The sequence below is a fragment of the Salmo salar genome, chromosome 15 (assembly GCF_965601325.2).
Source record: "Salmo salar chromosome 15, fSalSal1, whole genome shotgun sequence".
In the NCBI taxonomy this organism is placed as follows: Eukaryota; Metazoa; Chordata; class Actinopteri; order Salmoniformes; family Salmonidae; genus Salmo; species Salmo salar.
Window position 1 is genome coordinate 30,365,495 of NC_138305.1, and position 68,448 is coordinate 30,433,942.

General features: G+C 42.4%; 5 protein-coding genes and 1 non-coding gene across 10 annotated transcripts; 5 read left to right on the forward strand and 1 right to left on the reverse strand.

Annotated features, from left to right (window-relative positions):
- The first annotated feature begins 17,831 nt into the window (after window positions 1-17,831).
- On the forward strand, window positions 17,832-24,957 carry si:dkey-1h6.8 (uncharacterized). The gene is made up of 2 exons (XM_014143838.3): window positions 17,832-17,980; window positions 19,629-24,957. The coding sequence occupies exon 2, from the start codon at window positions 19,763-19,765 to the stop codon at window positions 21,581-21,583; it is 1,821 nt and encodes a 606-aa protein (XP_013999313.2). The 5' UTR covers window positions 17,832-17,980; window positions 19,629-19,762; the 3' UTR covers window positions 21,584-24,957.
- zbtb25 (zinc finger and BTB domain containing 25) lies at window positions 24,933-30,995 on the reverse strand. Of its 2 annotated transcripts, XM_014143841.3 has the most exons (3): window positions 30,678-30,995; window positions 29,381-29,570; window positions 24,933-28,653 (listed from the first exon to the last, which is right to left on the reverse strand). In XM_014143841.3, the coding sequence occupies exons 2-3, from the start codon at window positions 29,551-29,553 to the stop codon at window positions 27,405-27,407; spliced, it is 1,422 nt and encodes a 473-aa protein (XP_013999316.1). In that variant the 5' UTR covers window positions 29,554-29,570; window positions 30,678-30,995; the 3' UTR covers window positions 24,933-27,404. The 2 variants fall into 2 exon arrangements, with proteins under 2 accessions (XP_013999316.1, XP_082817777.1); XM_082961651.1 differs by having other exon boundaries at window positions 29,381-30,994.
- A 378-nt stretch (window positions 30,996-31,373) lies between these two features.
- On the forward strand, window positions 31,374-38,307 carry zbtb1 (zinc finger and BTB domain containing 1). The gene is made up of 2 exons (XM_014143839.3): window positions 31,374-31,625; window positions 32,974-38,307. The coding sequence occupies exon 2, from the start codon at window positions 32,978-32,980 to the stop codon at window positions 35,069-35,071; it is 2,094 nt and encodes a 697-aa protein (XP_013999314.1). The 5' UTR covers window positions 31,374-31,625; window positions 32,974-32,977; the 3' UTR covers window positions 35,072-38,307.
- Window positions 38,308-40,760: 2,453 nt separating this feature from the next.
- On the forward strand, window positions 40,761-55,713 carry LOC106571132 (uncharacterized). 4 transcript variants are annotated; one of them, XM_082961653.1, is made up of 6 exons: window positions 40,761-40,994; window positions 41,245-41,402; window positions 41,578-41,685; window positions 41,949-42,107; window positions 42,437-42,581; window positions 54,350-55,713. In XM_082961653.1, the coding sequence occupies exons 1-6, from the start codon at window positions 40,976-40,978 to the stop codon at window positions 54,739-54,741; spliced, it is 981 nt and encodes a 326-aa protein (XP_082817779.1). In that variant the 5' UTR covers window positions 40,761-40,975; the 3' UTR covers window positions 54,742-55,713. The 4 variants fall into 4 exon arrangements, with proteins under 4 accessions (XP_082817779.1, XP_082817778.1, XP_045551535.1 ...); XM_082961652.1 differs by having other exon boundaries at window positions 40,765-40,994; window positions 42,437-42,586; window positions 54,350-55,653; XM_045695579.2 differs by having other exon boundaries at window positions 40,765-40,994; window positions 41,949-42,095; window positions 42,434-42,586; window positions 54,350-55,653.
- Window positions 55,714-57,433: 1,720 nt separating this feature from the next.
- Window positions 57,434-59,243, forward strand: LOC106571137 (uncharacterized). The gene is made up of 3 exons (XR_014380596.1): window positions 57,434-57,670; window positions 57,830-57,961; window positions 58,187-59,243. It is a non-coding gene; the product is annotated as an uncharacterized LOC106571137 (transcript).
- Window positions 59,244-60,835: 1,592 nt separating this feature from the next.
- Window positions 60,836-62,189, forward strand: LOC123727253 (complement C1q-like protein 2). The gene is made up of 3 exons (XM_045695582.2): window positions 60,836-61,106; window positions 61,385-61,522; window positions 61,827-62,189. The coding sequence occupies exons 1-3, from the start codon at window positions 60,848-60,850 to the stop codon at window positions 62,117-62,119; spliced, it is 690 nt and encodes a 229-aa protein (XP_045551538.2). The 5' UTR covers window positions 60,836-60,847; the 3' UTR covers window positions 62,120-62,189.
- The last annotated feature ends 6,259 nt before the right edge of the window (window positions 62,190-68,448 follow it).

Below are 68,448 nucleotides of genomic sequence, written 5' to 3' on the forward strand. Positions count from 1 at the left end.
GATAAAAAAGAAGACAGTCAATGTTCCTGAGTGGCCGAGTTACAGTTTTGACTTAAATCTACTTAAATCTATGGCAAGACCTGAAAATGGTTGTCTAGCAATGATCAACAACCAATTTGACAGAGCTTGAAGAATTTGTTTCATAAGAATTGGCAAATGTTGCACAATCCAGGTGTAGAAAGACTTTCCCAGAAAGACTCACAGCTGTAATCTTTGTCAAAGGTGACTCAGCGGTGTAAATATATATTATAAATGAAATATTTCTGTATTTAATTTTCAATAAATTTGCTAAAGTTTCTAAATATATTTTTCACTTTGAGAAATGAATATTTAATCAATTTTGAATTCGGTATGTAACTCAACAAAATGTAAAATAAGTCAAGGGGTATTGTAACGTGGGTCATCTAAAGGGGACGTGTAGAGTGCTCATATTTACTTTATTAATGAAACACTTAACAAAAACAACCACCAACAGTTCCGTCAGGTAACACATACAAAACGGAAAACAACTACCCACAAAACCCAGGAAGAAAAACCCCTACTTAAATATTATCTCCAATCAGAGGCAACGAGGACCAGCTGACTCCAATTGGAGATCAAGCCAAAAAACAACAACATAGAAATAGAAAACCTAGAACACAAACATAGAAATAGTGAAACATAGAAAAACACAAAACACCCCCTGTCATGCCCTGACCTACTCTACTATAGAAAATGACATCTTACTAGGGACAGTCCCCCCCCCTCAAAGGTGCAGACTCCGAATGCAACAAACCAATAACAAAAAATACACAAAACAAAAGGGAGGGTAGGGAGGGTGATAATTGTCTATGGCGGCTCAAATGCAGTCCACATAACCTTAACCTCCAGCATAGGAGGCGGCTCCGGTTCTGGGCGTACTCCCCGCTCCACCCGCTGATCCTTCTGCTTTATTACCACTGGACCGTGGATCGTTGAAGGAACCGGACTGTAGATCATTGCTGGAGGTTCTGGGCTGCAGGCCGCCGCTGGAGGTTCTGTGCTGCAGGCCGCCGCTGGAGGTTCTGGGCTGCAGGCCACCGCTGGAGGTTCCGGGCTGCAGGCCGCCGCTGAAGACTCCGGGCTGCGGACCGCCGCTGAAGACTCCGGCCTGCGGAGTCTTTACAGTCTTATTAAGCTCTTATTTAATGTGAAAGAAATATTACACCGTTCTGAAAACTCATTAAACTATTCCTGAGATATTTACTTAGTAGAAACAATTTTAATATCAAACTCACAAAACCTTAATGACTGAATATTAACCCTAACCCTAACCCATAGAACCTTAATGACTGAATATTAACCCTAACCCTAACCCATAGAACCTTAATGACTGAATGTGAACCCTAAACCTAACCCATAGAACCTTAATAACTCAATGTGAACCCTAACCCTAACCCATAGAAGCTTAATGACTGAATGTGAACCCTAACCCTAACCCATAGAACCTTAATGACTGAATGTGAACCCTAACCCTAACCCATAGAACCTTAATGACTGAATGTGAACCCTAACCCTGACCCATATAACCTTAATGACTGAATGTTAAACCTAACCCTAACCCATATAACCTGAATGACTGAATGTTAACCCTAACCCTAACCCATAGAACCTTAATGACTGAATGTTAAACCTAACCCTAACCCATAGAACCTTAATGACTGAATGTGAACCCTAACCCTAACCCTAACCCTAACTTAACCACTAACCCCTAACCCTAATTCTAACCCTAATCATAATCTTAACCCTAAACCTAACCCCTAACCTTAAAATGGCTGTTGTCCTCATGGGGCCTTTGAAAATGTACCCACAAGGGAGAATTTTTGTTGTTTTACTATCCTTGTGGGGACTTTGGGGTATTTTAGGTCCCCACAAGGATAGAAGGACACACAAACACACATACAGTACACACACACACACACACACACACACACACACACACACACACACACACACACACACACACACACACACACACACACACACACACACACACACACAAACACAAAGAGAGACAACTAAAAAACTAAAAGCACAGCTGGCAAACAACTAAAAGTACAGCTGACAGGGAAAGCACAGAAAAGAGGCAATTGGATTAAATTAGGGCAGCACAATGTTTTGTAATAAAGCCTTCTCCCTCAGTGGTGATAATAAGAAATTGGTTGTGTTATTCACCATTAAAATGGCCCCCTACCTCAATCTCCCTGCACACACAAACACACAAATATGCATATGCGAATACACACATGCCTGTACACACACACACACACACACACACACACACACACACACACACACACACACACACACACACACACACACACACACACACACACACACACACACACACACTTCCTCATATTGAGGCCAGTGGAAGCTTTGTTCTCCCAGGAGCAGAATGTGGAATCCCATATCTATTTTATCTTGTCTTGGACAAATGAAATCTCATGGTGACCTTTTAGAAAGCCTGCCGTTGCTATAGCGACACGACTAATGATGCGATTGCATCGTGCGGATACGCCAGCATTTGTCCTTTATCTGCCCGTATCTCCCATTTCCGAATACAAGTCTGTTGTGGATGCTGTATGGCCATGTCAACTGAGGAAGAATTGACTAAGCCTCAGGGGGAAGGAGGGGAATTCATTGGGGATCTTCAATGATTTATTTAACGTTTTCTGAATTATTGTGTTTTAATCTTTTATGTGGTGTAAATGTGTTATTTGTTTAAGGAGCCCGAACAGGAACCTGAGGCTATACAACTTGCCAAAAGACTGTGTTAGCCCAGGCATTAGCTCGGGAGATAATGCAAGTCTTCAGGTTTCACGTCTCACCATCCTTGCTTGACTCACTAGAACCACCAACCAACAATTTTTCTGCCCTCAAATTTGTTAGTTTACCATCAGGTGCATGTATTCAGCGTGTTCTTCTAAATATCAGCTTGCTTCTGTTCAGCTAGGTGAACCCAACCAGTGTGCTGGCATACTCCCTTAAAAGACAAACAATATTACCACGGGACAGTAGAGGGCGATGAACTGGTTATAGAAATCTACGGTCAAACAAGAAAGTGATGACACCAAAACAAGGACAATAAAATAGTGTACACAGAGAGACTTTTGACTGGGGGGAGACTACGCACGTTTGGTGAGCATGGAGAGGTCAGAGATAGCCAAAAAGAGTCAATTGGGCTAAGGAAAATAAGTTGGGTATTGGAGAAAGGCCATCAGTGCGTGTTCTGCAAACAATGCAGAGGATGATGGCGCGACATGAGTGTGGTGAACGGATAGACGTGGTTATGGACAGCGAGGAAGTAGGAGAAAAGCAGAGTGCAGAGGGAAGACGTGTGTTGAGGAAGAATGGCGCCAAGTACAAACCATACTCTGCTGTCTGATGGCTCGGAAATTGAATCTGACGAGAGTGAGGATGAATTACCTGCGGTGGTAGGTGTGGTGAAGACGTCCGAGTCCGAGCCTCATGCCGATGGTCATGCAAAGGATGATTCTGGCCCAGTGGGAGTGACATTTTTGGTGAAAATGGATCCCTGCCTTTTGGCTGACCTATATGTAGTCTCAGGCTGGGTAGAAAATAATTTGGGTACTGTTAAACCGGTGAAGGTAGCTCGAAGTGGACTAGTGAGGATTTTCTGGGTTTCTTCTGACCAGAGGGAACAGGCGCTTCACGTCACGCTCCTTGGGACAAGACCTGTGACTTGCTTTGCTCTCCGGAGCAGGGCACCTTTGAAAGGAGTTTCGTGGCGTTAAGTGTTGAGGTGGAACAACTGAAATTGAAGATTCCCTGTGTCTGTGACGCCCGCCGTTTGGTGCGATGCAGACCCGGTGGCGAGCGCGCTGAAACTGAGAGGACACTGTCTGTCCTTTTGAGTTTTGAGTCTTTGCCTGACAAAGTGATGTTAGGATATGTCAGTTGTTTTGGAACACAGGAGTGATGGTCACTGATAATGGGCCTCTGTACACCTATGTAGATATTCCATAAAAAATCTGCCATTTCCAGCTACAATAGACATTTACAACATTAACAATGTCTACACTCTATTTCTGATCAATTTTATGTTATTTTAGTGGACAAAAAATTTGCTTTTCTTTCAAAAACAAGGACATTTTTAAGTGACCCCAAACTTTGGAGCGGTAGAGTATATATTTGTCACGTCCTGACCAGTAATAGGGGTTATTTGTTATTGTAGTTTGGTCAGGACGTGGCAGGGGGTATTTGTTTTATGTGGTTCGGGGTGGTTGTGTGTTTAGTGGTGTGTTTGATTTATTATTCCGGGGTTTTGGGCACTGTTCTATGTTCATGTATTTCTATGTTTAGTCTAGTTCTTTGTATTTCTATGTTTAGTTTATTGGGGGTTGAACCCCCAATAAGGCAGGTGTTTTCTCGTTGCCTCTGATTGAGGGTTCTATAAATAGGTATGTGTTTGTTTTAGTATTTGTGGGAGATTGTGCTGTGTATAGCTTTGTGCCTTACCGGCCTGTTATTAGTCGGTGTGTTTTTTGTGTGTATGTGTTGTTTTGGTTCACCTTCTTATCCATTTAATAAAAAGAAGATGAGTGCACATTTCCCCGCTGCGTCTTGGTCCACTTTACCCTACGACAACCGTGACAATATTAATTTTTTTAGCTCAACAGGTGGGGGTACCCTTTGGATGTACGTGTCTTTACTGCAGAAGAATTACAAAGTGTGTTGAATGAAAGAGTCCCGTCCTTCCCTGAAATGGGGTGAAGTTTTTTATTTACATAGTGGTATATACAGTACCAGTCAAAAGTTTGGACACACCTACTCATTCGAGGGTTTTTCTTTGTTTTTACTATTTTCTACATTGTAGACTAATAGTGAAGACCTCAGAATTATGAAATAACAATCATGTAGTAACCAAAAAAGTGTTAAACAAACCAAAATACATTTTAGATTTTATTTTCTTCAAATAGCCACCCTTTGCCTTGATGACAGCTTTGCACACTCTTGGCATTCTCTCAACCAGCTTCACCTGGAATGCTTTTCCAACACTCTTGAAGGAGTTCCTACATATGCTGAGAACTTGTTGGTGGCTTTTCCTTTACTCTGCGGTCCAACTCATCCCAAACCATCTCAATTGCTTTGAGATCGAATGATTGTGGAGGCCAGGTCATCTGATGCAGCACTCCATCACTCTCCTTCTTGGTCAAATAGCCCTTGGAGCGACAGGTAGCCTAGAGGTTAGAGCATTGGGCCAGTAACCGAAAGGTTGCTAGATCGAATCCCTGAGCTGACAAGGTAAAAATCTGTTGTTCTGCCCCTGAACAAGGCAGTTAACCCATTGTTCCTAAGCTGTCATTGTAAATAAGTATTTGTTATTAACTGACTTGCCTAGTTAAATAAAGGTTAAAAAAAATACACCGCCTGGAGGTGTGTTGGGTCATTGACCAGTTGAAAAACAAATGATAGTCCCACTAAGCGCAAACCAGATGGGATGGTGTATTGCTGCAGAATGCTGTGGTAGCCTTGCTGCTTAAGTGTGCCTTGAATTCTAAATAAAGCACCCCCACATCACCACACCTCCTCCATGTTTCATGGTGGGATTCACACATGTGGAGATCATCCGTTCACCTACTCTGCATCTCACAAAGACACGGCGGTTGGAACCAAAACTCTCAAATTGGGACTCATGAGACCAAAGGACAGATTTCCACCGGTCTAATGTCCATTGCTCGTGTTTGTTGGCCCAAGCAAGTCTCTTCCTCTTATTTGTGTCCTTTAGTAGTGGTTTCTTTGCAGCAATTTGACCATGAAGGCCTGATCATGCAGTCTCCTCTGAACAGTTGATGTTGAGATGTGTCTGTTACTTGAACTCTGTGAAGGATTTATTTGGGCTGCAATCTGAGGTGCAGTTAACTCTAAAGAATGTATCCTCTGCAGCAGAGGTAACTCTGGGTCTTTCTTTCATGTGGCGGTCCTCATGAGAGCCAGTTTCATCATAGCGCTTGATGGTTTTTGCGACTGTCGTAGAAAGGGGACCAAAGTGCAGCGTGTTGAGTGCTCATGATGAAATTTATTTTAACTCAAAAACACTAAAGACAAAATAACAAAGAGAAAAAACAAAAGCGCACAGTTCTGTCAGGTACATAGACTAAACAGAATACAACTACCCACAAACACAGGTGGAAAAAAACCCTACTTAAATATGATCTCCAATTAGAGACAACGAGGACCAGCTGCCTCTAATTGGAGATTATCCAAAAAACAACAACATAGAAATAGAAAACTAGAACTAAACATAGATATAGAAAACATAGAAAAACACAAAACACCCCCTGTCACGCCCTGACCAACTCTACCATAGAAAATAACATCTTACTATGGTCAGGACGTGACAGTACCCCCCCAAAGATGCAGACTCCGAATGCTACTAATAAACAAAAACAAAAAAAGGGAGGGTAGGGTGGGTAACTACTGTTTATGGCGGCTCTAGTGCAGTCCACTTAACCTTATCCTCCAGCAGAGGAGGCGGCTCCGGTTCGGGGCGTAACCCCCGCTCCACCCGCTGATTCCTCTGCTTTAGTACCACCGGACCGTGGATCGTCGTCAAAGGAACCGGACTGTAGATCATCGCTGGAGGTTCTGGGCTGCAGGCCGCCGCTGGAGGTTCTGGGCCAGGGAGCGGCGCTGGAGGCTCCCGGACTGGGGAGCGTCGCTGGAGGCTCCGGACTGGGGAGAGTTGCTGTAGGTTCTGGACTGGGGAACGTCGCTGTAGGTTACGGACTGGGGACCGTCGCTGCAGGCTCCGTGCCATGGATCATCACTACAGGTTCTGCGCCATGGATCATCACTGGAGGTTCCGGGCCCTGGATCATCACTGGAGGCCATGGATCATCGCTGGAGGTTCTGGGCTGCAGGCCGCCGCTGGAGGTTCTGGGCCAGGGAGCGGCCATGGATCATCTCTACAGGCTCCGGGCCATGGATCATTCCTACAGGCTTCTTGCCATGGATTATCCCTACAGGCTCCGGGCCATGGATTATCTCTGGAGGCTTCGTGCCATGGATCATCCCTACAGGCTCCGGGCCATGGATCATCACTGGAGGCTTCGTGCCATGGATCCTCTCTACAGGCTTCGGACCATAGATCATCACTGGAGGCTTCTTTCGTGGAGCTGGAATAGGTCTCACCAGACTAGGGAACGTCGCTGGGAGTTCTGGACTAGGGAACGTCGCTGGAGGCTGGGTGCGCAGAGCAGGCACAGGGTATACTGGGCTGTGGAGGCGCACCGGAGGTCTGGAGCTTATGGCTGGCACAACCCGTCCTGGCTGGATAACCCCCGTATCCCGGCAAGCGTGGGGCATTGTAACAGGTCGCACAGGTTTGTGTTGGTGAACTGGGGGTACCGTGCGTAGAGCTGGCGCAGGATAACCTGGGCCGAAGAGACGCACCGGAGACCAGGAACCCTGAGCAGGCACAATCCTTCCTGGATGAATGCTAACTCTAGCACGGCAACTGTGGGAAGCTTGCACCGAGCGCACCGGGCTGTAGCTGCGCACTGGCGACACAGTGTGTATCCCCGCATAACACGGTGCTTGCTCGATCACTCGCCCCCCACGGTAAGCACGGGGAGTTGGCTCAGGTCTCCAACCTGACTCTGCCAATCTCCCCGTGTGCCCCCCCCAAAAAAAACATTTTTGGGGGGGCTGTCTCTCGCACTTGCCTCGGGGTTGGTACAGCGCCTCATAATAACGCCGCTCCGCTTTTGCTGCCTCAATCTCCTCCCTCGGGCGGTAATACTCCCCAGCCTGACTCCAGGGTCCTTTTCCGTCCAGAATTTCTTCCCAGGTCAATTCCTTTCCACGCTGCTTGGTCCTTTTGTGGTGGGTAGTTCTGTAACGGCCGTCGTAGAGAGGGGACCAAAGCGCAGCGTGTTGAGTGCTCATGATGACATTTATTTTAACTCAAAAACACTAAAGACAAAATAACAAAGAGAAAGAAGGAAAGCGCACAGTTCTGTCAGGTACATAGACTAAACAGAATACAACTACCCACAAACACAGGTGGAAAAAAAAACCTACTTAAATATGATCTCCAATTAGAGACAACGAGGACCAGCTGCCTCTAATTGGAGATCATCCCCAAAAAACAACAACATAGAAATAGAAAACTAGAACTAAACATAGATATAGAAAATATAGAAAAACACAAAACACCCCCTGTCACGCCCTGACCAACTCTACCATGGAAAATAACATCTTACTATGGTCAGGACGTGACAGACTGCATTTTCAAAGTTCTTAAAATTGTCCGGATTGACTGACCTTCATGTCTTAAAGTAATGATGGACTGTCATTTCTCTTTGCTTATTTGAGCTGTTCTTGCCATAATATGGACTTGGCCTTTTACCAAATAGGGCTATCTTCTGTGTACCACCCCTAGCTTGTCACAACACAACTAAGTGGCTCAAACGCATTACGAAGGAAATACATTTGACAAAGTAACTTAACAAGGCACGCCTGTTAACCTGTTTAGGATAGGGGGCAGTATTGACACGGCTGGATAAAAAACATACCCGATTTAATCTGGTTACCACTCCTACCCAGTAACTAGAATATGCATATACTTATTACACATGGATAGAAAACACCCTAAAGTTTCTAAAACTGTTTGAATGGTGTCTGTGAGTATAACAGAACTCATTTGGCAGGCAAAAACCTGACAAGGTTTCAGGCAGGAAGTGGCCTGTCTGACAAGGTGTCGTTCTTCTTGTCTCTGTTTATTGAAGAGTGAGGATCTTAGCTGTCCCGTGACACTTCCTACGGCTGCCATAGGGTCTCAGAAGGCGGCAAAAAGCTGAATCGTGGCTTTGCAGGCTCTGGCTGAAACAAAGTAGCGCGTTTGGGTAGTGGCTGGTTACAGTACTGTGAGACTCAGGCACGTGCCCGCGTCGACCGAAAGCTTTGTTTACTTTCCTCAGTTTAGCTAAATGGACATTCCCGGTCGGAATATTATCGCTTTTCTACGAGAAAAATTGCATAAAAATTGATTTTAAACAGCGGTTGACATGCTTCGAAGTACGGTAATGGAATATTTAGATTTTTTTTGTCACGAATTGCGCCATGCGCACGACCCTGATTTACCATTTCAGATAGTGTCTGGGACGCACGAACAAAACGCCGCTATTCGGATATAACGATGGATTATTTTGGACCAAACCAACATTTGTTATTGAAGTAGCAGTCCTGGGAGTGCATTCTGACGAAGACAACAAAAGGTAATCAAACTTTTATAATAGTAAAGCTGATATTGGTGAGTGCTAAACTTGCCGGGTGTCTAAATAGCTAGCCCGTGATGCCTGGGCTATGTACTTAGAATATTGCAAAATGTGCTTTCACCAAAACGCTATTTTTAAATCGGACATATCTAGTGCTTAGAGGAGTTCTGTATCTATAATTCTTAAAATAAATGTTATGCTTTTTGTGAACGTTTATCGTGAGTAATTTAGTAAAATGTTAGCGAATTCCCCGGAAGTTTGCGGGGGGTATGCTAGTTCTGAACGTCACATGCTAATGTAAAAAGCTGGTTTTTGATATAAATATGAACTTGATTGAACAAAACATGCATGTATTGTATAACATAATGTCCTAGGGTTGTCATCTGATGAAGATCATCAAAGGTGAGTGCTGCATTTAGCTGTCTTCTGGGTTTTTGTGACATTATATGCTAGCTTGAAAAATGGGTGTCTGATTATTTCTGGCTTGGTACTCTGCTGACATAATCTAATGTTTTGCTTTCGTTGTAAAGCCTTTTTGAAATCGGACAGTGTGGTTAGATTAACGAGAGTCTTGTCTTTAAATAGCTGTAAGATAGTCATATGTTTGAGAAATTGAAGTAATAGGATTTTTAAGGTTTTGAAAATCGCGCCACAGGCTGCAAGTGGCTGTTACGTAGGTGGGACGAATTCGTCCCGCCTAGCCCATAGAGGTTAATTGAAATGCATTCCAGGTGACTACCTCATGAAGCTGGATGACAGAATGCCAAGAGTGTGCAAAGCTGTCATCAAGGCAAACGGTGGCTACTTTGAAGAATCTCAAATATAAAATGTATTTTGATTTGTTTAACACTTTTTTGGTTACTACGTGATTCCATATGTGTTATTTCATAGTTTTGATGTCTTCACGATTATTTTACAATGTAGAAAATAGTATAAATAAAGAAAAACCCTTCAATGAGTAGGTGTGTCCAAACTTTTGACTGGTACTGCAAGTGTAGGGTTAGTTGGTGGTATGTAATAGTGGTATATAGATGTTAGTTGGTGGTCTGTAATAGTGGTATGTAGATGTTAGTTGGTGGTATGTAATAGTGGTATATAGTGTGGCTCAGTTGGTAGAGCATGGTGTTTGCAACGCCAGGGTTGTGGGTTCGATTCCCACGGGGGACCAGTACGGGGGAAAAAAATAAAATAATAATATGTATGAAATGTATGCATCCACTACTGTGAGTCGCTCTGGATAAGAGCGTCTGCTAAATGACTAAAATGTAAAATGTAATAGTGGTATATAGATGTTAGTTGGTGGTATGTAATAGTGGTATATAGATGTTAGTTGGTGGTATGTAATAGTGGTATGTAGATGTTAGTTGGTGGTCTGTAATAGTGGTATGTAGATGTTAGTTGGTAGTTGGTGGTCTGTAATAGTGATATGTAGATGTTAGTTGGTGGTCTGTAATAGTGGTGTATAGATGTTAGTTGGTGGTATGTAATAGTGGTATGTAGATGTTAGTTGGTGGTATGTAAGAGTGGTATGTAGATGTTAGTTGGTGGTATGTAATATTGGTATGTAGATGTTAGTTGGTGGTCTGTAATAGTGGTATGTAGATGTAGAGTTAGTTGGTAGTCTGTGGTATGTAGATGTAGGGTTAGTTGGTGGTCTGTAATAGTGGTGTATAGATGTTAGTTGGTGGTATGTAATATTGGTATGTAGATGTTAGTTGGTGGTCTGTAATAGTGGTATGTAGATGTGAGTTGGTGGTCTGTAATAGTGGTATATAGATGTTAGTTGGTGGTATGTAATAGTGGTATGTAGATGTAGGGTTAGTTGGTGGTCTGTGGTATGTAGATGTAGGGTTAGTTGGTGGTCTGTAATAGTGGTATAAAGATGTTAGTTGGTGGTCTGTAATTGTGATATGTAGATGTTAGTTGGTGGTCTGTAATAGTGGTGTATAGATGTTAGTTGGTGGTATGTAATATTGGTATGTAGATGTTAGTTGGTGGTCTGTAATAGTGGTATGTAGATGTGAGTTGGTGGTCTGTAATAGTGGTATATAGATGTTAGTTGGTTGTATGTAATAGTGGTATGTAGACGTAGGGTTAGTTGGTGGTCTGTAATAGTGGTATGTAGATGTAGGGTTAGTTGGTGGTCTGTAATAGTGGTATATAGATGTTAGTTGGTGGTCTGTAATAGTGGTGTATAGATGTTAGTTGGTGGTCTGTAATAGTGGTATGTAGATGTTAGTTGGTGGTCTGTAATAGTGGTATGTAGATGTTAGTTGGTGGTCTGTAATAGTGGTATGTAGATGTTAGTTGGTGGTATGTAATAGTGGTCTGTAGATGTTAGTTGGTGGTCTGTAATAGTGGTATATAGATGTTAGTTGGTGGTATGTAATAGTGGTGTATAGATGTTAGTTGGTGGTATGTAATAGTGGTGTGTAGATGTTAGTTTGTGGTATGTAATAGTGGTCTGTAATAGTGATATGTAGATGTTAGTTGGTGGTATGTAATAGTGGTGTATATATGTTAGTTGGTGGTATGTAATAGTGGTGTGTAGATGTTAGTTGGTGGTATGTAATAGTGGTATATAGATGTTAGTTGGTGGTATGTAATAGTGGTGTATAGATGTTAGTTGGTGGTACGTAATAGTGGTGTGTAGATGTTAGTTGGTGGTATGTAATAGTGGTATATAGATGTTAGTTAGTGGTATGTAATAGTGGTATATAGATGTTAGTTGGTGGTATGTACCTTAATTTCCAGACTATTGAGCACACCTGAATATAAGCCGCACCCACTGAATTTAAAAATATATATTATTTTGAACATAAATAAGCCGCACATGTCTATAAGCCGCAGGTGCCTACCGGTACATTGAAACAAATTAACTTTACACAGGCTTTAACGAAACACGGCTTGTAACAAAAATAAATAGGCTTTAACGAAACACGGCTTGTAACAAAAAAATAATAATTACTGAGTCAATTCCTCACGCTGCTGTTTCCAACGTCTTATCATCGACTCATTAAGACCAAGCTCCCGTGCAGCAGCTCTATTTCCTTTTCCAACAGCCAGATCAATCGCCTTCAACTTGAAAGCTGCATCATATGCATTTCTCCGTGTCTTTGCCATAATGAGGGTGACAAAATGACTACCGTAATCAGAATGATGGGAAGTTTGAGAGCGCTCGATTTAATCTAAACAGTAAACAAAAAAGTTGTTTGACCTTAACCCGTTCGTCAATTTCATTGGTCTAATGAAAGCTTCATGCCGCCAAAAAAACTGAGCACGTCACAGAATGTGTTTTTTTGGAGAAAAAAAAATTGAAAGAGGGAAAAATCGATATATTAGCCGCGTCATTGTTTAAGCCGCGAGGTTCAAAGCTTGGGAAAAAAGTTGCGGCTTATAGTCCGGAAATTACGGTAATAGTGGTATGTAGATGTTAGTTGGTGGTATGTAATAGTGGTACATAGATGTTAGAGATTCTTGGACTCTGGAGCAGTGGAAACGCGTTCTCTAGAGTGATGAATCAAGCTTCACCATCTGGCAGTCCAAAGGATTAATCTGGGTTTGGCAGATGTCAGTAGAATGCTGCCTGCCCCAATGCATAGTGTCAAATGTGAAGTTTGGTGGAGGAGGAATAATGGTCTGGGGCTGTTTTTCATGGTTCTGGATAGGCCCCTTAGTTCCAGTGAAGGGAAATCTTAACGCTACAGCATATAATGAGATTCTAGACGTTTCTGTGCTTACAACTTTGTAGCAACAGTTTGGGGAAGGCCCCAGCATGACAATGCCCCCATGCACAAAGTAAGGTCCATACAGAAATGGTTTGTCGCGATCGTTGTGGAAGAACTTGATTAGGCCTGATCGCCCAACATCAGTAACCGACCTCACTAATGCTCTTATGGCTGAATGGAAGCAAGTCCCCGCAGCAATGTTCCAACATCTAGTGGAAAGCCTTCCCAGAAGAGTGGAGACTGTTAATAGCAGCAAAGGGGGGACCAACTCCATATTAATGCCCATGATTTTGGAATGAGATGTTTGACGAGCAGGTGTCCACATACTTTTGGTCAAGTAGTGTATGTTCAGAGAGTCCCTGGTTCGAGCCCAGGTGGGACGGAAGCAACACTGTTACACTGTATATCTGTTCAAACCACACACACGTTTGAGAGAGTGAGAAAGTGCCTGAGGTCTGTTATCAGATCAGCTGCAAAGAAACTACTACTGATCAGCTGCCTTTGCTCTCACCAACTCACCGACGGCTACACCCCAGGCAGGCATCCCAGTCGTCAGATATGACTGATTTACGACCATTCAAAAACAGCAACACTAATGTGCTCCATTCCTTGCTCTCGGTTAGTGCCAATTATCCTCACACATTAGACACAATTGGGGTGATCCGTGTGGCTCAGTTGGTAGAGCATGGCATTTGCAATGCCAGGGTTGTGGGTTTGATTCCTACGGGGCACCATTCTGAAAATGTAAGTCGCTCTGGATAAGAGCATCTGTTAAATGGCTGAAATGTAATTCATAACAGGAAATATCCTCTTGTTTCTTTCAGGCATTCGAGTTGAGAAGGGGGAGATCTCACAGCGTTGTATCGTATGTCTATGGACACACATTGTACATTCAATATTCTTAAAAATATATATGTTATTTTTATTTTATTTAAATATTAGTAGAATTGAATGAGGGTGGAGAGAGAGATGGAAATGCAGATTACCGGAGGGTCCAGCATTCAAACTTTTACGCTGCTTTTCGACTGTAACACCAGTGTTCTACTATTGGTGTATACACCATGATGTTATACTAGGGAAATTGTGTTTCCATAGCTAGGGTTGACAGTGAGGACGTGTGAAGAGAAGAATCAACAACCTCTGCATTATCAAGACAGTTGCTTTGTTCGTAAGGTGTTAACTGTCAAAGGTGTAAACCCATGTTCACAATGGCTCATTGTTATGTAAATGAGGCTGAAAAGTACCAGAGGCCCAACCTCTGCTCCACGTCAGAGCAAGTCCTCTGGAGACATTAGAGGGAGATGTTTATGTGCTGCAGGCAGCGGCTTTTAGCTGCTCGACCAGCCCCTGGAAATATATTCAATGTTATTCAATACGTGGACTCAACAACTCACATGCTGTTCATTTGGCCAACGCATCAGAATGACCAACTCGTATTCAGTATTGTTGTCATCTCATCATGCATAGCTAAGACAAGGGATCCTTTGAAGGTTGCATTATCTCATGTCTCTTTTATCCCTCATAATGATGCATTGAGTCATCTGATGTTGCTCGTCGAGTACTTCCCAATGGCACCTTATTCCCTACATTTAGAGACAACGATGACAGCTTACCACTGCTGTCACGTCCTGACCATGGTAAGCTGTCAGGGCGTGACAGGGGGGTTTTCTAGTTTTGTTTTTTCTATGTTGTTATGTTCTAGTTTTGTATTTCTATGTTGGGTTGTTCTAGTTTTGTATTTCTATGTTGGGCTTTGTTTGAGATGATCTCCAATTAGAGGCAGCTGGTCATCGTTGTCTCTAATTGGAGGTCATATTTAAATTGGTGTTTGTCCCACCTGGGTTTGTGGGAGATTATTTTTGAGTAGTGTATGTTTCACCTCTGCGTCACAGTTTGTTGTTTTGTTTATTCAGTTTATTTATGTATCGCATAGTTTCACAGAGTAAATCAAATGTGGAACGACACACACGCTGCACTTTGGTCCGCTTCTCTCTACGACAACCGTGACAACGGCTTTCGACTAGATAACTAACGGTCCTGGTCTAAAGTAGTGCCCTATATAGGGCATTTGATTCCTACGGGGCACCATTACAAAAATGTATGCCGTTTGGGATGCAGACATTAACTCGTCAGCAAGTAACTGGTGACTCTTTTAAGCTTTGCTTGTAAATGATGCTTGTGAATTATTTGATGAAAGGCAACAGTATTGAGAGCGTTACTATTATTATGATCATATAGTGGCACCACATTCCACATACAGTAAAAACACTCTCTGGTTAGTTGCCCTTTGTTAATCTATTGTGGTAGTACAAAAAAAGTGTGGTGTTTAACCCCAATCCTAAAATAAGAGCTTGAATATTAGTTGGTTCGTTCAATCACGTGTACTAGTGCACAGCTAGAACTAAAGCCTGCCCACTCTGTAAGTATACAGCACCAGAACTCCAAGGTAAAATCACACATTTGATCTCAAAATGTTTTAGCCAAGAGCTGAAAAATAAAGTTAGAGTTCACATTTGCATTCCTCTCAGCTACAGGCTAACCTAGCGTCTATACTGATGGTTTTGTTCCTGTTCTGTTCCTACCCAGGAGACCTTGGAGCACATTAGGTTCCAAATATGGTCCACACCTAACCATTAACTGATATATTACGGATGCTGAATCCATCTGATTACCTTGCAAGAGCTCTAGATACAGTGCCTGAATTCAATTCGACGCAGCCACCACCATGCTTGAAAATATGAAGACGTACTCATTGATGTGTTGTGTTGGATTTGCCCCAAACATACCATTTTGTATTCAGGACAAAAAGTTAATTTCTTTGCCACATTTTTTGCAGTATTACTTTAGTGCCTTGTTACAAACAGGATGCATGTTATTAAATATTGTATTCTGTACAGGGTTCCTTATTTTCACTCTGTCAATTAGGTTAGTATTGTGGAGTAACTACAATGTTGGTGGAGGATCCTTAGTTTTCTCCTATCACAACCATTAAATTCTAACTGTTTTAAAATCACCATTGGCCTCATAGTGAAATCCCTGAGCGGTTTCCTTCCTCTCTGGCAACTGAGTTAGGAAAGATGCCTGTATCTTTGTATTGACTGGGTGTATTGATATACCACACAAAGCCTAATGAATAACTTCACCATGCTCAAAGTAAAAACCTACCTGGTCTTTGTGGTTGAATCTGTGCTTGAAATTCAGTACTTGATTGAGGGACCTTACAGATAATTGTATGTGTGGGGTACAGAGATGGGGTAGTTATTAAAAAATCATGTTAACCACTATTATTGAACACAGAATGAGTCCATGCAACTTATTATGCAATTTGTTAAGCACATTTCTACTCCTAAACTTATTTTGGCTTTCCATAACAAAGGGGTTGAATACTTACTGACTCAAGACATTTCAGCTTAAATATTTTATTAATTTCAAAATATTTCTAGAAACAAAATTCCAATTTGAAATGATGGGGTATTGTGTGTAGGCCAGTGACAAAACATCTCAGTCTAATCCATTTTAAATTCAGGCTGTAACACAACATTTATGGATAAGTCAAAGAGTGTGAATACTTTCTGAAGGCACTGTAATTGTCTTTATGATGTCAATATCCATTCGTATGGTTATGGTTATATGGCCGTGCCATCTGTCAGTGGTCTATTTTTGCTCTCAAGATGGTACAGTATCATGATCAGGTGGTCAGTTGTAGTTGCCAAGGCCCCCAATGCGTTTTGTTTACGACTCTTTCATTCATTTCTTGGAACACTTCACAATGTACCTTCTGCCATAGAAATATAGTGAATTGATTATATTTACATGTATAAGCCTTTAACCACCTCCTCACCTCCTACCTCCTTACCATCTACCTCCTTACCTCCTACTTCATCTTCAGTTGACTCTTCTTCAGAGGTTAGGGTGACTGTAATTAAAGAATTGAGACATGGGCAATAATAGTGACAGCTTGGGTAAAAATCTATGGTTAATTAAGACCACTGTTGGCGACATGTCTTATCTTAATATGTCAATGAGATGCTGTACTGTTTGTCTACAAAAATCGACCTACTCTATTTTCTATATAGGTTATGTGACCTTTAACCTACTTTAATGAGGGAACTCTGATGTGAACTCACAGTGGAAGTTGAAGTCGCAGTGTACAAAAATAAAACAGATAGGCCTATAGCTAACTCATCTTCCACAGAGTCTTCTTCAGGGCTAAACATGACACATTTCATGAAATAAATGAGGCTATTTTAGTGACATGGTTACTAATCTAAGGTTATTTTTAAGATTATTTTGTAAAATCCTGTAGGTGGGGCGTGTCTGATTTGAAAGATGGGATGTTTTTTTTATCATGGCTAGGGATTTTCTACTTTCATTTTTTTTATTTTACACTAAAGAAAATGTCTCTTCCACTATGTCAGTTCTGAATTTTTTTAAATATGGTGTCAGTGCATTTTTCATTGCATCTAAATCTTGATAGCTCACATGCAACCATCTGCACACAAACATGTATTAATGAATTGACGGTACTCTTATACGTTTTAAATGATGGATATGTGTGTTTTCATGGATGGAGCAACTGAAAGAGACAGAACTGAATATTAAATGCATACCATCTAAAGACATTACAGAAATTGGATAGCAAGGCTACTCTAGTCCATTCTGTCCTGCCTCAGTAACGTTTATATGATTAAGAGGCCTCCACACATTGTATATTTTTATTGAATGACATAGTTCTCTAAATAAACTGTCAATCACCTGGTTTCCATGGAAACTGGGGGGTACGCTACCTTCGTGCTGCTCGCGGGAGTCTCTCTCGCTCGCTGCAGGCAGGGAGCAGGCATGGGTTTGAAAAGGATACTCAAGCCTGGCAGTGGCAGGGGCGCACTGTAGTTGAAGGAAACTGGATATTTCTACTATAGCCGTCAACGCCAACCGATAACCTCCGACTAATTTTGTCCTTCAGGATTAGGCTTTATCAGGTAGACCCAGGTAGGCTATACGTGTATTTCCAGGATATTATTGTTGACCAGTAAATAGATTTAAAACTCAACCAAGCATGTCATCTGTCCGTTTCGCATGTGAAGCAAGGTGGTGAGAGGGAGTGCAGGGTTCATCGTTTAGTTGGTAAAGATCATTTGGCGCCATAAATGCAAACAAGCTTCATCAGCCTAGATGAAAGGAAAAAGATAAATTGTAACCAAAAATATAAATTACAGCATATTACTGATAGCATGATAACTGTCGCATGTGCTTGCATAATCCAATATCCCAAACTCATTCAATTCAATAGCCTGATGAGAGCTTGGATCATTGGAATTAGCTTAACTGAAATGTATTAGATATTAGAAATTAAAAGCTGATAGCCTGTCTGATATTGAGCCAATGATTTTTCAATGAATTCATTATAAAGGGGACAACATTATAATACATTATATGGCAGGTGATGCTTGAAATATGATTATAATGTTCTGCCTTCAGATAGGCTAAATAGCCCTATACATTTTTTGTTATGGATATTTGTCTCATTTTCAGATCAATAAATGAATTCATATAGTAATTTAATCTTAGATAAAGGACACAGCTATGTACTTGCGATCATTCAAGGAAAACTATAAACTAAGCAGCCATTTATAACAAGGTAAACACGATGAGTCAACTGAGCCAGCCTGTAATTGTCTTGTCCATCATTCTAAGAGGCATGTTTAGGAAAACATCTGTGTAATTGAATTATACATTATCAGTCTGAGTCAGATTGATCGCTTTTTCTGGGAACAATGTGATATGAACCTGACAACCTAAATGTTTACTTCAGTTATATCATACCCGAAAGCTGTCTCAAAGACTAACTTCTGTCAGTCAGTTTATGAAAATACTTTGTTAAATTTGCTCATGTGATCTTATATACAGTGAGCTCCAAAAGTATTGGGACAGTGACACATTTGTTGTTGTTGTGGCTCTGTACTCCAGCACTTTGGATTTGAAATGATACAACGACTATGAGGTTAAGGTACAGACAGTCAGCTTTAAATTGAGGGTATTTTCATCCATACCAGGTGAACCGTTTAGAAATTACAGCACTTTTTGTACATATTACAATAAAAGGTAACTCCAAAATGACACAATATATTATTTACCATTCATTTCTATTGGACACAAAATAATCTGAAACAACCTAAACAAACGGCAAATGCATCCAACAAGTTTGTAGAACCACAAGCTTGATGTAATCATTGCGTGCTAGGAATATGGAACCAAATACTAAACTTTTGACTACTTTAAGCTTGTCTCAATACATTTGGTCCCCTAAAATAGAGGAACTGTGTACAAAAATGCTGTAGTTTCACCCGATATGGATGAAAATACCTTCAAATTAAAGCTGATAGTCTGCACATTACTCTCATAGTCATTGTATCATTTCAAATCCAAAGGGCTGGAAACAACACATTTGTCACTGTCCCAATACTTTTGGAGCTCACTGTATTTAATGTAGACTAATGGCTTAATGCTGTACATACATGATTACAGTAGCTTTGGGCATAACTGAAGGTTAATCAACGTTTGGAATTAATTCATTAACATGGCAATGTACATGACAATTACAATTCTAATTTAGTCATTCTCTGTTGATGTTCCCCAGGTTTGAGGATTTTCCTTGTTGGTAATTAGAAGAGAGAACTTTTCCATGACAGCTTGCTGTGCATAAGTGAGGTGTGTTCTTCATTTCTAATCAATCAGTAGCATTCACTTTGGTGCTGGGCTATAAACTAACCAATGGCGATTGAGGGGGGCCAAGATGGACAGCGTCAGGAAAAAGTTGTCTTGAAGAGGAAGTTGACTGGTCCACCCAGACTCCTCCTGGGCAAATCAAAATCCAACAACCAGGGAGGTGACAGGTCTGAGGCTCATTCTAAGAAGAGAAACAAAAGAGTGAACATCATCAATGGAACTCAAATGGATTCCTCCATCAAACAGTCAAATATAGAAGCTGGAGAGACGGGATCATCACAACTTGTAGCCACTTCAGACGACATCTGTACAACCTCAAAAATGGATGAGGATCAAGCTTCATCTGAACTACCCACTGAGCCCTCAAGGTGGCGCTCCACCTCAGATGAGGATGAGACCAGTGAAGGCCAATTGGAAGGACACAGTAAGACGAGGAAATCAACAAAGCATGGCTGGAGAAGGTTATTTTCCCCGGCTCTCATTTGCATCAGAAGACAAAGGAAGAAGTACGCTGCAAAATCTTCGATCCAGGATGGTGACCAGGGAGTTGTACAAGCTGAGAGACTAACTCATACTGAAGCAAAGTCAATGGGAGAAGACCCCATCTCCTTGAGTGACAAGTGTGTCCGCAATGCTCCTGACATTGACAATGTCATGAAAAGGAGGCGCAGGTTTACCATCCGGACGTGGCCGACCTTCAAGCGGCTCTTGACACCGTCTTACGTCCGCGGCCAAAGGCCAAAACAGGGAAATGTTGTACAGGAGGTCTCTGAAGATGTCCAACAACAACCGTCAGTGACCTTCAGGAAGACATTTCAGCATTTTTTGATGTGTGGAAGAAGGGCACCTTCAGCTGTGCTCCCTCTGGGAGACAAGGACACCCAGGACACTGGAGACAAGGACACCCAGGACCCTGGAAACAAGGACACCCAGGACACTGGAGACAAGGAGACTGAGGTGGAGCCAATGGGGACACAAGACACGGGACAACAGTGCACATCTGACATCCAGGGGGTTGAGCTTCTGGAAAAGGGGGCTGAGGTTAGAGGACAATGTACAGAGAGAGTGACAGTGTGTGCCGAAGTGAGCGCCCTGCAGCCCGAGGACGGAGGCCCAACAGACACCCCAACGAGCCCAGAGTCCCTACTAGTGAGTCCCATCCCGACAAGCGTTGTAAGACCAGAGGTAGATACAGAAGACACAGTGACCAGTCCAACGGATGATTCAAAGGAAATAGAGATATTGGAACCTGAGACTTCTTTCAAAACTAAGTTATGGGAAACTGAGACTTGTGCCAAAACTGGCACAGACTCAAATCTCAGTGAGGTCATCAATGTTACCATGGATGCTAACGAGATGCGAGTAGATGAGCTGTATCATATCCAGTGTTTAGAGAAGGACAAGGTCATTGAGTCAGACTGTGCGATAATCGATACACTCAACAGCGTTGCCATGGACACTAATGAGTATCCCTCAGACTCAAATCAGATAATTTCTTTAGAGAATGCTGCCGAGGACGCTGCTGATGCATCTGAGGAGAATGACACGCTCTGCAGGATCACGGAAGATAACATTGTGCAGAATGGCCAGCCCTCGACCAACATCAGCATCACCCCCGGGGCTGACTCAGACCAGGATGTGTCCGACCAGGATGGCCATGAGGTGGGGGATGAAAGCGGCAAGAGTGGCCTCCTGACGGAGGACGACCAGGACTTGTTGTTGTGTGGAGAGAACCTGTTAGTGCAGACGGCTCGCTTCTTGGTCCAGGCAGCCATGAGGGCTGCCATGGAGCAGCTCTCGATGGAACAGAGAGGCACTCCCACCACTGTACACAGGGAGGCGCAAGGGAGTCGAGATCACGCTTGACACCCCCTTCCGGCATGTTGTGACAACACGTATGTATGACCCCATTTGGATCAGCAGAGTTGCGTTCATTACGGCAGACAGTGGAAAATGTTTGAAAACATTTTGCAACAGAAAATAAAAATGTGAGTTTCTTATTGAACCAGTAGTTTCTGTTTCAATCCGTTTTCTTCCGTTTTGTGTCTAATGAACACGACCCAGGATTATTGAGAAAATATATATTTTTAAATTAGACAAGTATACATTTGTAAACCACTTTTAAAGTTATTGTTGGTTACAACTTGTTGTTAACAGACCAAACTGCTGTTGTTCATATAAATCTAAACCAGAGAACCGTATTGACACAATACATTTTTACAATATATTCTCTTATATTGTACAAGAGGTGGCACTCAATTTTAACAATTACCATCACAAACATTTTAACTGTTCAGTGTGACTGTGTTTTGAAAATGGTGGAACTAAGTGCTCTATTCAATCCATATCGCAGAAATTCAGCGTTATTGTGTGATTGAATTTTCAAGGCAATGTTCCCGCGTTAGCGGAGACTGCATTCTCAGTAAACTGCATATGTCACCTCAATCGGAAATTACCTTTACATTTCTAGCGCACAATCTGTAGCGCTTCAGTGATACAGATTAAATATAGTCCTTATACCTCAATTACGGTTTATTTACCTATAGAACTGAAAGTCTCAGATTCTCAGATAAAATGTATCTGTTAATTTGAATAAGTTATAGTTCTTAAAAATCTGAGATCCGCGATACGGAAACAGCTCCACTGGCCACCCCAGGCGTATTTGTTATTGTTTTTGTTTTGAGCCAATGAGCAACCAGCATCGTGGTACATTACTCTGCTGTTCTATCGCAAGCGCAATGACGTGTAACGATGTCAGAGGGGGGAAAAAACAGTGCTGGTTGTTGATGTAACGTCATTGTCACAAATGGACACGGCAGTTTCACCGCTACCGATTCCAATTTTAATTAATCAAACATTTGATGATGTATTTAAGATATGGTGATTATTTCACACGATGAAAGTCTTAGGCTCTTATTGAATAGTGGCTTGCCTTCTGGTTGCTGTTTAATAGATGTTTAAGCATACATTGCTCAGTTAAAAAGCTTTCTCTCTTATGTGTATAGAGACTATACAACGCTTAGCATTACACCTGTAACTTGTCATAAGAAAATATTAGGTACCCTAGTCCGAATAGAACTCTGTGCTGTCGTTTTTCTGTGTGAATGTCATTCTGTCATGGGAAAATAATGATTAAACAGTTTGAGACCTGGTGTATATGGATAAATACAACCTAGTCTCCAGGTGGCTATTTGCTGTCATTCTGTCATCATAGCTTGACCTCCTGGACTTCAGAGAAGATTTGCAGTATTTGGAAACAAGACCAGCAAACATCTGTCTTGGTGCAGCACAACATTCAATATATGGAGGCTCGCTGGTTTCCCAAAGGCCTCTTTTAGAGGTGGGGGACTGTGAGGCAAACAGCAATGACATCATTAGAGGTGGATACCAGGCTCTCTTAACCAAAACAATGTGTAATCCAATAATATGAGCCAACTCTCTGATATGACCATGAGCAGTATGTCCTGTATGTGTGATCACCCCCTTGAGATCTGGCTACGGAGTTAATCACTTCAGAGGAGTGAAGGGTGTTGACAGTCTTTTAATGTGACGGGTGAGGATTAATTCAATTGTGAGGAGAAAAATGACCTTTTCTAATTGAGTTATGTGAGTAATATCTGGTTGATTTGCTGTTGTTTTATGTTAAATGTGTATAACGTGCTGGTGGATATTTATTTATGAATATAACTATATTTTCTGTTTGAAAACGGTCACCAATTAAATGATCGGACAGACATGCATAATCTCACTCCCGATCTACCTATTTTTAGCTTCAACATGTGAACATGATCTTCCCCAGTGAAGCCTGCAGTGTGTTTCTATAGCAATAGAGCTATCTTATATTTCATTATAACCTACCTATCATCAAGAAACGACCAATTTGAAGCATTACAGTTCTGTTTAGTTTCTCAGTTTCTTCTCATCATGTTTCTTCTCTGTTAATTAAGGCACAATAATAATTTGCCATTTGATTGGGAGGGTGGGGTACTACTTATTGTTCTTACAGCCTCGGCTTAATCTTACTTTATGGCAGATTGTAACAATGTATTTTTGGACATTTTGTTATTATCACAAGTAAGAGTTTGATGGGTTCCAGCACTAGCTGTCCTATATTAAAGTAGAATATACTTAACCTAGTGCTTGAGAGAGAATTGTGCTGTCTCAGAGCCATCTGTCAGTTTTAATATTTTAATGTTGAGCTCCAGAGGGATACATAAAACATTCTGTGTAGCTGTTCCATTAACCTGCTTCACTCCCAATTCTCCACCCTTTTCCAGAAGTGTGTACTTGCACACTCCCCATAATGGATTTAAAAGCACATGATTGGTGTAAGCATTGGCTTGGAGGGAGTTTCCACCTTTGTTAAATCCATGTCGGGAACGTGTGCAAGTGCACACTTGTGGAAAAGGGTGGAGAATGAAAATTGTGACGCAGACCAATAAGCACCGGGTAGAAGAGATGCCTGATGGTACCTTCTGGGGATGTGTCCTTCAGCTCTTAAGTGTCCTCTGGTGGTAAGAAGTTGTTACTACAAGAACAGGGAACATAAAGCCTGGTTCCAGAAATGTTGCTGTTCTTGCTTACTCATTTGCAGTCCTTGTCTAGCGAAGTTTGGCATGACAATGAGTGACAAGGAGTCGGCATGATATAACACAAACAGACTGGCACTCAGGCTAGGGAACATACTAGGTGTGCTCTATAAATTGAGCTGTGTTGAGATTCTCCAACCTTCTCTAAGTGTGTCCTACTTTCTCTGTCCTCACTGGTTTAAAAACATTGTATTGGTGTAATCATAGGCTGATTGAAGTTACCACTGTAAATCTTGCTTTTACTTCCATGAGTGAGTGAACGTGTTTTTACACTTCGGGGATAAGGGTAGAGCATGGGACTAAAGCAGTGGAGGCTGCTGAGGGGAGGACGGCTCATAATAATGTCTGGAACGGAGTCAATGGAATGGCTTCAAACACATTGAAACTATGTGTTTGATACCATTCCACTTATACCACTCCAGCTATTACCATGAGCCCGTCCTCCTCAATTAAGGTGCCACCAACCTCCTGTGGAAAACAGCCATTGTATTTAGACACTGGTGTGTGTGTAACATTTACCTCATCGCAATTACATGCAGCATTAAACAAACAGAAATAGTGAGAGGGAAAGGAATTCTGAATTGTAAACATACCTATCAATGAGACGAGTTGCATGAGACAATCTGTTAAAAAATATATTTATTTACAAAACATTTTCCATGTATGGAAAAGTGACACAGATGAAAGAAAACATGAAACCACAGCCACGTGGTAACGACAAAGTGTATGACAAAGTGGAAAAGCCATAGTAGAGTAGCAAACTGAAACATACCAGAGGTCACACACACCAACAGGATAGAATGGAAACAAACCCAGAAAGGTCAATTTGATAATCCTAGGTTTATAACTGTCTATCGCAGTACATACAGGTTCCTGGTTCGACATTACACACTCTGATAGCCATTGCCACATATCCGTCAAATATGAATCTACAATCGCACAATCATAAAGCTTTAGAGGACTAAATAAGTTCAGAGTATCTCTTTTAGTCACTTCTACTGTTGCCTGGCTACCCGGACTCTTTGCTCCGGCCAAACACTACGCCACGCCCACAGACTTTAGTTTTTTTCTCCGCCATGAGTCTGGATCTGAGTACCTCCCCAACCCTCCACCCTTTACCAAATGCGAATACTTTGTTTTGTACAATGCCCCTCGTCACCAAAAACAACTTCAATGATGGCAGTCTCAGATTGAAGTATGTAGCCAACGACAGAGCAGCGGAAGAACTTAGTGTGAGTCGTCAGGCTACTTCTACTCATGTTAGCCTGTTATGAGCTAAAATAAGTCCTTCCTCTTAAGTTGTCAAGGATTTTTAATTTTTATTTAACTAGGCAAGTCAGTTAAGAACAAATTCTTATTTACAATGACGGCCTACCCCAGCCAAACCTGGAAGACGCTGGGCCAATTGTGCGCCGCTCTATGAGACTCCCAATCATGGCCGGATGTGATACAGCCTGGATTCAAACCAGGGACTGTAGTGACGCCTCTTGCAGTGCCTTAGACTGCTGTGCTACTCAGGAGCGCAGGATAAAGCCCATTCAACATGTTTCCTCTGTAGTTAAACACTGCTAAGGGTCGTATGTGTTAAGCATTTCAGAGGAGGAGTGCTGATTTAGAATCAGTTTTGCCTTTCAGATCTAGAATGAATAAGACAGGGGGGGACGACCTGATCCTAGATCAGCTCTCCTGTGACGCTTGAATACATCCCCAGGTTTTCCAGCTTTAAAGGTTTTGGGATGACACTTGTGACTTTGTCTTCTTTTGCATACACGTCCATTTTCATAGCTAGTACACACTTCTTGAAGGTGAATGAAGCTGGCCAAGCAAATTCTCTGCTAATGATCAAGTTTAGATATACTGTAAGTGCTAGTTTGTTGAGATTAAAGAAAGAAAATGGAACACCAAGCCCCTGCTCATGATTTTGGAGGGAAATATTTAAATGTTCCAATATGTGTAATGATGTACTACCATACATCAATTGTGTACTGCAACATTGTGGGCGTAAGAATTTGTCCCTTGCAAATTCCTGTAACCCTGACAACCCTCCATAACAACAAGCCAAGCTCCATTTCAACAGCTACTTATTTCTGAGAGTGCACATTTTCAGAAAACAATGCAGATACATAGTATTTGCTAATTTCCAATCAATATACCAGCTGGTAAAATATGACAACTGAGAGAGAGACAACACATTCCTCTTTTAAATACCATGTTCTATTCTATTCAACCGTTCACTGAATAAAAGAACATACACTTTACACTGGATTCACATCACAGGGTTTCATCTAACTGACAGAGAGATGACGGTATTGACAAAAGGACAGGATACAACCGGATCAGTGGAACGATAATGACGAACCGGATCAGTGGAAACCGGATCAGTGGAACGATAATGACGAACCGGATCAGTGGAAACCGGATCAGTGGAACGATAATGACGAACCGGATCAGTGGAAACCGGATCAGTGGAAAGATAATGACGAACCGGATCAGTGGAAACCGGATCAGTGGAACGATAATGACGAACCGGATCAGTGGAAACCGGATCAGTGGAACGATAATGACGAACCGGATCAGTGGAAACCGGATCAGTGGAACGATAATGACGAAAGGTAAGGAACGTAAGTGAAACAGGGTCATGTTCAGTAGGAATCAAACTGAAGAAAACAAACTCAAACAGGGTGAAACAGGAGGTACTATCTGGAATCGTCCAATAAGAATCACAAAGTTTTGTTTTCCATTGCAAAAACATTTTACTATTGTTGTGCCCTAATGAAGACGAACCAGATGTGCAGTCTCTGGTGAGTGCAGATGGGTGAATGAAGATGTATTCACAAAACGCTTCTTATTACATAGCTGTTATCCCCGGGTAACTGTAAGGGAATAACTTATGTCAATTACCTTGTAACAAGTATAAGTACATAGTTCTTACCAATTACCATTGTTAATCCAGTTTCTAAGAAAACACACAAAAAAAAGAGAGGCTACTGCATAATCACACAAACAAGAGTTATCAAATTAGGTGGTGACTCCAGCACATCACCTATGTAAAATGGGAGTTGATGTATTTCTTTCATTTCTACAGTTTGTTTTCGCTTTCATTCCACAGCGACGTTGTCCACGCTCTCCTGCGAGATCTCAGAGTCTAGCGAATAGCAGGAGCTGCCGTTGTCCTGAGCATCCCTGTTTGCCTCCTCCGCCAGCGCTACTGTAGTGGTTGCCGCCATCCCGCCGCCCTCCGGTGGCCCCTTGCAGAAGTGCCCAGAAGTGTGGATGAGCTGGCTGCAGAGGTGGCTGTAGCGATGGTAGCGCGACGGCTTGCCCGTGTGCGTGTACATGTGCTCCTGCAGCTGGCTCTTCTGGGTGAAGCGCAGGCTGCACACGGAGCAGGCGATCTTGCGCTTTCGTGTGTGACTGGTAGTAGAGGTGGTCATGGTGGTGGTGGGGGGTGTACTGGTGCCACCGGCTATACCCCCCCTGCTCCGCCTTAGCTCGGTGGCTAGCTCGTCAGCTAGGGCTTGGCTCTGTCTCAGGGCCTCCTCCAGGTAGCCTGCATCCTGCTGATCCTGGGGGCACCCCCGCTGCTGCTGCTGGTCCTCAGGGCCCACTGTGTCCCCTCCCCCACCCTGGGAGAGGCCCTCCATTAGTCCGCTGGGGTCCAGGGCGAAGGTGGCATGGCTGAACAGGTGCTCGCGGAGCCCCTCGGGGGATGAGCAGCGCTTGCCGCACTGGGGGCACAGCAGCGCATGGGGGCCATCCTTGAACAAGAGGCCCTGGCAGGGGTTGCCGCCCTGGGCCAAAGGAGACGTTGGGGACCCTCCCCCGCCTGGCGCCTGATGGCACTCCTCTCCCTCTTCCTCCACCCTCTCCTGCTTGATGCGCGTTGAGATGTCTGAGTCGTCGCCGGAAGCCATAGAGGAGACACCACGGAGGAGACCAGAGAAGGGCTGACGGCCTGATGAGGGGATGCCCTCCATCCCCACAGTCATCGAAAACTGGGTGGCGTGGGAGCGGCCTGCCCGAGTGGACGAACGCCCGTCCTCGGGGCCGCCCCCTCCTCGGGCCCCTGCACTACCTTTAGGGACCCCAGTACCCTCCTTGTTTGCTAACTGGGATGAAATCTGAATGCCGTACAGGTTGGACATGCGGACAAGGTCGGCGGTGATGGCATCGGGCCCACCCTCACCAGGCTTACTGCACAGCTGGTAGGCATGGAGGAACTTGATGCCCTCCTGCAGGCGGCCCTGGTCCACCGGCTGCTTGGGGCCCATGCCCGTATACATGATGTGGAGCAGGTAGCTGAAAACATCTGGCTGGATGTCCGTGGGCTGGATCTTAATGCACTCACTATAAAGATGACGATAGACAGTGGGAGAGTATATTAGCCTTTACTCTCGAAGCACATTCATATTTCATTTACGTCATTTACGTCATTTATTTCATTCACAGACGCTCTTATCCTTAGCAGACGCTCTTATCCTTATCCTGTCTCTAATAACAAAATATCCCTCGGATTTTGTAAAGTTAGATATATGTATACAAACTAGTTAAGACCTTCTCTAGTGCAGGACATTCAGGTAATACAATGTACAAAAACAAACACACAAGTGCATTGCCAGTCTCAATTCTATTCTACTAATCTATTCTTGCAGCCAAAGAAACATGTGGTTAACAATCAGTGCAATGTGAGACAACTTACACAACACCCGTTCTAATCCCCAATATCACTGAAACAACCTCTGATGGTCACTAGACCCTGGTACTGTACAACAAGACCAAAACATTTGGTCCAACTATTTACTTGAAGGGACTTGCTATACACATAGGCATTCATTGGGTGGCAGGTAGCCTAGTGGTTAGAGCGTTGGAATAATAACTGAAAGGTTGCAAGATCAAATCCCCGAGCTGACAAGGTAAAAATATGTTGTTCTGCCCCTGAACAAGGCAGTTAACCCACTGTTCCCTGGTAGGCCATCATTGAAAATAAGAATTTATTCTTAACTGACTTGCCTAGTAAAATTAAATTACACCCTTAGTGTGACAGAATGCAATAGTCATGCAGTATTCATCTAACCTTGACTGATGAATGAAGATCATCTTGAAGTAGTTGGAGAAGGCTGCAAGCACGGCCCGGTGGGCCTTGAAGTACACGTTGCCAATGGCGACTGTGCAGTCGCACAGGAAGCCAAACTCTCTCTGGATGTTGAGCTGCTGCAAGAGGAACAGGCTGTGGCTGGACACGTCCATGATACCCCCCACTCCACCTCATGTCACACACATAAATATACGCACATAGTAATTCATAATATAAAAATTAGGTTCAGGAGAGGATATGTTGTGCAGACCTGGGTTAAAATAGTATTCGCTTCCTTTCAGATAGTTTGGGGTGGAGTTTGCACTTCCGGGACTATTCAAATTGGTTCCATTGTGCCAGGTAAGCTCAATAAATGAACACAAATACTATTGGAACCCAGGCGAGGTCTGATTGCTGTGCAAAGACAACATGTGATTCTATATGATCAAACTATTTTCTCGGCCTCTAGAACACACCCAACATATGTTCATAAAATGTCACACCTCTGAAGCATGCGTTAAGGAATTTCTGAAAGTGCTGCTGAAACAATGGCGTACTCTACTGGTCAAAAAACTGAAAGAAGCACCCCGCCCCCCCTAAAAAAAAAGACTATTGGCCAGATGTTGGCATCTGCGTAACTTTCTACCTGTTGACATCTGAGGTAATAAGAGTTTCACTTCCGGTGTGAAAAGATGAAACATTGAGGAGCCGCAACCTAATAATTACTTTGACATAAAAACAGTTCATTTTATGTCGATGTATACTTACGGCAAGGTTATTACATTGTAACAGAGCGTGGGCCGATATAATATACCGTTACATTGTTGCAATAGATAGGGCATGTTTATATTGTAGCAAACCCTTTATTTAATTGTATCCATTTATGCTGCCTACTTCAAAGCAGACGGGACAATATGATGGACTGTCAGACATAGCAACGCATGCATTCTTGCAACCGCCACAGATAAAGGGGTCAGCTTTCAAATGAAATATGCAAATAACTGAAAAATACCATCCTAAATGATGGTCAACATGCCAGTCCCCTATGTAGCCTACAACCCACAGGCGGTCTCAAGATATATTCGCCAGCTTGTTTCACTACAGCATCACATCGATTCACACACGTCTGCGTTGTAGCCTATCAAGTGTTCCTGCCGACCGAATCAAGTATTCCTTCTAGACAAAATCAACAACCGTGAACAGCCTCGATAACCCACACGGGCCCCAATGCATGCATTTGGATATCCCCTCCTATTTGCAAAACAAAGCAAATACGATAATCGGAAGTATTTCTTACCACCTATTTGCGAAATATATATTAAATAAAGGTTTATATTTCGTACGTAGCCTATTTGTTGCCACAGAGAAATTCTCGCACGGTCTCGCGCGTCTTCCTATGTGATTGTCTCCTGAGGGTGTTATTCGTCACGTGACTATACAGTAGCCTACTGTACGTTTGCTGTTCTGTCATAAAAGGTGTGAACAGTTTGTAAATACCGTGTTTTACTTTCCCCTAAAACATATGTCGTTGGTTGACAAACGTTGAAGTAAGGGTAACATTCTAAATATATTATAAAATTGACATGACATGTTCAGTCAATTTAAGAGCGCCTCAAAGTTCTAATAACCAAGTAGTACAGCCTCATAAACATACGCCTTGGAGATTTGGTCTTTTTTCAAATGTGCCTTTATGCTGAAATGTAGCCTTAACATCCTATCAAGATGTAAGCCTACTTCTGTAAAAACTTTAAGATTAATCAAATGTGTACCTACACCATCGTTATCGGTTTGTTATTCGAGTAAGTGCATATGGAGGCGAAATAAATAGGCAATAAAATTAGGCTTTTAAACAAATTTATGCGGAGGAAGATAAACCTTGTTAATGTTATGCATTGGCGCTATTAACCTAAATAGCCTATGCCACAGTCACAGTCTCTATGTTCGTCCATTTTACTTGTAAGCGTCCAGCTGAGCAGCCTAGTCACTGCCTTGTTACAGAACACCCAGTCTCGGGAGGTTTGGATTTGCGTGAGTGGGGCTGGATCTCGCTCAGTGCGGTGAACGAGCTCGGCAGAGCGGCTGTGCGGAAGTTCTTTCATCCGTGCTGCAGAAGGGGCTTGCTTCGCCCTCGCGATTACTCTCGTCACAAGTTTATGGTTGGATAAAAGCGGTTCAGGTGGAACTTCTGGACAGTACACCCCAACTTGAGTTTTACTACATCCACAGTCTGCCCCATTTATTGTCGGTGAGTATTTATTCAGTGTTTTCACAGAGTAAACATTCCTGCTTTCAGAAAAACCCTGTGCCTTTTTTCTCATTGAGTGAATGCGGGTAGGAGCGCGGGGGTGGCAGTGCGTGCTTGCGTGAGATTTCCCGACAACACTGCCACTGCCGTGGAGGTCTCTCCATTTTGGTTTCACATTGTTTGGTCCTCCCGATATTTTCAACAAGAAATAATAATCACTAATTTACGCTGATGCTTCGATTGGAACGATTGTAAAGCTGTTTAGGTCATCGTTACTTTTAGTGAGGTATGATTGACAGTCACGATGCCCGCACGACTTAGTCTCCAAAACAGGCCAATGAAAATTGGTGGGCGGGATTTGAGCAGTCAACGAGTACCGACAAAGAAACGGCTATTTTTGAGCCATAAATAAGAGGACATCACCTCACTGCACATTATCAAAGTAGACCATTGATAGACTCGTCTACAGCTGTTAAACAAACAGATATTTCATTGTGATTAACTAAGTTCAAGTACATTTTATGTTATAGGCTTTAAAAAAGGCTACAAATGCAGTGCAGACTGAACTCCACTATGTAAACACTGTTACTGTAGAAAATCTGTAATTGACATCACTGTAAATCTGTAAATTAAATAAAAATGATAAGCTAGCTATATACTGTAGATATGTGTATTTTTTGCTTCCAGAGAAGCACGGCTTCCTGGGGAACGCTTACACAAACACACACACACTGAGCGTTTGGAGGCCAGGGTCTGTTAGAGTGTAGCATTAAGGGATTAAGTGCCTTGCTCATGGGCACAAAGTCAGGAGATGGAATACCAGAATCCCGACAGACATTTCCCCATCGTACGTGGGATTCAAACCAGCAACCCTCCGATTGCAGGCCTACCTCTCTAACCTCTAGGCTTTATGCCGCCACACTAGTTCAAGACATAATGTGCTCTACTGTATATTATAAAATTAGGCTAGATCGTTTTGAAATCGTCAATTTGATAATATAGTCTTGTGTGAGTACATACCTGGGTGACAAGAATTATCTTTAGGGTGATGTTATTTTAAGTATGTGCCACATGCAAACCTTTTAAAAATACTTTACTTCAACATGCAATGTTTAGCACTATTCTGAGAACTTAATTAAGGCGTGAGAGTTTTTTATTTCCTTTGTTGTTTTATTTAACCTTTGTTTTTAATGAGGGTTATTGTACAGGGATAATAACCACTTAATTAAGCTTAAGATGTGCAATTGTGTTTTCAAACAGATTTGGTACCGGCTAAATATCTAAATGTAGCATCTTTAGATTGAAGCATTGCTTTGCTAATTTGCTGCTATCCCCTTCACTCTTCCAGGGTGATGGCGAGGCCGAGCCACAGCGAGCATGTCCTGCAGCAGCTCAACAACCAACGGGAGTGGGGCTTCCTGTGCGACTGCTGTATTGCCATTGGCGACATCTACTTCAGGGCCCACAAGGCAGTGCTGGCTGCGTGCAGCTCCTACTTCCGCATGATGTTCATCCGGGACCAGCAGGGGACAGCTCGCATGGATCTCAGCAACATGCAGATAAGCGCAGAGTGCTTCGACCTCATCCTGCAGCTCATGTACCTGGGCTGCATCGTGGTGGGCAGCTACGAGTTTGAGGAGCTCAAGGTCTCAATGGCCTACCTGCAGATGTACTACATCCCAGACACCCTGGAGGACCTCAGGGACATCAGGAATGCCTCCAACCTCACACCGTCCTCCTCGGCCTCCTCCTCTTCCTCCACCACCTCATCCAGCTCCTCCTCCTCCATTGGCCCAGCAATTGCAGGAAAAATGATGTTTGGAGTCCGCATGTACGAGCAGCAGAAGCCAAGCACCCCAGAGGGGGAACCTAAAAGTTTGCCCAAAGTTGCCATCACTGCTGTGCCTGTGCGACCAAGCATTCCTGTCCCAGTCAACAGGCCTCCACTTGTGGTGGAGGATGTGGCATCCCCTTTGGTAGTACCACCACCGTTTCTAGACAGTGTGGCTGAGCAGCCTTGTGACCTGCGCAAGAGGCCCGGTGGCAGGAGTGCCACCCTGAAAGAGCGCCCCCGCTTCGGGCGCACATACACCTGCGACGACTGTGGCTTTGTCTTTAGCTGCGAGAAGTTGCTGATTGAGCACATCCTCACCTGCACCAATCGTAAGGCCTTTCAGGTCCCCAGAACCAGCTCCGAGGCAGACAACGACTCCAGCAAGGTGGAGAGCTCGGCCTCTGAGGGGATGGAGGAGCACAGGGTGGTCTGCAAGGGTGAAGAGGATTGGCCGGACCACAAGTCAGACGCTGACACAGTGATCAGGTCCATGACAGTTGGTACGGATAACGAGCCTGGTTCTGCCAGGAATATCACCATCAAGGTGGAGCTGGAAGAAAACGTGGTGTCCGAGATGGATGGCATTAAGGTAGTTCAGGTGGGAGAGATCAGTGCGAGGCACAGTGCACTCAGCGACACTATGAGGGAACCGATTCAATTTAACCAGGAGGCCGAGGCTTGTGTTTCAGTCATGGACGACAGCAACGAGCCATTCGAAGGGCACATGTCCAGCAACAAGGATTCTGGCATACCTGTTAAGATGCGCAAGATTAAAGAAGAGAAGCAGGATGGGGACAGTGCACCGTGTGAGCTGTGCGGGGAACTGCTCACAAAGGAGGACCAGTCAGCTCACTACATCTCTAGCCACATGGGCCACATCTGTGCCTGCGGGAGGTGTGGCCAGGTCCTAATCAAGGGGAGGCAACTGCAGGAGCACGCTGAGCGTTGTGGCGAACCTCAGGGTGCGGACACCGACTCCCATGGTGAGGAGGCAGACTCGCCCCTGCCCGAGGACCCGCAGGCCATGGACGATGGGCTGCTGGAGGGGGGTGACCTGGCCTGCCCCCAGTGTGGCCTGCTTTTCCAGAGTGAGAGCCTAGCATTGGAGCATGCTCTGGCCTGCCACGAGCAGGAGCTGTTCCGCCCCGCCCTGCTGGAGGATGGCGGCGTCGAGCCGGACCACCGGCGCAAGCACTTCTGCGCCATCTGTGGAAAGGGCTTCTACCAGCGCTGCCACCTGCGGGAGCACTACACCGTCCACACCAAGGAGAAGCAGTTCACCTGCCAGACGTGCGGTAAGCAGTTCCTGCGTGAGCGGCAGCTTCGGCTGCACACCGACATGCACAAGGGCATGGCGCGCTATGTCTGCCCTGTGTGTGACCAGGGAACCTTCCTCAAACACGACCATGTGCGCCATATGATCTCGCACCTGTCGGCCGGCGAGACCATCTGCCAGGTGTGCTTCCAGATCTTTCCCAGCGGAGAGCACCTGGAGAAGCACATGGACGTGCACCTGTACATCTGTGGCGTCTGCGGGGAGAAGTTTCGCCTTCGCAAGGACATGCGGAGCCACTACAACTCCAAGCACACCAAAAGACTGTGTCCTGCCTGAATTCTATGCGTCTGTTACTTAAAAGCCATAAATGTGAGAACAAATTTATGCACTTGAACACCAAAAAAAGAAAACCTATAAAATCTGCACTTTCAAATTTGTATGAATAATCAAAGTGTGTTATTGCCTCAAATTTTGGCCATTTTGTCATTTAGTTTCACACCCCTGTACTAAACACACATTACCATTTGTTCACAGTGCCACAGTAGACAAATCCTTGGCTCATCTTTTAAGGCTTTTGGAATCTAGTGTTTCTCAGCAAACAGCCTATGCAATACACAGTTCATGGAATGAAGTGGATTCAACTTAAGTTCCTTGCAAAGAGGTGTGTTTTGATTGTAATATGAATCCACACTTCAATATAGTTAGTCTTTGACTAGTTACTGTACATAGCACTTGTGCATTTACAATGAAGAATGGCCTTGCCTTTGCTTTGGCGGTGCTGTGCTCTTGCTTTACAGGTGTGCATGAGAGTGGCATTGCATTTCTGAACATTGTCTGCCAGTCGATGCCACTTTGCAATGCTCACATCTTTCTCATTTCAATGTAAAGCATTAGTGACATGGACAAGCCTAACTGAATATCTCAACAAATTGACTGATCTGGCTCCTTGTATTTTAAAATGATGCTACGAAATGAAAAGAGAGGCATCGTTTGTTTAGCCCAATCATAACATATGCTACATCACGGTTTTCCAACATTCTGTTTCAGACAGGCTCAGAAATTCCTGTCTTTAAAGGCCCAGTGCAGTCAAAAACGTGATTTCCCTGTGTTTTATATATATTGCCACACTATGAGGTTGGAATAATACTGTGAAATTGTGAAAATGATGATATAATGCCCTTTTAGTGTAAGAGCCCATAGGGACCAGCACAAAAAAGTACAAAAATGTATGCACTCACTACTGTAAGTCGCTCTGGTTAAGAGCGTCTGCTAAATGACTAAAATGTAAAAGACTGGTTTTGGTGGGGTGTAGTTTTGGCCTGCCTGGTGGTAAATTAGTTAAGGTGATAAATTAGTTAATAGACCAAAAACAAAGAGTTCCAAACCTCTCTGCCAATAACAGTTTTTCCCTCCGCACTCAGACCACTCCCAGACAGTCCTAGCAAATTTCTTGCTTGAGAAATTCCTCTTTGATAAGAAGCTATTTTTGTTTATTTTTGACCATTTTAATTGAAAATAATCACAGTTAGGTACTTAATTGTTACCCAGAAATGATTTGACATTGAGATAAAAACAGCTGCATTGGACCTTTAAGCCCCAAATGATAGTTTTTAAACCATAAGGTTGATTTATTTTCTACCAGAGTTGATACACATGACTACAACTCATATCAGATATGAACACTTTTTTTTTCTTCATGAAAGTTGCTTTTTAAGAGGAAAGTTCAATAGCTGTGAGAACTTCAGATTGTAAATAGGACACACAAAAAACACTAGAATGCTTTTACTCTTGACAATGGTTGTCACCTAATTCCATATGAAATCTTTCATGTCACCAAGGCAAGATCATGCACTCGCTCTTTTGCTTAATCAATTATTTCACGTGTTTACTATGCAATGTTGGGCTATACACAACTCTGAAACTTTCATTCGCTTTTCAAACAGCCTTCGATTCAAAGGATTTCTATTGTTGATATACAGTAATTAATTACTTTTATCACTGTGTGAGAAAACAGTTATGATGTCTGCATTGATTCTTATTCAGTTTTCCTGGTAAGGTAGGGGTATTGTATATTACCTATACAATTAGCAACAAAACTTCGACCCAGTGACTATAGGACAGTAATTTGGCTTTATAGACAATCAAAAACTGTAATATTTCATTTTTGCATACTGTACACAGACTAAAACTATGTCTGAATCCACTCTTGGGAACTTCTATGTGCTAATCGAAGACTTCATTCATGTTACATTTGTTTCTCTTCAGCTTGGATAGATTTAGTCAGAAGCTTCCTTTAACATTTGCCGTTGTATGAACTTTTGTTTGATTGCATTACACAGCCAATATTAAGCTTTGTCCTATGTTGGTGGTGTTATATTGCGGGGAGTTACTTGAGCAGTATGTCTCCTGCATGTTGGACAATGTCACGTGTTGCTATTGTGAAATGCTAATTCTTTTGTTTGTTGCACTGCAGAGAGAACATACTCCTTTAAAACATCTTGAAACAACATGCAGTAGTGTGGAAGCTGGTAAAGCCTCTTAAAGTAGCTATCCAGTGTTTCCAAATTTCTATAAAATATGATCTATAATTAATTACTATAGCTAGGTTTTCATCTAATGGTGACAGATTTCCATGTGAATATTCAAAAGAATCTGCATAAAAACAAAATGCGCATTTTTCCACCAGAGATGTTGCAGATTAAAGGCTATGCGTGATGACGTAGTGCACGTAAAAATAGCTTTTGCGGTTAAATTCCCATGTACCGACAAAAAAAAAATACAAGTTAAATGGGTTTCCATCACATTCAACTCTTTTTATGGTTTTCTCACCCAAAAAATGGCATTATATAGCTGAATGTTCCCACTCCGGTATTGGCAGTGCGCTCCAGTCAACAGTGCACAGATACAGTACTGTTGGCTAGAGCGCACTTATAGCCTACATCAGGGATCATCAACTAGATTCAGCCGTGGACTGATTTTTTTGTTTTCTTCCTTTTCTTGAGTGGATGGTCAGGATGCCAGAACATAACTACAAATCATTTGTCAACTGCAAATTGACCTCAAGAAGCCCAAACTATATAATATTTAACTAAAACAGAATCATTTCAAACCTTGCTTACATTTGTATACGATCACATACTGTATATCTCTCTATTTGCAAATCTAAAATCACTTGGAGCTGATTTGCTGGTGTTTGTACAGTCTTTTATGACCAACAATAAAATTAAAATATACACATCTTCACAGAAAACTTGGGCCAAATTTGTCCCCCAGGCCGCCAGTTGGGGAACCCTAGCCTACATGATGACATTATTATTAAAAGCATTTCCACTGACATTTCTCACATAATTCATTTTTACAGACACAAAAAAGATCCCACCTTGTCTAGTGTATTTTGTTTTGTCGACATTTGGAAAGTTTACCGAAAACCTTTCAGTTTCCATCAGGCCTGTCGTTACATTTTATATCTGACATATACTTTACTCGCATAAAAAGGTTAGTTGGAAACCTGGTTAATATGAGTGAAATATCTTTCTTGGAAGAAAAAAAAAGAATAAAAAAGTTAAAAAGCAGCTTTTCTGTGTTTGAATGGTGTGGGCGTATACCGGTTGATAAAAATATCCATGACAAGTAAACAGCTGATTGGCCAGCTCAGCCAATGAGTCAGTGGGCAGATTCGATTATACTGAGCAGCGGGGTACCTGGCAAAGGCACATTATATCATCGGGTGAAAGAGGGGAGGGAAGAGCACCCTTCTCAAATGGAACAGTAATCTACGCTGCTCGGTCATTTTGTCAACAAGGCAGCATGGTGCATCATCCAGAAACATACATATATTTTCCATAAAACAAATGTTAGAATTTGCTAACTCATTTTCATTGGGAAGGCAGATAAAGCTCAAAAGCAATCACTTTTGCATTTTAAAACACAGAGTCCTACTCATTACTCCACGTACTCCTACATCGCACCTAGCTCATGCCTGAAGGCAGCCCAAGTCCAAAATGAATGCAATCAACTTTCACCCAGTGCAAAACATGCCTACATGGGCGCCTGGGCGAGATTAATCAAACCCCTCATTGAGACGTCTTGGCCAAAAACTTTGGCCACAAATACAAGTATAGAATGAGTCAAAAACATTATTTGGGTATGAGTTAACAGATGAGCTTTTAAAAGTTAGATTTTGACTGAGCAGTTATTTTAAGCCATCACAATGTAGGCCTACAACATGACCATGTACAGATGTAGGATCTTAATTTGATCACTCTTTTGTTGCTGAGAATATTCCTGAATTTTCCTAAACTGTAAATTCACTGAAAACCCACACTAACACACGGTTATATTAACAGTAATGGAATTTTCATTTCACTTTTGGCCAGCTAATAGCCTTACCACAGATCAAGCAACATTGTGTTCAAATACTTTTGCTGCAGGATTATTTTTGCTATATAGGTCAAATTTAAGATCCTACATCTGTATGGAGGTTGTATTTTAGTAACCTTAACAGGAGTGACATCCCTTCAGGGGGTAAATTAATAATTATTAATGAGCAAGCAAGCTAATTTCTGTATATGATCTACTACTCAGGGCCCTATCCAATCAAAAGCAAGGTAAAACAAATTGAAATTATCCTTTTTTTTTCTTCAGACAGTAACTGTACCTTGGTTGTGAGGAAGAAGAAAATAACATGGTTGTGAGGGGGAAAAATGGTTTTCTTTCATAAGTATATTAGAGTGAGATGAGTTTGAAAACCAAACCGGTGTTAAACAAAAGTATAAGTAATTCGTAATTTCTGTGTTTTTACTGCTGCAATTGAAATTTGTTATTGCTTTTTAGAACCGTTAAAGTAATGCAAAATGGGTACGAAAATGTGTTGGTATGCATACAATCTGGTAACTCATGTCACCTCAAGTGAGGCTTTTATAGAGTTAACCCACTTGGGAGAGATTGTAAGGATTGCAAGGGTTGTAGTATTTTATATTTCATGAAGGAAAAATATACAAAGGCTGTTTACACAGGAAGACTAATTCAGATTTTATATTTTGACAAATCAGATCTTTTGCCAATAATTGGGCAAAAGACCAGAATTGGGTCACCTGTGTAAACACAGCCATAGAGCTATGTTCATTTGCATTGCAAATCGAATATGATGAGTGATTTTGCTTTAACTACACACAGCCAAACTAGGACTAGCTCCTATGGTCTGCACCTGACAACAATCCAAGATATATATATCGGAGGGAGCACTGATTTGTTCTCTAATCCACACACAGGGCAGAAAACAAAGGGTGCATTTACACATGCCGCCAAATCTTTTCACCCTATAATTGGTCTCTTGACCAATCAAATCAGCTCTTTTGCCAATAATTGGGCATAGATCAGAATTGGGTTGCCTATGTAAATGCAACCATAGAGCCATGTTCAATTGCATTGTAAATTGTATATGATGAGTGGTTTTGCTGTAACTACACTGTCGATATGAGACATTTTTAGGATAAACAATAGTTGATGGTCATGATTCAGCAATTGATTGCATGAAATGAAAAATTAAATAAACAACATTGATAATAAAGATGCTCACCAACCAAGTGTGGTGTTTTGCAAACTTATTTCATCTATCACCATGCAGGTAGGTAGCTAGAGAAGGCTTGGCCTACTATGTTAGATTTGACTAGGTGGTATACAACTACGGTCAAAAGTGACTTTTCGTAGCAGGTTGGAGAACTTACGCAGAGGGTTAGGATAATTAGGTTAAGGTTAGGAAAGGTTAGCAAAAATGCTCAAATTCTCCCCCAACATGCAACTTTGGCTGCGTTTACACAGACAGATACATTTGGATCATTTTTTTCTTTTTTTTACCACTAATTGGTCTTTTGAACAATTAGATCAGCTCTAATGCCAATAATTGGGCAAAAGATCAGAATTAGGCTGCTTGTGTAAATGCGGCCTTTCACAAACTGTATCCCATCTAGCCAATCGCATCAACAACAAAAAAATTGAGAACTGATCTGATTGGCTAAAATACCAATTAGTGGGAAAAAAGATTAGAATTGGGCTGCCTGTCTAAATGCAGCCTGTTGGCCAGGTGGCCATGTTGACTAGATAATTGATTACTGGTAGTTGCTTGTTTGTACCTGGTGCTCTGACGGAAATGCTGCCCCCCGTTGCTATCGGTGGTTAGTAGCTAGCAAAAAGGCGGAGAAAGTGTGCGCGCGCCAAAGTGTTTTTGTTTACAAATTCGCCATGGCCCAAAGTATTGAAGGTAAGTTACAAGTAAATGTAGGTAGTTAGGTAATGTAGTTGCTACAAACAGTTATGGCTAGATAGTGAGTTTACTCATTCAATTTCACACCCTAGTTCTATGCTTGCTTGTGTTGGCTAAACTGGCTTTAGTAAGCTATTTAGCGGTGCACACTAAGTTACTCAATATTTCAGTTTCAAACGAAATCCTGTAGTCACACAATTATCCAACCTTTTACACCATGTTTTGCAAACTTGTTGATGGTCTGCAGGTGACAGACGCAGGTCGGGTCAGATGCAAGAGTCTTGCCAATGCCAGAGTCCCCATGACAATGATAATGTGGTCATGCACGACCCTGAATGCAGCATTATACTGGAACTAGATTCTTCAGAATCATCTGAGGAATCTTCAGAAGAAGACATTGTGAAGGCAAGGCTTTGATTTAGTTATTGCCGGTGTTCTAGCAAACTCGCCAGGTTACCTGCTCAGGAGAATGGCACTAAAGGCCGATGGTGGTGTATCTCTCATTCAAATTGCTTTGCCTTACGTACATTTTTCTAAGATGCTATACTTGTTAATAAACCCATCGCTTTCCCCTTGCTAGTGTTCTGCAGAGACAGAGGTTGTAGGCCCAGCCAATGCAGCCATGGAACTGGAAAGGAGGATTGAGGAGATGAGGAGGCGAAATGACGCTTTGCTGAAACGGTTCAATGTAAGTGTATCAGTAGCTAGTGCAGCGCCCAGACTGAAACTGATATCATACAAAGGTAAACCCTATACATCGATATGCTACTATTTTGAAAAGGTTTAGTTAAGGAATTTGAAACTGAAGCCTTTCATCATGTTACCTACAAAGCAGGATGCAAATGGTCACTGAATTGGTTACCTTTACATTTTCCTCATGTCTTTGGCTGTATTGAGGCCTCAGATATAGTCACCTCACCTAAGTCACATGACATGTCTCATTCTTCATAGGAAGTTGAGGAGGACAGGAGAAGGGCTGAGCTTAGGGGGGCAGCCCTGCTGCCCAAAAGCACCAAACTGGTCAAAACCAGTTATTCAGCTCCTACCACTGACGTGTCGGACCAGTGGGAGAGCCTCACCATCACCGTAATGAACCAGGTGCCAACCCAGGTGTTTCCTGTGCAGCCCACTTGGGGGAGACATTGCACTTCTCACTTGCTACTCGACTGCAAGGAAACATAAGAAAGCAGTAACCTGAGTCATGAAATTAATTGAAATGGATTGAAAGATTCCCAAAGTTGACCTGGATTCATCCAGTTGATCGCACCCCCACCCCTGCTGATAATAATACGGGATAACTTGTAGTTACAGTATCAACATTGCTCTTCCCATAATCTCTGTTGATGGGGTGACATTGCTGGTGACATAGTTTTCCCTCTGAAAATTAATAATGCTTTTTACCATCTAATATCCCCTCTCCTATGTGTCATATGGAGAAGGACTCCCGTTTGGTGGCAAGACGGTCTAATGGAGGCAGAAGGCAGGCCAAATCACGGAGGTTGGAGGACCGCCTGGAAAAGAGATGTGGGGAGGAGAAAAACATTTTGGAGGAAAGGCAGCTGATAATCTGCACTATAGACAACGGTGAGGTAAGTTCTGTCCACTATGACATGGACTCTGCTGTCATTGACAAGGGTTTAAGCGTTAAATGAGTGATTTTTGGTGTTGCTCAAGAAACATACAGGCAATAAAATATTGACAAGGAAGGTCCATCCCCGCTCTCATGAGTAGGAAATTACCCTTGAAAAAGAGGCTGTCTATTGACTAATGTGAGGTTGACGTCAATGTTTGTCGTTTTGAGTGTTTGTGAAGCTTAGCGCTTCTTCTAATGTGTCTCTGGAAATGTAGATGAATGCGACGTAAAACCTTTTCATGCGGCCCTGTCTGCTAAAACATGAACATGTTCGTCAGCTTTCAGTGCAGCGCTCAAACTGAAGTGATTTTTCACAGCATCTCTGGTATATATGACAATAAAAAATATATATATTGACGTCATATCCCTCTTGAACCCGCCTGCCATTGAGCTTCATGGGTCGTGTCCCAATCCAATAGACCTAGCTTCCTTTTCCCCCTTGGGAAATGTTACGCAAGAAAAGGTTTACACTATTAACTGATATTTCAGACTCGTGACCATTTTCTACTCGTGTTTCTATAACAGCTGTCTTTGATCCCCATGGAATGCTGAGAAACCACTCACAGGCAGAGCACAGTGCCCTGTAGGCTGCCAAGTGAAATGAAAGCAGCATGTCATCCACTAGGCCGAACTGCATAGCACGCTATCCCATGCTAACTGGTAGGAGCTAGTGCTCTGCCATGTAGTGTACTATATGGGAAGCTACTATAGGGCCTACAGCTATATCATAGGGCCAGCAGTAGTATACACTACTGTGGAACCCACTGTACATCAGTTGTGTGTAGTCCTGTTGAGAATTTGAACTTGATATTGGATTTATAGGCAGCTAGTGGTGCTCTTGGCACTTAACATTGTATGGGGAATACTCTCCTCATCCACCGCTAATGTGATGTACCCACCTGGATGATGCCATGGCAGCCATTTTGTGCCAGAAAACGCTCCACCACACATCAGGATGGTGTTTATTATGGCACAGTGTGGCAAATTGTTTTGCAATGGGGAAACTAGTGTTTCTTATTGGACAAGATCACAGTACGTCCCCATTTTACTGTTTTGAAGCATTTTCTACCCTTTTTTTGGTCCTTTTTGAGCACGGCCCAGACAAGGCCACAGTACATAAATGCCCCACTTTTAGAAACTTGAGTAACTGGCTGTGACAGTGGAATTGGGCTGGAATGGAAGCTCAGGGATGGATGTCAATCTGACCTCTATTCAACTGCAGCGGTGTTACTATTTATTCCCCATGGGGATTGTTGTTGGACTAGTTGAATAGATCCCTGTGGAGGCATGTTACCGCCATAATCTTATTGCAAAATGTGTTGTCGAATGGTCGTCCTTGTTTACTATGCCTTGATTAACACAGTAGGCCTAGTGTTTGATGGTGCACATTGTTCACTTTTAATATGATGCAATATAGGAAGGATGAATGAATCATCCTGGCGGTGATGAATTTAAGTTGTCCTGTCTTTTCAATATTTTGACATTGGTACACTGTGCTGTGGTTCCTGGACTGTGGTTCCTATCTTGTCCACTTGAGTGTGCTGTTGTACACTGAGCAGGTTTCTCCTACTTGTTTGTTTGAATTTGGCCAGGGCTCTTCTACTGTATGTATTGACCCATGTTTTAGTCATATGTTAATTTACCCATGTAGCAGCTTTTTAATGAAGTTTATTTTATTTCTTGAATTCTACTTTTCACTTATTAAAGTGCATGATCAGAAGCTATTAAATGTCAAATGGACCAACAACTAGTGCCTCTTGTTCTGTTGGGCAGCTGTGGAGCCCTCTCCACAAAACAAAAATCTAAGCTGCTACGTCACATGTCTCCCCCACTGAGACTGAAGTCTCTCTCAGTTTCCTGAGCGATAACAATTAGGCCTGATTACACCCACCGGTCAAGACATGACGCAGAATTCACTGCTGGCCATAATCTGCCGACTGATATACACGGGTATAAATGTGCGTAGACCATACATGTCACACTAGGCCTAGCAGTGTTCACTTTAATTTTATAGTACATACCCTGTTACTATAATGGGCCTATATCATGCCAAGTTCAGAGTGTTGTCGATGGAAATCTTATAATGATTCTATGTATTGCATACTGTTGAATCCATAGGCTAAAGCTTATGGATTCAACAGTGTCCTGGTATGTGTTGTGGTCTGTTGGGTTGTTCTGAACAAGCCTCTCGGTTATACAGCCCTGTAGGTTGCTGGTGCCATCTACCACCTTCTGATGTTTGGGCAAATCTTTGTGAGGCCCGACTCCGAACTTGAGATATGCGCATTTAATTCCAAACCCACGTGTAGGCTAAATCATGCATTGATGTCAATGGGAGATGTCTCATGTTAGGCTTGAGGCCTATGATCACAGGTTGATTGTAGGGAGGGGCCAGGCTTTGATGGACAGCAAATCATTCTGTAGCGAAGGCCAACTGTTTTCATTTGGTAGGTGCTGAGCTTTCTCATTGGTGTGTTGCTTTGTATACTGACATCAAGCAAATTCCCACACTGCACACCACATGCTGTAACTACCCATAGGGGAAAGGGGATACCTAGTCAATTGCGCAACTAATTGCATTCAACTGAAATGTGTCTTCTGCATTTAACCCAACCCCTCTGAATCGAAGAGGTGCGGGAGACTTCCTTAATCGACATCCATGTCATCAACTCCCAGGGAGCAGTTGTTGCTGGGGGTATACTGCCTTGCTCAAGGGCAGAACGGCAGATTTTTCCACCTTGTCGGCTCGGGGATTCAAAACCAGCGACCTTTCGGTTGCTGGCCCAACGCTTCTAACAGCTAAGGTACCTGCTGCCAAGTCTTCCAGTCGTTGTGTTAGTTAACATTGGCTCGAGAAACTACCTCGAACTTGCTGTCTTAATAAAACAGTTTTGTACCACCACCACTTAGGATGTTGTACACAATTACTTTTTTTGGTGGGGGGATAGGAATCTCTGTCATGTCTTATGACAAACTTGGGCAAGAACATTTATTTGATTCCCTACTAAGTTAAATACATCTTTTGAATTCTGTTTTGTCTGTATTCCTGATTCATCATTCTGCCCCCACAGCCTAGTAACATAACATAAGCACGCTCTAAGGCCACAAGACTGTATACCTCCTGCTATGCTCTCAACATGAGGATCTGTACAAACAAAGTAATGGGACTTGTTAATGGAGATGAATTATGGGGTATGACGGGGCCACCCTAGTCTCTGGGGATTGTGACTAACTGACGCTCGCATGTGCACAAACGCCTTCTGGTGTTTCTTGGGAACAAATGACACTACCCCTGTCGTGACGATCAATCGAAGTCTTTTTCCAGGGGATAGGTGTGACACACACATGGAAGCGCACGGCACCAAGTCTGCCTTTTTATTCTACAGGTTATGCAACAGGGGCGTTGTCTGCCTCTACGGACACTGCGCACACACACACACACCCACACCGCGACCCAGGAGGAAGAGGGAAATTGAAAGCACTAGTTGCTGTGGGAGCCTGGTGAGGCCTGGGAGCGAGAGTGGTAATCCGCCAACTGTCCCTAGGGCTGGGCAATATCGTGTATATACCGGTATGGATTCACATACTGGTATGAATGTTTAGTAAATAAATAAAAGTTCAACAAATTGGACTAATTCACTGTCAGTTTTGTTCTCGTCTGGTTGAGTATAAAACAGAGTGGAGAACCCAGTAAAACCACTTCATATGTCATCCTAGGGTCCTTGCCCTACTCTTAAAAAATATTTAAGAACTTCACAAACATGAAATACCGCCATACTATTAAATGTTGTGATATGATATTCTGGCCATATCGCCCAGCCCTAAGTGTCCCTCATGCTGTCCCCCAGCACTAATGGAAAATACCCCCCTCCAAATCTCAGGAGATGGGCAGCCCATCATGCAACAAAATTTCTCATCTCTCTCCCTCCATGCTTTTATCTCGACACATTCCAGATTTCTCCCTAGCCCTGCTCTCTTTGGTTTTCTTTTCTCTCCCTGAAGTCCTCCTTTTTAAACTGAAATATGACCACTTTTTAGCTGTAACAAGAGGGAAGTGAAAGGGATTTGCTATCCAAACATCAGGGCTGCAGTGTTCACCCAGGGGGAAAAGAACTGAATGTTGTAGCTAGAGCCAAACCAATTCCTCTGTCCACATGTCAAAGGCTTGTCTGCTCTACGTTATGTTTCTATCTGAACGCCCTACTGAAGACTAACCAGCTGTTTCCTGCCTGTGTTACATCCCCTCCACCCCTCTTTCCTTAGGGATAAGAATTGGAAATATCTACTCTTTCCCAGCCGCCAACTCTTATCTCCCAGGCACTGAGCCCTAGACCAGTGGTTTTTAAACCTGTCCTCTGGGACCCTGAGACGTTTTTTTTTTTTTGTAGCCCTTAACTAGGTCACTTGAATGTCCTATTCAAGGGCTTGATTACAGTAGTCAAGTTGAATCATGTGTGCTAGCTGTGGCATAGTTAAAATATGTTGAACGGCTCGGGATACCCAAGGAGAGGCTTGAATACCCCTGTCTTAGACCACAGTGCTTACGGTCCTAGTTAATCGTCCGTGACTAGGGTTGTGTTCATTAAGGCTAGCAAAAGAGAACATTTTAAAATGCTTTACAACATAAATCAAAAATAGGCATTCCTTATTGGGCAAGCCCTGGTAGTCCCTCCCAGTTTCAGTCAGTTTTCTTCCATTTGATGCCCAATGAACACGACCCAGGCTATGTGTGGGATTTTATGGTTGGCCTCAGAGGATATATTTGTCCTTGTTGCCAAATTACTAACCCCTCAAATATAATTTTTCACATGCTTGGTAAACCGGTGTAGACTAATAGTGAAATGCTTACTTACAGACCCTTCCCAACAATGTAGAGAAATAATACAAAAATAACACAAGGAACAAGTTATCAATACACAACGGTAACTTGGCTAGATGCACAGGGTACCAGTACCGAGTCGATGTGCAGGAGTACGAGGTAAATGTGTACATTAGGGCTGTCCATGAAACATGATGTTTTATTTTTTTTTTCTTTTCTTCCATATAGTGACACACCCCATGTTTAAATAAAATCAACTGTATGTAGGCTACTGAGCTTGTCAGATAGTTTAAGCACTGATTTAAAATTGAAGATGCACAAATTACTAAAGGAGCCAGAGATCAATATCGCCTAATCAGAACGGGGGGGAAAACTGAACTTGAAACATTGTATCAACTGTTAACTTGGTTTGCCCAGAAGCTAGCGCATACTTGCGATATTGTATTCATACTTCTGATATTGTATTGAAGCTCATGCAGTTTTTCTCCAGTAATTGCATGTGCGCCAATAGAATGGAGGGTAGAGGCAGTTTATCCACTCGCCAACGTAGTCTGTTCAGGTAGCCCGCACGACGCCTCGCTAGCGCAGTCGACGCAGAGTGTCGGGAATTTGGTCCGGGAATAATTATTTTGCCTCCGACTCATTGAATTAAAGTCCATGTCCAAATCGAGGTAGTAAAAAAATATATATATATATATATATAACTGCTCAAAAAAAATAAAGGGAACACTTAAACAACACAATGTAACTCCAAGTCAATCACACTTCTGTGAAATCAAACTGTCCACTTAGGAAGCAACACTGACAAAATTCACATGCTGTTGTGCAAATGGAATAGACAACAGGTGGAAATTATAGGCAATTAGCAAGACACCCCCAATAAAGGAGTGGTTCTGCAGGTGGTGACCACAGACCACTTCTCAGTTTCTATGCTTCCTGGCTGATGTTTTGGTCACTTGAATGCTGCCGGTGCTTTCACTCTGGTGGTAGCATGAGACGGAGTCTACAACCCACACAAGTGGCTCAGGTAGTGCAGCTCATCCAGGATGGCACATCAATGCGAGCTGTTGCAAGAAGGTTTGCTGTGTCTGTCAGCATAGTGTCCAGAGCATGGGGGCGCTACCAGGAGACAGGCCAGTACATCAGGAGACGTGGAGGAGGCCAACAACCCAGCAGCAGGACCGCTACCTCCGCCTTTGTGCAAGGAGGAGCACTGCCAGAGCCCTGCAAAATGACCTCCAGCAGGCCACAAATGTGCATGTGTCTGCTCAAACGGTCAGAAACAGACTCCATGAGGGTGGTATGAGGGCCCGACGTCCACAGGTGGGGGGTGTGCTTACAGCCCAACACCGTGCAGGACGTTTGGCATTTGCCAGAGAACACCAAGATTGGCAAATTCGCCACTGGCGCCCTGTGCTCTTCACAGATGAAAGCAGGTTCACACTGAGCACGTGACAGACGTCTGGTCTGTCATTTCCTTTTAATACTTTATCGTTTTAGTTGTCTGTGGAGCATTGTGCCTGAGGGCTGACGCTGTATTCTGCCTATCAGCACAAAAGTCAACGTCAAATGCATTTTGACGGTAGATTCAGTTTACGAATTGGAAATGGGGGGGGGGGGGGGGGGGGAGAATCTTACTTAATTTTTTTTGTAAAATGTACGTACCCCACCATGGCTTAGCCCCACTCCATAAGTTGTACTTACTGTATGTTGGTCTGCTGGTGAGTGTATCCCTACACAAGTTTCCCACAGTCAGCAGAGCAAGGAGAGGGAGCACGTAAAGAACACACATCGTGTAGATCACTGTAAACTGAGCCTTCAGAGACCTAATGGTCTTGCCAAGAAAGAAGCCTTGATTAGAAAATGGAACACCTGGAAAAATCTTCCATTTTAATATAGAGATGTGTTGGTGTTTCAAGAGTTTCTCCCTAAGTGAAACGCTCATTGATCCCAAGGGTAGTTTACGTATGGTTGAACTTTAAGGCGCAGGGAAATTCCAAAAGTACCCTAGTAAATTATTTAAAGGTCCAATGAAGACATTTTTTAAATATAGATATATACTGCCAAATTCTCTAAAATGACGTTAAGAGGTGGGTTATGGTAGAGAAATTAACAGGACAATTTCTGGCAACAGCTCTGGTGGACATTCCTGCAGTCAGCATGCCAATTGCGCACACTCCCTCAACTTGAGACATTTGTGGCATTGTGTTGACACAACTGCATATTTTGTAGTGACCTTTTATTGTCCCCAGCACAAGGTGCACCTGTGTAATCATGCTGTTAATCAGCTTCTTGATATGCCACACTTGTCAGCTGGATGGATGGATTATCTTGGCAAATGAGAAATGATCACTAACAGGGATGTTAACAAATGTGTGCATATGGAACATTTCTGGGATCTTTTATTTCCGCTCATGAAACATGGGACCAACACTTTACATGTTGAGTTTTTTTCTATTTTTGTTCAGTATAATTTACTGCCTGGTGACTAGACAGGCCAAAACTCCATCCCACCAAAACGGGCAGAAAGTCAAACCTCTCTTACACTAAAAGGGCATTATCATTGTCACAGTATTATTCCAAACTCGGTGTGGAAATATACATGTTACGAATGTTACAAAAAATTAGGAACACCTTTCTAATGTTGAGTTGCACCCCTGGTTTGCCCTCGGAACAGACTCAATTCATTATGGCATGGAATCTACAAGATGCCAAGTGTTCCACAGGGCTGGCCCATGTTGACTCCAATGCCTCGCCTGGTTCACAAACTACTTCTGAGTTCAGTGTGTCAAATCGGAGGGCCTGTTGTCCGGACTTTTGGCAGTCTATGCGGTGCCACAGGGTTCAATTCTCAGGCCGACTCTTCTCTGTATATATCAATGACGTCGCTCTTTCTGCAGGTGTGTTTTTTTTTGTTATTTTTTTTTTTATTTTTATTTTTTAAATCAACCTCTATGCAGACGACACCATTCTGTATTCATCTGGCCCTTCTTTGGACACTGTGCTAACAAACCTCCAAACAAGCTTTAATGTCATACAACACTCCTTCCGTGTCCTCCAACTGCTTTTAAATGCTAGTAAAACTAAGTGCATGCTCTTCAACCAATCGCTGCCCGCCCACCTAGCACCATTCTGGACGGTTCTGACTTAGAATATGTGGACAACTATAAATATGAAGGTGTCTGACTAGACTGTAAACTCTCCTTCCAGACTCGTATTAAACATCTCCAATCCAAAATTAAATCTAGAATTGGCTTGCTATTTTGCAAAAAAAAAGCCTCCTTCACTCATGCTGCCAAACATACCCTTGTAAAACTGACTATCCTGCCGATCCTTGACTTCGGCGATGTCATTTACAAAATAGCCTCAAACACTCCACTAAGCAAATTGGATGCAGTCTATCAGCCTGCCATCCGTTTCGTCATCAAGGCCCCATATACTACCCACCATTGCTACCTGTATGCTCTCGTTGGCTGGTCCTCGCTATATATTCGCTGCCAAACCCACTGGCTCCAGGTCATCTATAAGTCTATGCTAGGTAAAGCTCCGCCTTCTCAGCTCACTGGTCACCATAGCAACATCCACCCATAGCACGTGCTCCAGCAGGTATATTTCAATGGTCATCCCTAATGCCAACACCTCCTTTGGCTGCATTTCCTTCCAGTTCTCTGCTGCCAATGACAGGAACGAATTACAAAAATCACTGAAGTTGGAGACTTATAACTCCCTCGCTAACTTCAAGCATTGGCTGTCGGAGCAGCTCACCGATCGCTGTACACAGCCCATATGTAAATAGCCCATCCAACTACCTACCTCATCCCCTTATTTATTTTTTCTGCTCTTTTGCACACCAGTATTTCTACTTGCACATCTCACTCCAGTGTTAATTGCTGAAATTAATTACTTCGCCACTATGGCCTATTTTATTGCCTGTCCTCCTTACTTCATTTGCACACACTGTATACAGATTTTCTATTGTTGTATTGACTGTATGTTTGTTTACCCCATGTGTGTAACTGGTTTTTTTTTTGTTGCACTGCTTTGCTTTATCTTGGCCAGGTCGCAGTTGTAAGTGAGAACTTGTTCTCAACTGGCCTACCTGGTTAAATAAAGGTAAATAAATGCTTCCCACAGTTGTCAATTTGGCTGGATGTCCTTTTGGGTGGTGGACCATTCTTGATACACACACGGGAAACTGAGTGTGGAAAAATCCAGCAGCATTGCAGTTCTTGACACACACCGGTGCACCTGGCACCTACTACCATACCCTGTTCAAAAGGCACGGCACACATACACAGTCCATGCCTCAAGGCGTTTTCACGCTCAACAGTTTCCTTTGTTACAAGAATGGACATCCAGCCAACTTGACACAACTGTGGGAAGCATTGGAGTCAACATGGGCCAGCATCCCTGTGGAATGCTTTTGACACATTGTACACTCCATGCCTCGACGAATTGAGGCTGTTCATAGGACAAAAGCGGGTGCAACTCAATATTACGGTGTTCCTAATGTTTTGTACACAGTATATGAAAACGTGCAGATGTTTGAGCAACATCAGCAAAACTACAAATGGGTGTTGTACTACTCCCAACTGATCAGCAACGGCAGTGGTGAACACAGAGCTAACATTAATATGCATGTCAATCTCTTCTGGCTCAAAGTGGAGGAGGGATTGACTTCATCACTTCTTGTATTTGTGAGCGGTATTGACATGTTGAATGCACCAAGCTGACGGTTTTGAACTACTGGTACACAGCTCGGACAGCCATGCATGCATGCATACCCCACAAGACATGCCACAAGAGGTCTCTTCAGTCCCCAAGTCCAGAACAGACTGGGAGGTGCACAGTACTACATAGAGCCATGACTACATGGAACTCTATTCCACCACATCAAGTAACTCATGCCAACAGTACAATGTAGATATACAAAAGTACACCTTATGGAACAGCGGGACTGTGAAGCAGCACAGACACATGCATACAAACGCACCATACACACATGTAGACATGGATTTTGTGTTAAAGATATGTGGTAGAGGCGCACACTTAATATGTTGTGAAATCTGTGAATGTAATGTTTTAACATGTATAACTGCCTTAATTTTGCTGGACCCCAGGAAGAGTAGCTGCTGACTTAGATCCCTAATAAATACAAACTCCCAGGTGCTGTTCTCTACTGTGAGCAAGCTTCTCCAACCTACCTCAGCCTCCTCAGAATGGTGCCGTCAATACCTGTGCTTCTTCCAAATTTCAATATTGGAAACGACAACATCCTGTCCTCTCCAGCCCCTGTAGGTGATCTACCCAGTTCCTTCGATCCCTGAGTCAAGGTTCTCCTCCACAGTTACTGCAGCTGATGTAACAAGCTGGTTAGGACAATGAGGCTCACCACTTGCTCACTAGACCCTATCCCAACTTCCCTGCTTACCTGCTCTGGTGCCTTCACAGAAATCAACCAGTCCCTCACCACTGTATGTGCCCCCCCCCCCCCCCCCAGCTCAAACGCCACAGTCACACCAGTAGTTAAACAGTCCAGAGAAATAATTTTTTTGCTCTTACCCAAATAGTTGTTGACTTGTCCTTTTATTTACAGTTGTGGCCAAAGCATACAGTGCATTCGGAAAGTATTCAGACCCCTTCCCTTTTTCCACATTTTGTTACGTTACAGCCTTATTCTGAAATGGATTAAATAAATTGAAATCCTCCGCAATCTACACACATACCCCATAATGACAAAGTGAAAACAGGTTTTTAGAAATGATATAAAACACATGGTAACACCCATCTCACTTATTTTTTTATGCTTGGAACATGACATCATCCCTTTTGGCTTACACAGGCCCGTAGGTGATTTGTCCAGCAGTTTTCTTTTTTTTTCCCCACTTAAATTCTCAGGTGGAGAAGGAGCCTAGGAGAGACATGGGCTCAGGAGTGCACACTGCACACACGCTATGTAGCAAGCCAACCAATCCACAGCTGGTGTTTTAGTTGTATATGCATTTTGCTTTCTCGCCAGTCACTACTTTTTCAAATTGTTGTTTGTAAGAGTTGGTCTGCTGGCTGTTTTTAGAAGCAGTTAGCTAGCATGCTAATATTAGCTATCGCGGTTAACTTAGCTAGCTGGCTATCCAAAAAGAAAGCAAGTCTAAGCAGATTCTTCACTAGTCCTTCCATTGCCTTCAATTTTAAATATTGTGATTTGTAGCTAAAAGTTGAATGTCAAGAGGAAACCTAGTTAGCTGTTGACTGATAGTCAGGTCCATAATTGTTGGCACTCTTGACAAAGATGAGCTAAAAAAAAAAAAATACTGTGTAATGCAAATGCTGAGATGTATTATCAAAGTATATTTTAGACCGATACAATTGCTCAGATTTTGTTGAACAAGTAATAAGATGAGGGTCAAAATGATTGGCACCCCTGTTTTCAATACTCTAGCACCCTCCACAAGTGAGGATAATGACTGAGCCTTTTTCTAAAATGTTTTGAAATTGCAGAACACATTGGGGGTGATCTTAGATCATTCCTCCACACAGATGCTTTCCAGGTCCTTGATATCCTTTGTCTGCGCTTATGGAATTCCTCAATTCAAACCACAGGTTTTCAATGGGGTTCAAGTCCGCAGACTGAGACAGCCATTGCAAAATGTTGATTTGTCTTAACCATTTCTTTGTATATTTTGGTGTGCTTGATGTTTTGCTGGTAGAGCCACTTGCGGCCAAGTGTCAGCTTCCTGGCAGAGGCAACCAGGTTTTTGGCTAAACTGGTACTTGGTAAAGTTCATGATGCTGTTGACCTTATTAACAAAGGCCACAAGACCGTTGGAAGCAAAATAACAGCGTAACATCAGAGTTCCTCAACTGGCTCCTATTTCTAAGTAATCTCTCTTCATCTCCCAGGATGCAGGAGACTACTGCACAGACCACAGTGGCAGCACATCGGACGTAGAGAGGCGAGAGTACCTACGCTGGAAGAAGAGACGCAACCACTCGATTGTGGAACTGCTCGACCAACACCAGGACGACCTGGCAGTTCACCTACAGAGCAACAAGGAGCAGATGGAACTGCTCAACCAGGACGACCTGGCAGTTCACCTACAGAGCAACAAGGAGCAGATGGAATTGCTCGACCAGGACGACCTGGCAGTTCACCTACAGAGCAACAAGGAGCAGATGGAACTACTCGACCAGGACGACCTGGCAGTTCACCTACAGAGCAACAAGGAGCAGATGGAACTGCTCAACCAGGACGACCTGGCAGTTCACCTACAGAGCAGCAGGGAGCAGCGTAAGAAGGCCCGTTAGCTGGACAATGACACAATTCTCATTTTCTTGTTCAGTTAACCACTGTTTGTATTTGTGCATTGCACTTTATTTCTTGATATTTTCACTGTTAATGTTACAATTTTCTGTACTTTATAAACAATCTGTAAAATGAGCAACCACAAGCTTTGTTTCTCTTTCCTCACACTTTCTCTGACAGAGATAAAGTTAACAGTCTGAATGTACTTGACTTCTCTAATTTCTTATTCTAGCATGATGCCCAGGGGAGATGGACCGCCATGGTCTTTGACTAAAAGTTGTCTTTACTCTGAGTTTTGTATCCAAACCGTAACTTAGTGTGTACGCTGACACAGTTCTGTTTGTGTAATGAAGTGTTCCCTGAATTCCCCTGTTGTAAATGTTATTTTTTTTGTCTGCGTAGCTGATGTGCAATTTGATACACTTTTTGGTTCTTTAAACATTTGACAAAAATAATACTCACCTGGAGAACTGATGTTTACTGACTGTCATGTTAGGTACTATATATGCCAGTGACCCATTTTTGATTGAAACCTCTTAAGGGGCATTTTCATTTGTATAGAGGAAGCAATTTAGTGGTCCTCATTATAGTGGCTGTTCTGATGTCGTTTGACCAGATCAAAGGGGCCTGCGTAACTAGATGCGTTTGACACAAATCCCAAGTCATGGTATCTATATTAGCATTTTTCACACATCCCCAGGGAAAAAACCGAAGCATGGATTGCTGTTTTACCTTGTCCATAGATTGCTTACAGGGTAAGGAAACAAAGTTATTGGGAGAACTATACCATTAATGGATCTGGGTGGGTGGGTAGTGTAGACATTTGTCAGATACTGTAATGACAAGTTGCTTTATGTGCTATCTCTGGTTAATGTTTTTCAATTTAAGTTATTTGAACACCAAACTACCTTGAACATTGTCCCTCGTAGCGAGTGGGGGGGATTTTTTGCGTTGTCACTATGTCCACTTGGCTGACCGTCTGCCAGCTCTGCAAATACAGTATATTGCAACCTAATAAGTACATTCAATTGGGACTAGTACCTAAGTGCATAATACAGTTTAGAATAGCCTACATAAGCTATTCACAACTTTCCCAAGTCACGGTGTGCATCTGGAGTAGTTATTAAACCAACAGATTAGGACGTGCAATTAAATGGTGAGAGGAAGCAAATGAATTCCCAGAAAAGCTTGTTCTCAGACAATACAGTGTGGATGGTTTGGCGGGGGACTATTTTTACTATGGGGTTGGAATGCCTCGCCATATTTGGGAGTAGTAAAGATGACAAATCCTTGTGTTAAATCTTCAACCAAAAGCCTGTTGAAAGCGGACTACAAAATGATTGACTAAAGTGTCGGTATGTTTTATATCAAGGTCAAATGTCTCTAAATCACAATTCCATTTGTTTTATGACAGGTCATTGTCTGGCTTTTAATAACTTCATGGTGTACTTCATGAGGTGTAAAGTCACTTAACAACTTGAAGAGACTTTGTCTTTTGGAAATGGAATAAGCCTGCCTCTGAATTGTTTTGGCCAATGTTGACTTTGGGGTGTCATTGAATTGTTTTGGCTATTGTTTACCCCCATGCTTAGAATAGGCCCAAACATCTTAACAAATATACATCAAACAACTACTTGGCTTCTCTGGGTTAGTCTTCATGACACAAGTGTGAGTGTAAATTGTTCACATCTGTAGAAATTGGCATCAATCACTGAACCGGGCTCTGTGTTGTCCCAATCTCACATGGTATGTAGAACACTGAAAGTATGGTCCCTATAGCCACACGTCATCCTTTTTGAATCCTTTGTGGTTCAGTGTTCCCTAGTGGCATGCAGGGACAGCCCTTGAGACCTTGGCTGGTGGGGGTGGAGTTCCTCTGCAGCTGTGTGCTTGTGTGGGGCTTTGTGTGTATTGTGTTTGCGGGCATCGTTGGGATTATGATGCCTGTAAGTAATTTTGTTTTCACTTCGACACCTGCAGAGATTAGGGCCCTGAAGAGGACAAACGCCTCTGCTGCTAACGCTGTCCACTCTCAATATTATCAGGCTTACGTAAAACCCACCCAATGATTTAAAAATTGATTGCAAAGACCTAGGTGTCCTGATCCTCTTTGCCCTCGTCGACCTACTCTGAATCCATGTATGTATTGGCATCTTTTCACTTGCTGTGCAAACGAAACCATTGCTAGTGGGGCACGATGCTCTTAGGGACTCATGACGTTGTTCTGGTTGCTTCTCCTAGTTGTGTACTGTATGCTGATAGAATCTATGCTAACAGCATGTCTATAAACATGGTATCGCTAAAAAATGAGGGTTAAATGGGAGAACAGTGGCAAGTGTTACTGAGTGGACCGTCCTGGCTAAGTAAATGTAGTAAGAAGTGGTAGTTGCATCACTTGGGGTCCACTCCAAGGAGATACTAGAAGTTGGAAGAGACTGGGCACCATGGCAATTTTCATTTAGTGTCTTTCACTGATCAGTCCTTGAGTAAACAATCTAAACCTTGGAAGAGTCATGCAAGGATGAGGAACCTATTTTTATTATCTGAGAATGTTTTACATCTTATCTGGTTCACAGTCGCCTATCTAATCTACAATCTGTCAGATAAAACCATTAATTATTTACTTGAGAAGGGACAAACACTTTTTTCCTGTGGTTAACTTCCTCCTCGTAATATGGTTAAATATTTGTAATGACCAGTGAGGAGTCCAATGGCTGCTCAGGGGGTGGGGACACAGGCCAAAAACACTCGAAACAAAAGCTCTCAACACTTTGACGACAAAGTAGGAAGCGACTGGATGAAAGAGCTGATGGAGAGTCTCGGTGAAGCGGCAGGCACCACCGGCTCCCAATCGGACGTCTACACTGTGCTGAGAGAACTTATTGCCAAAGTGGAAAATCTGGAGAAGGCAGGTAATGGTGAGTGAGTGACTGAGCACGATATGATGTTCTTGCTACATTTTGTAATATTGTGAATTTCACGAATGGCCGGTACTTCTAAAGCCAAAGTTAATTTCAGTCAGTTTTGGTGTTTGTGTGTGTGTGTTCTTGAAATAATTTACACTTGTTTCCTCACAGAGAGACCTAAGGTGGCTTTCTCAGCATCACTCTTCCCATCATCTCAACACAGAGGGCCCTTTAATATTGACACCACCCTGATATTCACAAATGTTATCACAAACATTGGCCAAGCTTACAACTCTGGAACAGGTAGTTTATTTTACAGCATAATTACTGTTTCTAATTTAATTTATTTTGAATTGTAATATGAGCTCTGAGGGCTTTGATTGTCCGTGACTTTTATATACCTTCGGACATCAAACATGCAAGTCAACTATTCTGTATAAATTGAACCAAAAGGAATTCATGTTTATCACGAGTATGATGCTGAAATGAATGCATCTATTGCATGCATCTCCTCTCTCTGCACTGCAGGTGTCTTTGCTGCACCGGTGAGAGGGGTCTACTACTTCACGTTCACTTGCAATTCTGGGACTACAGGAAAAGTGAATGCGGCACTGTTGAAGAATGGCCAAAATATGGCTGCCGTGATTGAAAAGGGTAATGTTGACAGCATGGGGTCAAATAGTGTAATACTGCAGTTAAATGAAGGTGATCATGTTAACATTATCCTCTGGAGTGACAACAGCATCTATGACAATGGATACAGGAGCACATTCACTGGTGTCCTGCTCTTTCCAATGTGAGGAGAGCATACCATTTGCTTGTTGTATCTATAATGATTGTAAAGTTTTGTAGGAATGTATGTACAATAATCAAACCGTGATGTTCGTCATCCTTCAGGAAATACTGCAGGTGCATTTCTCCAACGTTTATGCAAACAGGATTCTGAAGGTTTTACAAATGTATGATTTATAAAGATGCTTAATCACCAATACAGTAACTGGTTTATCAGATGTCACAGATGCATAGGAATTCCCCCACTAACATATCCAGCACTAACTACAGTTTGCCTGAGCACACTGTACTAGAGCATATGTGTAAGGACCGACGCAAGCGATGAGAAGCAGGTACGGGGAGTCAACACTTAATCAGGAACAAACAGGTAACAGGACAGCGTCAGCACACGGTTAAACATGGACATATGACAATCAATGCAGAAGCAGGGAACAGAGCGGGGAACCAGACAGATATAGGGAAGGTAATGACAGAAGTGATTGAGTCTAGGTGAGTCCAGTAATCGCTGATGCGCGTGACGTGGGGAAGGCAGGTGTGAGTAATGATGATGGCAGGAGTGTGAAGTGCTGGGGAGCCTGGCGCTCGGGGGAAGAGCGGGAGCAGGCGTGACAATATGTTTAGTTGATTTTTTAAACTTTTTTTTTTACTGCTTTTGTAACCAAGGAGCCTCAGAAACTGAATGTACCATGCATACTGCAGCCTCACAGAAAACAGTTTTGTTCACATAACCTGATTTAAAAAAATGCTTTTTGTTCTGTTCTGGAAAATAAAGCAAATATAAGGATCCAACCTACCCATGTCTCAAGAATGTTGTTTTATTTGTTTAATCATTGGTTATAGAGAAACACGTGTATTTCTTGTGTAACCCTCTCACCAGGCTCGAATATGACTCAGTTTCTCAGCAGCATGGGATGTTAGGTGAGAAGGACATCTCCAATAAGAATTCCTATTGTAAACTATCTAGGATTATGACAATAGGGTATTAACTTCAGATGAAATGATTATAGGTTTCTGTTATTGAATCAGGATAAACCATCACATGCATTACATTAAATTGAAACAATTAATGACTCCACCAAGGCAATATACATAACGTTCCATATGTGTATTAAAACATTTTCAAACACAAATACATTTTCAAACACAACATCAAAATAAATAATCCCCAATGAGTCGTGCACAACCCGTGTCCAAATTATTTCAAGTTTGCTTAAATAAACCGTTGGCGCACGTTGGAGCTATAAAAAAAAAAATGACGACACCCAAAAATATCCTGAAGCACCTCACGTTGTGGTTACTCACTCCTTGGTAGATATTCCCTCAGCGAAGTATGGCAGTTCCATGCAGGTTTCCTCACAAAGTCCAAGGCAAGCACAGCTACCCATGCAGACAGTACTCCTTAGCCGTAACCGATATCCCCATGGGAACACGAACTCGTTAAGCTTCCCAAGCAATTATCTCCCGGTGTCACACGATGCTAGGCTAACCTCAAGGCTGGCAAATACCTCCACGACGAGACGGTAGCTTCAGTCTTTACTAAGTTTTAACAAAATTATAACAACTCTTTTATAAAATAAAACATGTATTTCCCTTCATGTCTTAGTAAGTATGGGTTTTGTAATAGTTCTGTCGTCTTTTATAATTTTTCTTTACCAACCGTCCTAAGGTAAAACGTCCATCCTTTCATCAACGTCTTTTTCCCTCTCTTTTTTCCCAGGCCTCCCGTTAAGCAGGTCAACTCCCATTGGCCACAACTTAACAAGCGACCTTATTGGTCAAAACTTAAACTTCAAAGTAAAACAAACTATTCATTTATACATTAAATAAATATTTCTTCAAAAAGCATAATGCATTAACAACATTACAGTTTAGGAGCAATTCAATCATCTTTTAAATATATAACCAATTAATTATAACAAATAAACTCAATACCTGGTTCAAACAAGGGTATTACACTTGTTATCATCAACATCTGCTATTTCAAGGTTATGTCAGTTGGCCATACGGGTATTATGTTTAGATTTTTTCTTCCTTTACTACTATAGATACATTTTATAGAAATATTGTGGGACGCTCTAATCAAAATATACATTTGTCTTCGCTGTTCTATTACGGTAAAAAGCGAAGGATCGGTTTGATGTAATTTGTTGACGCACAGAGTTGAGTGAACTTTGCTGATACTAGGGTTGCAAAATTCAGGTAATTTTGACAAAATTCCCAGGTGGTCCAGAAATCCCGGTTGGAGGAGTTCCGGATTTCCTGCTTATTCCCTCCTGATTCCAGGAATCTTCCAGCCAGGATTTCTGCAAAAGCTGTTTTTTTTTTTTAAAGTTCCCAGAATTGTGCAACCCTGGTTACATTTTAAATAAACCAATCCATATATATCTAACTCAACATATGAGGAGCAGTCAGACATCTCAGCAAACCTTTCTCACCCGGTTCATTGAAAGCCCTGCGATGGAGTCTGTTTTGGCTGTGGTGGTGTTGCTTTGCTGTTGTGTGGTTGAGACTCAGACGGCGAGTGAGCCAATCTCACCAACACCTGGGCCAAACCAGGTTCCCATCTCAACATCTTTCTCAGCTGTCCCGTCCGAGGTTGACAGGCTGCTGAGGGAACTGACAGCCAGAGTGGAGAAACTGGAGAGCGAGTGTAACGGTAATGTTGGCCATTTCTTATCATTGTCCCTAGACTTAGTTTCTTTATGTGTGTCGGTATTCCTACGGGCGTGCAGGAACTGTGTGTGTGTGTGTGTGTGTGTGTGTGTGTGTGCGTGTGTGTGTGTGTGTACGCATGCATGATCAGTGGAAGTGTGTGTTCATGCTCTGTCATTATTTCACAGCATCATTGGAAAGAAGTGCAAAAGTTCAGGCTGTCAAGCTATCTGGCTTCAAACGTATGATGTGCAGTAATCTGAACATAATGTCTTTCTACAGGCAAACCAAAAGTGGCCTTCTCCACTTCACTTATGGTCAATGATGAACATTATCACTTAGGACCTTTCGACGAGAACACCACCGTGGTGTATAAAAAGGTCATTACGAACATCGGTGAAGCATATAACCCAGATACAGGTATTTACCCAATAGATTCGTCTCTCAACATTATATTAAAGGTGCAATCTGTAATTTCATTTAGTGTCAAGCGCTGCCCTGCACTTATAAACTGAGGGGATGGGACTTAGCGGATCAAACAGTTTGTTTAATATTTCGGTTCTTGGATGAAAGTGTTTGTAGTACTTTGAGTTGCCACTGGCAATGATGAAAGATACAGATTGCACCTTTATGTATGTTACTGAGGTGTCTTTATGTCCTTGTTCTGTTGTGTCATAATCACACAAAGTTGTTTTTGTCCACCTTGCTTTCCTACCTGATGCAGGTGTCTTTACTGCACCTGTGGGAGGGGCCTACTACTTCACATTCACTTGCAATGTTGGGAATTCAGGGAAGGCGAATGCAGCGTTGCTTAAGAACGGTGTGAAAATGATTGCCGTCTATGAAACTGCAAACCCAAAATCCGGAATTTACCACAGCGGGGCCAATGGAGTCACACTAGACCTAGTGGAAGGAGACAAAATCAATGTGGTTCTCTGGAGTGGCAGTAGCATTTTTGACAACAGCAGAATTAGCATGTTTAGTGGTTACCTTCTATTTCCTATCAATACTAAGTAATAGTAAAAGGCTGATATTTACATGGCAATGCTTATTTCAACATTTCATTAAAGGAATAATCCACTCAAAAGCTATCTTCTGGTATTTTTTTTAATTAGTCCACTGTTGATACAGTCCCAAAATGTTTTGCGCTGCTGGTATGAACTGGTAAAACTAACATAGCAGTAGTTGTTGGGCTTGACGCGCCGGGGATGCTTGTACACAACCCAAAGCCTGTCAGGCCTCACATGGCATGAGACTGTAATCCATCACCAGGAAGACAAAAGGTCAGGGGAGAGGACTAACAAATCATCTCCAAAATCTCCCGAAAACAGAAAGGTTGGACTGTTGGGCATGGGGCTAAAAACCCAAAACCGCAAAAACTTTGTGTTACAGAACCCGCAACAAATTACAATTCTACAATTGGATGTGAAGATCTCCCAGAGTCCCAGACTTGTATGAGCACCATCAGTGAAAGCCTACGGGAAACTAGTGACTGACTTATGGGAGCACTGAACACCAAAAACAAACTGCACTTTGGCTTTTGTAATTTTTGAACAATGTTTGAGTCCAGAAAGCTGGCACAGGTTTCCAACGAAATGAGGAGATACAAGCTACAGATCCTGGGGGTGAGTGAAGTCAGGTGGACTAGCTCTGAATCCACGAGAACCAGCACTGGAGAAACAGTACTACACGCTTGTGTCAGTGGTGGAAAAAGTACCCAATTGTCATACTTGAGTAAAAGTAAAGATACCTTAATAGAAAATGACTCAAGTGAGTCACCCAGTAAAATACTACTTGAGTAAAAGTCTAAAAGTATTTGGTTTTCGATATACTTAAGTATCAAAAGTTAAAGTATAAATCATTTCACATTCCTTATATTAAGCAAACCAGACGGAACCATTTTATTGTTTTAAGAATAGCCCGTGGCACACTTCAACACTCAGACATAATTTACAAACGAAGCATTTGTGTTTAGTGAGTCGGTCAGATCAGAGGCAGTAGGGATGACCAGGGATGTTCTCTTGAAGTGTATGAATTGTACCATTTACCTGTCCTGCTAAGCATTTGAAATGCAACAAGTACTTTTGGGTGTCAGGGAAAAATGTATGGAGTAAAAAGTACATCATTATTTTCTTTAGGAATGTAGTGAAGTAAAAGTTGTCAAATATAAATAGTAAAGTACAGATACCCCCCAAAAACGACAACCTGTTGCGGATAGGGGGCAGTATTTTCATGGCCGGATAAAAAAACGTACCCGATTTAATCTGGTTATTACTCCTGCCCAGAAACTAGAATATGCATATAATTAGAGGATTTGGATTGAAAACACCCTAAAGTTTCTAAAACTGTTTGAATGGTGTCTGTGAGTATAACAGAACTCATATGGCAGGCCAAAACCTGAGAAGATTCTATACAGGAAGTGCCCTCTCTGACCATTTCTTGGCCTTCTAGCCTCTTTATCGAAAACAGAGGATCTCTGCTGTAACGTGACATTTTCTAAGGCTCTCAGAAGGCGCCAGAACGGGGAATGATGACTCTGCAGTCCCTGGGCGAAAAACAGTAGGGCATTTGGAAAGTGGTCGATCTGAGAACAATGACACGGGCGCGCGCGTGCATGTGAAGAGTCCATTTTACATTTTCAGTGTTTGGATGAAAACAAGGTCTCCCGGTCGGAATATTATCTCTATTTTACGAGAAAAATCACATAAAAATTGATTTTAAACAGCGTTTGACATGCTTTGAAGTACGGTAATGGAATATTTCGAATTTTTTTGTCACGATACGCGCCGGCGCGTCACCCTTCGGATAGTGTCTTGAACGCAAGAACAAACGCAGCTATTTGGATATAACTATGGATTATTTGGAACCAAAACAACATCGGGTGTTGAAGTAGAAGTCCTGGGAGTGCATTCCGACGAAGAACAGCAAAGGTAATCCAATTTTTCTTATAGTAAATCTGAGTTTGGTGAGTGCCAAACTTGGTCAGTGTCAAAATAGCTAGCCATGATGGCCGGGCTATCTACTCAGAATATTGCAAAATGTGCTTTCACCGAAAAGCTATTTAAAAAATCGGACACCGCGATTGCATAAAGGAGTTCTGTATCTATAATTCTTACAATAATTGTTATGTTTTTTATGAACGTTTATCGTGAGTAATTTAGTAAATTCACCGGAAGTTTCGGTGGGTATGCTAGTTCTGAACGTCACATGCTAATGTAAAAAGCTGGTTTTTGATATAAATATGAACTTGATTGAACAAAACATGCATGTATTGTATAACATAATGTCCTAGGAGTGTCATCTGATGAAGATCATCAAAGGTTAGTGCTGCATTTAGCTGTGGTTTGGGTTTTTGTGACATTATATGCTAGCTTGAAAAATGGGTGTCTGATTATTTCTGGCTGGGTACTCTGACATAATCTAATGTTTTGCTTTCGTTGTAAAGCCTTTTTGAAATCGGACAATGTGGTTAGATAAAGGAGAGTCTTGTCTTTAAAATGGTGCAAATGGATTTTTGAGGAGTTTGTAATTCGCGCCACGCTCTACCATTGGATATTGGTGAGGCGTTCCGCTAGAGGAACATCTAGATGTAAGAGGTTTTTAAGTAGTACTTTAAAGTATTTTTACTTAAGTACTTCACACCCCTGACTGGTGTCGACATCATCCTACAGAAAGGTGTAGAGTACTGTAATGGAATGGAAACTAATCAGCAGCAGAATGAAAACAGCCAGACTCACAGGACAACCTACCTAACTAACAATAATTCAGTTATGCTCCCACAAACTATACTCTTAGGGACTCATGAAGTTGATCTGGTTGCCTCTCTCCTAGTTGTGTACTGTATGCTGATAGAATCTATGCTACCAGCTACCAGCATGTCTATAAACATGGTATCGCTAATAGATGAGGGTTAAATGGGAGAACAGTGGCAAGTGTTACTGAGTGGACCGTCCTGGCTAAGTAAATGTAGTAAGAAGTGGTAGTTGCATCACTTGGGGTCCACTCCAAGGAGATACTAGAAGTTGGAAGAGACTGGGCGACATGGCAATTTTCATTTAGTGTCTTTGACTGATCAGTCCTTGAGTAAACAATCTAAACCTTGGAAGAGTCATGCAAGGATGAGGAACCTGTTTTTATGATCTGAGAATGTTTTACATCTTATCTGGTTCACAGTCGCCTATCTAATCTACAATCTGTCAGATAAAACCATTAATTATTTACTTGAGAAGGGACAAACACTTTTTTTTCCTGTGGTTAACTTCCTCCTCGTAATATGGTTAAATATTTGTAATGACCAGTGAGGAGTCCAATGGCTGCTCAGGGGGTGGGGACACAGGCCAAAAACACTCACTTGTATCCTTACAAATATCTGCATTAGGTCAGATCGGATGCCAAGTTGATGAGAAACATCTAGTTAATGTTTAGTTTATGGTTCTGAAGAAGAATTATTATTTTGGCATACTCCTTTTCCATAGAACCCGATGTTAATGTTTTACCAGGCATGTTTATAAATATCCAACAGGAATGACAAGTTACAAACACCTTCATTTGTTGCTTTATTAAGAGATGGAGGCTGTCTGTGTTCTGCTGCTGTTACTGTTCTGCTGCAATCTGTCTGGTGCGGAAGTTGAGAGCAGTAATAAGGGAAACGTCACAAACGAAAGCTCTCAACACTTTGACGACAAAGTAGGAAACGACTGGATGAAAGAGCTGATGGAGAGTCTCGGTGAAGCGGCAGGCACCACCGGCTCCCAATCGGACGTCTACACTGTGCTGAGAGAACTTATTGCCAAAGTGGAAAATCTGGAAAAGGCAGGTAATGGTGAGTGAGTGACTGAGCACGATATGGTGTTCTTGCTACATTTTGTAATATTGTGAATTTCACGAATGGCCGGTACTTCTAAAGCCAAAGTTAATTTCAGTCAGTTTTGGTGTTTGTGTGTGTGTGTTCTTGAAATAATTTACACTTGTTTCCTCACAGAGAGACCTAAGGTGGCTTTCTCAGCATCACTCTTCCCATCATCTCAACACAGAGGGCCCTTTAATATTGACACCACCCTGATATTCACAAATGTTATCACAAACATTGGCCAAGCTTACAACTCTGGAACAGGTAGTTTATTTTACAGCATAATTACTGTTTCTAATTTAATTTATTTTGAATTGTAATATGAGCTCTGAGGGCTTTGATTGTCCGTGACTTTTATATACCTTCGGACATCAAACATGCAAGTCAACTATTCTGTATAAATTGAACCAAAAGGAATTCATGTTTATCACGAGTATGATGTTGAAATGAATGCATCTATTGCATGCATCTCCTCTCTCTGCACTGCAGGTGTCTTTGCTGCACCGGTGAGAGGGGTCTACTACTTCACGTTCACTTGCAATTCTGGGACTACAGGAAAAGTGAATGCGGCACTGTTGAAGAATGGCCAAAATATGGCTGTCGTGATTGAAAAGGGTAATGTTGACAGCATGGGGTCAAATAGTGTAATACTGCAGTTAAATGAAGGTGATCATGTTAACATTATCCTCTGGCGTGGCAACAGCATCTATGACAATGGATACAGGAGCACATTCACTGGTGTCCTGCTCTTTCCAATGTGAGGAGAGCATACCATTTGCTTGTTGTATCTATAATGATTGTAAAGTTTTGTAGGAATGTATGTACAATAATCAAACCGTGATGTTCGTCATCCTTCAGGAAATACTGCAGGTGCATTTCTCCAACGTTTATGCAAACAGGATTCTGAAGGTTTTACAAATGTATGATTTATAAAGATGCTTAATCACCAATACAGTAACTGGTTTATCAGATGTCACAGATGCATAGGAATCCCCCCACTAACATATCCAGCACTAACTACAGTTTGCCTGAGCACACTGTACTAGAGCATATGTGTAAGGACCGACGCAAGCGATGAGAAGCAGGTACGGGGAGTCAACACTCAATCAGGAACAAACAGGTAACAGGACAGCGTCAGCACACGGTTAAACATGGACATATGACAATCAATGCAGAAGCAGGGAACAGAGCGGGGAACCAGACAGATATAGGGAAGGTAATGACAGAAGTGATTGAGTCTAGGTGAGTCCAGTAATCGCTGATGCGCGTGACGTGGGGAAGGCAGGTGTGAGTAATGATGATGGCAGGAGTGTGAAGTGCTGGGGAGCCTGGCGCTCGGGGGAAGAGCGGGAGCAGGCGTGACAATATGTTTAGTTGATTTTTTAAACTTTTTTTTTTACTGCTTTTGTAACCAAGGAGCCTCAGAAACTGAATGTACCATGCATACTGCAGCCTCACAGAAAACAGTTTTGTTCACATAACCTGATTTAAAAAAATGCTTTTTGTTCTGTTCTGGAAAATAAAGCAAATATAAGGATCCAACCTACCCATGTCTCAAGAATGTTGTTTTATTTGTTTAATCATTGGTTATAGAGAAACACGTGTATTTCTTGTGTAACCCTCTCACCAGGCTCGAATATGACTCAGTTTCTCAGCAGCATGGGATGTTAGGTGAGAAGGACATCTCCAATAAGAATTCCTATTGTAAACTATCTAGGATTATGACAATAGGGTATTAACTTCAGATGAAATGATTATAGGTTTCTGTTATTGAATCAGGATAAACCATCACATGCATTACATTAAATTGAAACAATTAATGACTCCACCAAGGCAATATACATAACGTTCCATATGTGTATTAAAACATTTTCAAACACAAATACATTTTCAAACACAACATCAAAATAAATAATCCCCAATGAGTCGTGCACAACCCGTGTCCAAATTATTTCAAGTTTGCTTAAATAAACCGTTGGCGCACGTTGGAGCTATAAAAAAAAAAATGACGACACCCAAAAATATCCTGAAGCACCTCACGTTGTGGTTACTCACTCCTTGGTAGATATTCCCTCAGCGAAGTATGGCAGTTCCATGCAGGTTTCCTCACAAAGTCCAAGGCAAGCACAGCTACCCATGCAGACAGTACTCCTTAGCCGTAACCGATATCCCCATGGGAACACAAACTCGTTAAGCTTCCCAAGCAATTATCTCCCGGTGTCACACGATGCTAGGCTAACCTCAAGGCTGGCAAATACCTCCACGACGAGACGGTAGCTTCAGTCTTTACTAAGTTTTAACAAAATTATAACAACTCTTTTATAAAATAAAACATGTATTTCCCTTCATGTCTTAGTAAGTATGGGTTTTGTAATAGTTCTGTCGTCTTTTATAATTTTTCTTTACCAACCGTCCTAAGGTAAAACGTCCATCCTTTCATCAACGTCTTTTTCCCTCTCTTTTTTCCCAGGCCTCCCGTTAAGCAGGTCAACTCCCA

Excerpts from the sequence above, each read along its gene's own strand:
- si:dkey-1h6.8 (XM_014143838.3), top strand. The coding sequence starts at position 19,763 with ATGGCGATTGAGGGGGGCCAAGATGGACAGCGTCAGGAAAAAGTTGTC.
- zbtb25 (XM_014143841.3), bottom strand. The coding sequence starts at position 29,553 with ATGGACGTGTCCAGCCACAGCCTGTTCCTCTTGCAGCAGCTCAACATC. Across the intron at positions 28,654-29,380 it reads ATCTTCATTCATCAGTCAAG|TGAGTGCATTAAGATCCAGC; the intron begins GTTAGATGAATA and ends TCATCTTTATAG.
- zbtb1 (XM_014143839.3), top strand. The coding sequence starts at position 32,978 with ATGGCGAGGCCGAGCCACAGCGAGCATGTCCTGCAGCAGCTCAACAAC.
- LOC106571132 (XM_082961652.1), top strand. Across the intron at positions 41,403-41,577 it reads CAGAAGAAGACATTGTGAAG|TGTTCTGCAGAGACAGAGGT; the intron begins GCAAGGCTTTGA and ends TCCCCTTGCTAG. Across the intron at positions 42,108-42,436 it reads TGAACCAGGTGCCAACCCAG|GACTCCCGTTTGGTGGCAAG; the intron begins GTGTTTCCTGTG and ends CATATGGAGAAG.
- LOC123727253 (XM_045695582.2), top strand. The coding sequence starts at position 60,848 with ATGAGGAGCAGTCAGACATCTCAGCAAACCTTTCTCACCCGGTTCATT. Across the intron at positions 61,107-61,384 it reads ACTGGAGAGCGAGTGTAACG|GCAAACCAAAAGTGGCCTTC; the intron begins GTAATGTTGGCC and ends GTCTTTCTACAG. Across the intron at positions 61,523-61,826 it reads AGCATATAACCCAGATACAG|GTGTCTTTACTGCACCTGTG; the intron begins GTATTTACCCAA and ends TACCTGATGCAG.